A 72,089-nucleotide genomic window follows, 5' to 3' on the forward strand; every position below is an offset into this window, starting at 1 on the left:
GTGCTAGTGTTGCTAACATGGCCATGGCTCACTGGGAACATCTTTTTGTGTTCAATAATTGTGAATTTAAAGACAATATCATTTTTTACACCCGCTATTTGGACGATATTTTTATTTTATTTGACGTTGACCACACCTGTAGTCAGTCACTAGTTGATTACTTCAATGACACCACATAATTTTTGAAGTTCACTTCTACTTTCCACACTGAGTCCATCCCATACCTCGACATTTTACTATCTAAGGATTACCTTACTCAGAATTTTATATCCACTATTTACAGGAAATCTACTTATTCCAACTCTGTTTTACACTTCTCCAGCTGTCACCCATTACATCAGAAATGAGCAATAGTTAAAGGTCAATTGGTCAGGGCTGCCCACATCATACCACTAGATAAAGACTTTCATGCTGAATGCAGACACTTGAGGAGCATGTTTTTACACCGTGGGTACCCCGACCACATGCTCGATGCGATTATCAAAGAAGTGATGGTTAAACGTTCAAACCACTTTTATAGACCAATCCTGGAAAGTGTGTCCATCCTACACAATGAAACAGACAATTTTTGTTCCCAATCTGTGGTTACTTCTAATGTTCCACAGCAACCTGGGACACCGTGTGTCACCTTTATTACAATTTATTACTCTAATAGTAATGATTGTTTTCAGGTCCTGTGTAAAAACTGGGCACTATTTAAGAGTGACAATAATGTCTATTGGAAATTAGGTGACCAGCCTGTGGTAGTATACAAGAAAGCTAAGAACCTTAAAGCTTTCTTGGAACACCAGCCAACAGAACAAGTTAGGACACCTGGTATGTATAAATGTCAAGCCTGTAGTTACTGCCAATATGTTATTGAATCTAATAGATTCAAAATTCAAGACCACCAGTATACTTTGAGGGTTAGAGTGAACTGTAACTCTAGAATTGTCATCTATTTAGCTCAGTGCCAATCTTGTCCAGCCTACTACATAGGCAAAACTGAGAGGCGTCTTTGTGACCGTATTTACGAACACATTTATGCTATTAGAAAACAGAAGCTTGAGAATGCACTAGCTAAACACACTTCATTACACCCTGATCATACTTTCAAATTTCTCATTATTGATAAAGTGTTTCAGAACCATAGAGGTGGCCCAATTCCTTTAAAGTTAGAAGAACTAGAGTTGGGATGGCAGATTAGATTAAACACATACAATCTGCCAGGTTTGAATGAAGGGTGTTCAATCAGTAGTGTCCTTAAGCTTAAGAGTCTCACTAGATGAAATTTTCTAGATGTTCTAAACTTATTCAGAGGTCATAGTATTTTATAAGAAGTTAATAGTTTAAACTCACAGAGTTTATTATTTTTAACAGTTCTTTACTTAATTTTATTGTTAATAACAGTCTTTTTTATACTTCACATTTTTTCTCTTGTTGCATCAAGAAATGTTTACACTTGACTCACTTCAGTATAGTGGTGTTTTTCACTGGTTTTTAAATGTACTCAGTGTCTAAAATGTTCCTGGTGTATTTAATAGGTTACTATTTTTTTAAGTGTCACAATTGATTAATTGAGAGTTATTCAACAGACTATTTAAACCACCTCTTTGTGAGGCTTTTTTATCTGAAGAACTTTGTACATGATAACAAACGAAAAGCGCTTAATCGGATTAAACTTTTTTACTATTTGGTGCTGTTTCGTGGTTCCTGCCTTTGGTTTTTTGGATTCAGAGTTCGTCTTTCCCTGTTTGTTCAATTTCAGTTTGCTGGTTCTAAATACCATGTTAAATCAGATTTAATTTGTGTATCATTTTTTTCCATCATCATACATTTTTTTCTTTTTCTTGTTCTTTTTTCCACTTTATTCAAAATGATGTGTAATAGCAATACTAATTATACAATAATATTTTTGTAGATAGTTTTTAGGGTTCTTGTACACAGGCCTGAAGAAGTCTGGAAGGATGAAAGCGATCTTTGTCAACAATAAGTTATGGAAATAGAATATGATTTTTAAAATGGATTTTTTTGCATGCAAAGTATATATGTATATATTTATATATATTTTTAGATTGCCAAATAGTCTAAGGTTTATACATTTCCAGACATGTAAAAGACATTTATCAACATGGTTTATCAAAGGGTGAGCAACACTGTTATGTTGGAATTTTATGATCAGGTTACTCTTGCTATCGACTTAGGCTTAGCATGTGGTACAATTTTTCTTGATTAGCCAAAACCATTGGTTCGCTCTCTCTGTCATAACACAATATATAAAGCTCTGCTTAATGTTTGGAAATAATTTATATTTAATGCCATTCTACATTTAAAAAAGAATTACACCTTCATTTTCTATCCGAATGGCCACTACTGACTCCACCATAACCTAATTCACCCAAGTATTCAGATATACATACTCTGGCCTATTCTAACATTGCAAACTTCTGACTCCAACTGACTCTAACTTGCCCCAAAACTGCCTACCCTTATCTCTACAAAACACTTCCCTGACCCTCTCTCCCTAGCGCTTAAGCCTCCCCGTCCTCACCCATCCCCCCATCAGTCTATTCTCCGCTCTATCTCCTTTCCCATCCTATTTCTCTTCTCCCTCTCCTTTCCCATCATGTTATTTCTTTTCCAAAAATGCTAGCTTCTTGTAAGTATTGTAAATATTACATCTTCTTTTATTTGTCATAACTAAAACACAATTGTTCTGTGTAATTACTCTTAACATTCAACACTCTCATGTTTCTTTGTTATTCCTGTATCGCAACAATCAGAAAACTTATAACCTCTGTATTCACTTTGTAACATCCACTTGTAATTTTCTAATGTTACTTCTCTCTTGTTATTTCAAATTTGATGTAATGTTATGTCTATAATTAACTGCATGGAGCTTTTCTCCCTGTGCCTCAATCGAAAATGGGCTTCCGAGCCCAGTGGACTTTCCCGGTAAACAAAAGACAATAAATAAATAATAAAAATAAATAATACACTAGATTTTGAATTAGCTGATAAGGAGACGTCAACTGCTGTTATCCAGGGATGCACATTCAGGTCATTCCTAGTTCCATGTGGTGTACCTCAGCATTCAGTTTGAGTTCAATGTTATTTAATTTAGTTTTTACAAATAATCAAAAACTTAAGTGATGCTGGCTAAACAAGTTTGTTGATGACTGCAAAATCACAGGATCCCAGTATCTAATACCAGTATGACATTTCATCCATTCTTGACTTGCCTTCATTCCCCTTAAATCATCCAAAGCAGAACCAGTTAGAAGAACCATTGGCCTCCATCTATTTATCCCCTCTCTTGAATAATCTACCCATCTCTCTACTCACTCCTACCATTAACGAGGAGTTCATAGACTTTGCATTTGCCCCAACCCGACAAATTCAATCAAACAGATCAATTGTTCCCAGCCATCTCTTCTTCATCTCAAGCATTTGAACCCATCTGGTAACATGACCTACTGCAGAAACCAGCACCAAGAAGGACAACTGAACAGCAGACATATATGACTCCAGATCTGGAACCGTAAGCTCAACCAATTCCTTTAGAAGTATTAGCTTTTCCCAGCTTACCTTTGGCCTGTCTCCTGCCCACATGAAGTCTTTTTGTTCAATTTTTAATATTTAAAATGTCCTGTATGTCTGTCAGGCACCAAAATGATTGGCCGCAGTTTAGCAGGTGAGAGAACATATGCCAATATACCACATGTACCCTCTGGTCAAGTTCTAAATTAAGAACTTTCCATTTATTCAATCTACTCCTTAAACCAAATAACACAGTTTAGAGGGAATTATCCTACCTAGCATCTTCATACATTCCAGCAATCCAGATCCCTAAATATCTGAGTTGGCCATCCCCCTCCCCCAGCAATGGGAATTCTGTGTAGTAACTACACGTTGCTCTTTTTAAGTTAATCCTTATAGCTTTGGTCTTAATCTCATTTATTTTATATCCAAAGACTGAACCGTAATTTTGTACAAGTTAAAGTTTTTTTTCATCTTCTAGTGGATTAACCAGAGATAAGATCACATCATACTCATAAAGAGCTATCTTTAGGTCTGTCTTCCTCAGTTGATATCCCCTCACCTCTGACTGCCTTATCCTTTCCACCAATGTCTCTATATATAAGGTGAACAGTAACAGGGAAAGAGGGAATCCCTATCTTAAACCTTTGGTAATTGATAACATTTCAGACAACCTCTGTAAGATTTTAACCTTCTCTACTGGCCCCTCGTCAGTTCACCTTAGAACTGTTATTCATTGCACTAGTAATCCAAACTTCACAAAGCCATAAATAGAAAATCCCAAGCCTCTCTATCAGATTCTTTCTCTGCATCAAAAGAATACAAAGTAACTCTCTTATCTGTCTCTGAGGCATCTGGTTTAATTGTTACATTTCTCAAAATGTCATCATGAATTCGCCTCCCTTCCACAAAATCACATTGGTTGGCATTTATTAGCTGTGGAATTACTTTTCCTTGTCATTTGTCCAACAACCCCATGAAAATCTTATAATAATGATTCAAGATTGTAATTGGTCTGCAGTAGGCTGTGTCCAGGGGTTTTAACCCTTTTTCTCAATTACCACTACTATATGCTGTTTCCATGAGGGATGGCAACTTCTCCCTTTCCAAATATTGTTAAAACATTATGTCTAAGCCTCAGCAACCTTATCTTTGCACAGCACTTCAACTAGAATCCTTCTGGGGTGTTATGTTTGTTATTCAGCAATAAAACTTGCTTTACCTCAAGGTAGACCATCGTCCCATTTATCCTGACCCCTTCGTCTTCTGAATATCTAGTCAAAGTAATCATTCCTCAATATTTCTTCATCTGCTGCTCCCAACCAATTCCTCTTGCTTCTGCCACGTAGAGTTTCTGATAATACTCCCTAAATAAATTTAATATCTTTGTTTACTGACAAACTACATTCTCTGAATTCTGTCTCCTTATCAGCCAAATTGCCCCTTCCACTCAACTCTGTCTTAACCATGCCACCAATGCTCTAACTGCGGTGGAAAAGAATGATTAATTCAGTTCTGTCAGTAACTCTTTTTATTTCATACTCTTTTATCCTCTCCCTTCTGCAATGCCATTTTCAGACTCCATTACTTCCCTGTATCTTCTTCATCTAAAAAAATCTTCACTGCAGAAGTCTGAGATTCTCTCGCCACTGCTCCCTTTTATTATTAAGACATAGATTTATCACCCTAATCCATCGTTTAATATTGCTGTATAGCTGTCATTTCAAGTTCTCCCAAGTCAAGGCTGAAACCTCCCCCAGTTGGGCCAGAAGTTGACCCAATTCCATTCTTAGCCAGTCTACAAACTACTGACTATATACCTATGGCAATGTCCAATGATGTAATCTCCACTTCATCCTATGGAGTAACCAATTTAAATAAACTGGTGCATGTTGAGAATAAAGCATCAGGCCCAGTTTAATGTCATTAATATGTTGTGTATCCTCCCTCAAAACAAATAGCTTGTTCTAGACTTCTTCAGTCACGTTTGACTAAAATAAGTAAAAGCTTCATCATTTGTGTTGTCATTTGCACCAACAACAATCAAAGAAGCCAGGATACTGAAACATGGTCCTTATGGTCCTTATGTCCTTTTCTATATTAGTCCTCCTAAACTTCTTCCTACCCATCTCCTCCTGAAAATATCATGTTCCAATTCCAGCTACAAATGTCATACCATCCTGTAACCGCATAATTTTTAACAATATCTCCCATGCTACTAAGGACTTTACCCCTGGAAGTAAGTAAATTGTTCCAAAAGTTCTAAGACTTAAGAAACGTTTTTCCTAAAATTACATTTCCTCCTCTCCTTCTATTCTCCTTAAATTTATCACCAACCAGTACCTCAACCCCTCTAATCCCTAGTGGTTCCTCCTTCAGATGGGTCTCCTGCAGAAACATAACATTAGCCCCCTGACATTTCAAGCTAGACAGTACTCTCCCCTTCTTTATAGGGTTCACTAAACTATTCACATTTTTATATCCATTTTCCATATCACACTTACAGTAGATTCAATATCTAAGCAAAATCCTTTGCATTAGACACAATATCTAAGCAAAATCCTTTGCATTAGACCCAATATCTAAGCAAAATCCTTTACTATTCAGTTAAGTATCTGTAGTGCTTTATTTTCCTAATGAAGTTAAATCCACATTCAGGTAAGAAAAGATTTTACCTACATCTTAGTAACATATTGTCATATACTTTAAACACAATAAATAAGTTCCAGAATTGAAAATCAGACTCCACAGTGCAGTAAACCAACCATAATGCAACAGTAATTATACTTATAGCAGTTAATTCTCACAGTATTCATAGCTATCTTCTATGAAACAGCCAATGCCTTCTTTTAAACTGCAAGAAAAAAAAACTGCCATAAAAGACTGTCACTTCATATCATAAGTAATATTACCATTACCTGCAAGTCCCACTACTTTGTCACATCAACTGAATGCAAGTAGTGGTGTATACCTTTAAGGAAGTATGTAGTTAATTATGAGTCATGTGATGTTGGGGAGAAGAATAATTCATCAGTAAGTTGTTGAAGTAAAATTAACTTCTATTTGTACCTCTCAACAAAAGCCAAAATGTTGGGGGTCAATTCTTAAAAGATTATTTAATGCTGTAGTTTATCAGATCTGCTATTACCCTTTTTGTGGCCTAGCAGATGAGGCTAATAAGTCTGATAGCTTTGTAATTTCGGGGATCTGTGGTGGGACAACTCTTGTGAATTTCATCATACCCTCTGTGCACCATACCTCAAGGACAAAGCCTGTTGATAAACTCAAGTTGTATAGCTGTAGGACCAGGTCTACCAGCTTATGTTTAGTGCTGTTTAGCATGCAGCCTGGCATGTTATCAGGTCCCATAGAAGATGTATTTTTTAGAGTGTACTTTTAGCAAGTGTTCTTTAGTGATGATACCGGGTTTGAGATCTTTGGGATATATGGGTTTTGTATAAATGTTTCTAAGGTAAAACTTGCACTGAATTTGTTTGTATACAAATGCAAAATATCCACTGGATCCACATAGGTACTGACATAATGAATAAGTTCAAATCAATGTTCAGTGTCATTTCATAATTTCCTGTCATAAGTCATGAGGGCAAGGCAGTTCATACAGCCTATCTCGATCTGGCCAAGGCTTTTGATACCATTCCACACTCAGGAATTATTGATAAACTCACTAAACTAGGCATCAATCCCTATATCACTAGGTGGGTTGCAAATTGGCTCACAGATAGAACCCACAGTGTGAAAGTAGCAGGCTCCAAGTCAGACTGCCAACCAGTGACGATTGGAGTCCCACAGGGATTGGTTCTGGGTCCTCTCCTGTTTGGCATCTACTTCTCAGAAGTCCAGGCCAACACAGAGGGACTCTGGCTGACCAAGCTCGCAGAAGACTGCAAGCTGGGAGGCATTATTAACTCCCCAAGTGATGTAGACATCCTACAGAAAGGCCTCATTGTGACCAATGACTGGTGTCAAAACCATGGCCTTAAGTTTAATGCCAAATAATGTGTTGTCATCCCCTTTGTGAAAAACTCCGCTCCCACTAATTACCACATTGATGGGAGCCCATTGAACACTGAAGGCGTTATAAGAGATCTGGGGCCACAGGTTGACAGCAACCTCTTCTTCGACCACTACATTGCCACTGTGGTCAGAACGTTCTTCTATGTGGCACGTCTCATTACCAAGGGTTTTCCATCCAGGAAGAAAGAGGTCATCATCTCTCTCTACTCTTCCCTTATTAGACCAGTCATCGAGTATAATGCCCCATTTGGCATGTACCTCACTAGACACATGCAACAGCTGGAAAGGCCACAAAAGTACCTCACGAAGAAGATCCTAGGCCTTAAACACATGTCCTACATGGACAGGCTCAAAAAGCTCCAGCAATTTTCCGTCTCATATCGTCTACTAAGGGGCGATCTCTGCTTGACTTACAAAGGCATGTCTGTCCCAGCACTGTTAGAAATGCTACATCTAAAGAAATCCCAATCCCTCTGCACCACATGCTCTAGAGACCTCAGCCTCATTACCACAATCAACAGAACATGCTGGAGGGACAGGTTCATAACCCAGAGACTGCCTATGCTCTGGAATACACTTCCCATACATGTCAAGCAGAGCACCTCACTGGCCCTCTTCAAGAGAAATCTTGATGAGTGGATGGGAAATAGAAAGTTCACCCCGGGGAATCACTCCAGTAACTCTACTTGATGGAGGCACTGGGGACTAACGTCGGGTGGCATGATGCCAGGGCACTTCTATGGGCTAGGCTTGTAAAGGCTCCAGGGCCATTAGCCTAGTACACACCTATGAACCTAAGTAAGTGAGGATTTGTAACTATCATAAGCCTCCAATGCAAGTGTAAGTTCATGGGATAACTTTGCTTTCCTAATGATATGTTTCAGTACTTTAAATAACATTTGATGTTGATTTTGACTTGTGGGTCTTTAGTTTTGCTGTATATTCTAAGAATCTTTTTCCTTTTATTTTATTGTTTAAGTCTGGTAGGGACTGTCAGGTTAATATGTTTTCTAGTTGAACAAGTGCCAGCTTTTGGGGATTGCAGTTATACTTCACCTTCGAGAATTCATCATAGAATTGTATAGTTTTTGTGTTTGAAGTCTTTGAATACTGTGACGTTTGCTTCCGTTTGTTTGAGTTTAAAGGAGAAGCTTACCGGTTTGGGGTCAGACTTGACTGTGTAAGGGTTAATCAATGGGATGATGCATATAAATACTATATTTATAAGGATGAGGTTAAGAAGACTTTTTTCTCTAATGGAGTTTTTGACTATTTAATCCTTGAAATTTTTGTTTATGAAGTCAAAGAATTTTGGGCATAGCCTACATTTAAGGTGCAGGTCTCTCCGTTAATTGATGGGTACTTAACTCAATCAATACTTGTAGCACTACCTGTGCAGGGCCCTATAGGTACCTTCAGTGCCAAGCACTTTTTCCTCTTCCTCCGTACAGTCCCTCTAGCACATGTAGGCGCTCTTCAGAAAACATAAAAAAATTAAAGTATTTAGTCGTACTCTAAACATACAAAAGCAGGGTTGCTAGATGCCCTGCTTTGACATGTTAGAGTAATGCTTAAAAAATATGCTCACATAGAAAAAAGGTTATTAAATAAATATAAGCCATACTTGTTATTAGGTTACTTATCTTGCTATCATGCCAAATCTTTTCTCCCAATGCATGATCACACATACTCACAGATATCAGGTTAATCTAGCTGCCAGCAATTCAAATGCCCCACCAGGATTTTATTGTAGGAACAATGCATGTTGTTTAAATTTCTCCAAACTGTTCTCCAGACTTGAATGTGCATTCACTCCTTCACTTATACAGAAGCACCTTATTGTACAGCAGCACTGTACTTTACAAATGTCCATTTCTTCACTGAGCAGTCAGTCAGCTTAGCAGACATCTGTGTTGCATTTCTTTCTGGCCAGAAATGTATTTATTTGCTTTTGAAAAGTATTTTGTACACGAGCAGTTAAAGAAGTCATTCTTTGGATGTGAGATGTGTGTGTGTGTGTGTGTGTGTGTGTGTGTGTGTGTGTGTGTGTGTGTGTGTGTGTGTGTGTGTGCATGTGCGTGTGTGTGTGTGTGTGTGTGTGTGTGTGTGTGTGTGTGTGTGTGTGTGTGTGTGTGTGTGTGTGTGTGTGTGTGTGTGTGTGTGTGTGTGTGTGTGTGTGTGCATGCTTTGTTTTTTTAAATGTTTAGCATGGAGGGAGTCTGATGCAGTAAGCTGCTGTATAGAGTTTAAAAATCCCAAAAATGTTTATTTTCTAAGTAATGGTCTAATTGTGAACCTATTATTAGGGAAAGCATATACTGTTGTGAAGGTCATTAGTTTGTAAGGAAATGGCTAACTGGATGCTGGTACAGTTAAACTTGGAGTGTTAGTATGTGACAAAAAGCTGAGGGACATGTGCAGTAAAATATGGAATTACAAAAAAAATAATGCTTAAAGACATTGAAGCTGAATCATCTAAAGAAACATTTTTTCTGAGCAAGGGGCTTGGCCAAGATGGTGACAGGCTAACAGCATAATTATCCTGATCTGCTACTTAAATTATATTTATGACAGGAAATTTTAATTTTAAGACATTCTAAATACTGTTTTTGAGTGGGATTTATAACTTAATATCATATTGAAGGATTTTATCTGAAACAATCTTTATTTATTATAAATGTACTTGTTAACGTCTCATCAGAAAGGTTTAAACTTACAACCTTGAAATGAATCATCTAAAGGCTATCTCATGGGACTTAACAATAAAAAGGAACTACAATTAGTTCTTACAAATATATAAAAACTTTCAATAACAATGGATAGCAAACTAGCCAAGTTTAGAGAAGAATATTCAAAACAAGTGGAATAGCTACATGAGACATTAAAACAGCAGAAAACTCACATCTCTAGCATAGAAGATGCTCTGAATGTCATGGAGGGATGGATTTCGGAAGATGAACACAATATAGAATTTCTACTGAAACAAAATTCCTTATTGTTAATTGATGATCTATAAAATAGATCAAGAAGAAACAATATCAGCATTTTTGGCCTACCAGAGAAGATAGGAGGAGACAATATGGTAAACTTTCTTACATCTTGGCTTCCTAAGACATTAAGCTTACCTGAAGCTTTGTCTTTTGGTATCAAAAGAGCACACAGATCCTTGGCTGTTTCTTCATTGAATAATAATCATCTGCCGAGGTCCACAATTGCTAGATTCTTCTCTAGTCAGGATAAAGAACTGATATTAAAAACAGCATGGTCTAATTCTTCTATTAAAATAAATGACAGCATAATAAGATTTGACAATAATTACTCCTCTACAGTAATGACTAAAACAAAAGGATTTCTACCACTGATAAAAGAACTCAAGAAAAGACAGATCAGAGTACATTTAGTATTTTCTGCTAGACTTAAAAAATATTTATTCCAGATGAAATCAAAGCAGTCGAAAAACCTAGAAGCTGCTATGGCATTTTTAAAGACAAAAAATACTGGATCAAGTTGAGGAAATAGACTGGAATAATAATTCTTGAAGAGAAAAGCAGAGAGAAATAGATGGAAAGTTAATGAGAAGTAAACGAAACTAAAAGACAAATGACTTTTAACTTAAAGTATATGTAATGGGCAGGATTCACGATGGCTTGCATGGAGTCTAAGAGCCATGTAAGACTCCATGCAGCCATCGCGATCCAGGAACAGACCAAAATCCAGTGTAAGAGAAAGCTAAAATGACTCTTACACGGGCAGGGCGTGGATATGCTAATCACCCCACTTGCAGCCAAAAGGCATGCAAATGAGGTAGATTAAGTGATCCACAAAGCTGAAACCAGCCCGTGTAAGAGTCGTGTTAGTTGCAGAAATGTACTCAGTTGACAACTGAGTACGTTACTGCAAATAACACAACGGAGCCATGACAGCTCCAAATAAAGTGTGCAAATGTTACAGACAGCATGCCAATGGCCAAATATGTGGCCATTGGCATGGTAAACCGATGCAAACATGAAAAAAAAGATTTTTTTTTTTACAGAGATCGGCGATGTTTAAACGCAGCGCAGCCCCGCGCAAATGGGCTGCACTATATAAAACTGAAAATGAAGGGTTGAAACCCACAAAAGTGGGTTTTATGTAATGCATGGATTTGCAATGCAGGGACTAGCAGACCAAAAACAACATGGCCACTGTCTATTGGTTGCTAAGGGGGAAAGCTGAGTGTAAGACATGTAACTAAGCATTAGTAGGCAATCCTATGTAAATGAATGGTAGGATAGTGAATCACACTGTTACATAGCAAATGAGCACAGTCCGTGTAGTGTAAGAGTTAGATAAGGGGGAGTAACAGAGTAGGAGATAGGTGACATTACAGGGGGGAATGTCAGGAAGAAAGCAAGCTCATTGGAGCAAAGTGGTATGTGAAACATATCAATCACACAGCAGAAAAAGAGGAGTGTCAACAGATAAGCATGGGAAAGTCAAGAAATGGAAGGTGTACACTGTGGCCAACACCAAAGTTTCTTGCTGTACGTGCATGCACGCGTGTGCGTGCTGGGAGCTGCGATTAAGACAGAGTGCGCGCGTGTAAGACAGAGTAAGCATGTAGGAGCCTGTCTAAAGATCTATAAACCTGTTTGCGCTGGTGTGCGCATGTTTTAACCCGAATAAGCAGATTCTAGTCCGTGTACACATGTGTGCATGTGTGGTAGCCACTGTGAGCGTGTTTTCGCTGGTATGTGCGCTGCTCCCCCTGAGGAAACAGAGAGGAAAAGGAAGCAGAAGAAATAGTAGGAAACTAGCAGGGAATACCTGTAGAGGTAGCAGGTGAAAACAATTAGAAGCAGGCAATTACACAGGCAGAATACAAGCCCAGCCCAGCACTTAAAACACTGCAAACAGCATTGCAGTATGTTTCTCTCAAGAGACACTGCAAGACAGGAGTAAGCTAGTAGAAGTGAAAACTGAAAAAGCTACACTCAGACCAAACATGCTAGGGGCTGCCATAGCTGTCATAAGGAGATATAGGAGACTTGCTGAGGGTGGTGACAATGGAAATGCTGCCAGACAACCCACAGTGAGGAGATGGAGAAGAGTGTACAGGTCCAGTGTCACCTACCAGGGGTTACATGAGCTGGAGATAGTGGAGCGCTATAGAGTGGACAGAGACCTCCTGCAGAAAATTGTTGAGCTGTGCAGGCCATGCCTCACACACAGAACCAACAGAGGTGAACCCATCCCAGTGGAAACCAAGGTATGTGTTGGCCTAAGAATACTAGCAACAGGTACCTTCCAGAGACCAACTGGTGATATGATGGGGATATCACAGGCATCAGCCTCCAGGGTACTGCACCAGTTCCTGGATGCCATGTCAGCACATGTCGGTGAGCATGTATATTTCCCCAATGCCCGTGAGGTATTGGCCAGCAATATGCGTCTCTTCCAGCAAATAGTGGAATACCCTGAGGTAGTGGGTGCAATAGACTGCACACATACGCATCAAAGCACCAGCCGGTGAGCAGGGTAGGGCCTACATTAACCGCAAGGGCTTCCCCTCCATCAACTGCCAGGTCATGTGTGATGCCCAGGGCATAATAATGTATGTGTGTGCTGGCTGCCCTGGGAGCTACCATGATTCCCATATCTGGCATTTGACACAGCTGTACCAGACATTTGCCAATGGGGACATCCCACATGGACACCTAGTGGGGGATGCAGGTTATGCACTGGAGCCGTGGCTGATGACACCCATCAGAAACGCACACACACCTGAACAGGAACGCCATAATGAGGCACACGCACAAACACGTAATGTATTAGAGCATGTGTTTGGGCTGCTCATGTCACGGTTCCGGTGTCTGGACACATCTGGTGGAGCCTTGCAGTACTCACCAACTACATGTACCCAAATTGTCATGGTATGTGCTATGCTACATAACATGATCCTGCGAAAACAGCTGCAGCAGGACCAGCATAGGGCTGGGACAAACAGCCCCCCACCATTGCCAAGGCCATCACAGGCAGAGCGTGACTCGGAGGAGGAACAACCTGAGCCTGCCCCAGTAGGCAGAAGGAGGCATGCCCAGTATGCCCTGGCCTTGGCAAAGAGTCAACGCATAGCACATACACTGGCTCATTAGGAACCCTGGGAATGATACCCCTCTCTGACTCACTCATATAGTAACAGGGATGCCTAACATGACATAACCTGCTCTCAAACATGTACAGGGAATGTAGTATGTGCATCCGACAGGGGCAGCCCTGCAGCACCACCTGAGGCATGATTGCCATGTGTTAAGCAATGTAACACCATCTAGTATATGCAAACATGAAGACCCAACCTAACATCTCACACTCACCAAGCATGATGCCACACTATGAAGACAACAAGATCAAGTACAATAATTGGCTGAGGTATTGCTGTTAGCAAGGGGGAACACATGGCTGACAGCCTGGGCTGACATGCAGAGCAAGACATGATGCCCCACCTGCTAGGGATGGCACGCACCCAGCACACCTGGCTGTGTAGATACTGGCAAAGGCTGCTGTTACCCCCACTGTGCCTGGAATAGGTAAGTCTGGAAACACAAACCCACCAACATAGGTAGCACAAGGGATAATAACCTGGACGTAATGCTACCCAATGCCAGAAGTCTAACCTGCAAGGTACATGCAGACCAAACCCACCACAGCATGGAGAATGGTAATATGTGTTCTGTAACAGAAACCTGGGCAAGGCCCAGAAGAGCACCCTAATACTACCAGGTTATGCCTCATACCATGCTCTACAGCTCCAAAACATGGAACACACGACAATAGGAGTGTGGCTACCAGTAATTATCAAGAATAACCACACCCCCAGGTTGGTACCACAGCAAGAAGCAGCATGGACTATCCACGGGCAAGTAACACTGTCTCAAACTGTGTACCTGTTTGAAGCCTGCTACAGACCCCACACACAAACCCAGGTACCCCAGTCAGCCTTCCTGAAGACACTTCAGAGTATGAATGTCCCAACAAATACCAAACAAGGCACACACAAAGTATGACATAGGTGGCAATCCATTATGTATGGAAGAAGTAATCATGGACCTAGGGACACAAGTGGATGGTAACCTGTCATGTGACACACATTGCCAAGGTGGCCAGGAAGACCTGCTATATTGCCAACCATAATATGAAAGGATGCATATGTAGAGCTACAGAGGTCACTGTGCCCCTATACCCTTTCCTTATCAGGCCCATACGTGACAACTATGCCCCAGTTTGCATGTACCTTACCTTACACATGCAGCAGTCAGAAAGACCCCAAATGTACCCCACCAACAGGATGAAGGGTCCAAACATTGGACATCTGCAGCCTGGCTGAAGAAACCACAGCCCAATTCAGAAGCATACTGCACAGTCAGAGGTGATGTATGCCTGATGTACAAGGCCATGTCCAATCCAGAATGAATGGACATGCTCCACTGCAGAAACCCCACATCCAGTAGACACACCACAGTGAGATATTTGAACCTCTACACATAGATTAATAGGATTTGCTGGAGGGACAGATCCATAACCCAGAGGCTCAGGACACTCTGGAACAGAATCCCAGTCCATGATAGGCTGAGCTCTACACACAAACTCAACAAGAGAAATCTGTTGAAGTGCATGGGAGATAGTAGGTGTACACTGGGGGCCATCTCTGTGTCACATCTAGGAAAGCAATCCCTACGTGGGCATAATATGCACATTGCAAGGGGTGTTGAGACCCACACACAGTCTGTCCATGCTCAAACAAGGCCAGGGCAGATAGCCTAGTATAAACCTATGAACCTATGATGATACAAATTGTGCAGGACACAAAGGATTATTACACAGCTGTCCTACCTGATGGTAGGAACCATGGTGATAATCCACAGATATGCTCTGCAGCACTCTAATATCACAAACAATACACCAAACCCACACACATTGCCAACATCCTACCTAACAGATTCATTGCAAACTCACCACCAGCACCTAACTGCCAAATATCTATCCCAGGAGAGTGATGGCCCCCCGACATTGCAGATGCTGAGGTAACAGCCAGCATCCACAAAGCACAGCACACAGCATCAATGGTACCAGATGGTGTCCTGGGTTGTGTCCAACAAGTACTGTAAGAAGAATGGAACAGCAAATAGCATTACTGTGCACTATTAGTCCTACCACAGGATATGTACCCAAAGAGCGGTGTACAGCAACAGTGGTCCCACACCACAAAGGGGGTGCCTGAATGGATACTGCAAACTATCACCCCTCAACCCTGAATATCTAGGTTGGCAAAGTAATGGAGAGGATGATCATGGATCCCATGAATAACGAGATTGGGTACCTACAGACATTGGACCCTACCCAGTGTGGCTGTCATAGGGCAGATCCTGCCCCGTACACATGTCTGACTCATGTGAAACATGCACCAAGCCCAGTGATGTGGGGAATGTTTATTTATTTTTATTTATTTTATTTTATTTAGCATTTGTTGACCGGGAATGTCCGACTAGGTTCCACAGCTGTTTTTTTCAGGCGCCGGGGAGAAATGCTCCAGATGCATGTGTTGGAATGGTGGAGGGAGAAACCCGGAGTGCAGGAAACCACGTGAACACAGGAGAACATGCACACCCACACAGGGCACCCCCCAGCCGAGAACCTCGAGAGAAACGAACCTGCTGTGTGGTGACAACCACAACCACACTGCCACACTGCACCACCCATGTTGATCACACAGCCTATCTGGACCTTGCTAAACCCTTCCATACAATACCCTAGTTGGCGGTACAGATAAGCTCACCAGCCTAACTATAAACCCCTATGCAAGTAGATGGGTTGCAAACCAGCTCAAGGACAGAACTGATCTGGCAGACATGCTGTAGCCATGGCAGACTGCAAACCAGGTACAACTGGCATCCCACAAGGCATGGTCCTGGGACCCCTCTTGTATGCTATATATGTCACACAGGTACAGGCCAACATGGAAGGACTCTGTCTGAACAGGTTTGCAGAGGACTACAAACTGGCCACCATATCAGACCCTCCAGCTGACACAAGCAACCTACAAAAGGCACACATAGAAACACACAAGTGGTGCCACAGCCATGTCAACAAGCTAAATGCAGAATAGGGTATAGTCAACCCATGTGGAAACACAGTACATGGCCAGAAATTACCATATAGGTGTTAACCCAGTAAGTACATCAGGAGCAATAAGAGACCTGGGGACACAAGGTGATAGATATCCTGCATGTGACAACCATGTGTCTGTAGTGGTTACAGAAACATACCATATACCCACCTAATAATGAAGGTAAGCACAGCTTGGTTAGGGTAGGTCAATGTGCCTCTCTAGTCATCCATCAGCAGCCTCACAATTGTGTACAATGGCCCTTCAGGGATGTACCGTAGCAGACACCTGCAGCAAATGGAATGACCACACAAATACCCCACCAGGAGGATCGCAGAGCTGTAACAGATGCCATGTGTCACCTGAGTAAAGAAACTGCAGCTCCACACAGTGCCATACTGCCTGGCTGGAGGTGAACTGTGCCTGATGTATAGAGCCATGACCAACCTGGTATCAATGGACATTTGGCATCATGTAAACACTGGATGCTGGTGACCTATGCAGCTGACAGGCCTGAACCCCAGCACAGACATAAACAGGACATGCTGTACTGATTGGTCCATAACCCAGAAGCTCACTCCACTCACGACTAAACTCCCACTACAGGATATCCAGGGAGTCCCTCAGTGACTGTCATCCAGAGGAATTATGATGACTGGATGGGAGATGGTAGGTGTACCCTGGATATCACCTGTATGTCATGGGTAGACAGAGGCACAGCACACTAACCGTGACATATGTCATGGCAAACACCAGTAAATGTGTGTTGAAGGACAAACACTCTCTAACTAGCATTACAAATGGACTAGGGCACATGGCCATTGTTTATCACTGTCCACACAAGTTGTGGAATACATTAACAATGTCAGACAATCATGTACTAAGCTGTCCATATCTGAACAAAATGCAACATGGTCATATCTGCACAACTGGCCCTCAACCAGTCTAGTGTGCTCACTATAAACATTACAAGCAGTGATAGGACTGAAACTGATTATACTGTCCACCACAGTGAAAGTTTTGCACCAGTACATTATACAACAATACAACTGTTTGGTCAGCAGGAAAGGATGATGACAACTGTATGCAAACTATTCCATGGCGACCCTGCAGGCACAGCATAATGCCTGTTAGGTTCAGACACACAGCAGTTGGGCAGTAAGAACACAACCTGATGTCCAACACTCAACTGTACATGTGATATATAGATGGCGTCCACACACAAACAGAAATGTGGTGGTCCACAGATCCAAACATAAGGAAAGGTCACACTGGGCATGCTCGCACACTTAGATAAATGAGATGTGACAGTCAAGAAGCCATACAAACTGTGAACTGGGCATGCTCACACACTTAGGCCATGTCACAGTTCAGCAGTTGCACACACATATCTGGCATTTCTATGTGTTAACACAGGAACCTCCCACAATACAGACATCTGCCCAGTGCACACAGTGAAGTTACAACAGAGACATAAGTAAAATACTGGATCCCAGTCATATGCAAACATCTCCTACAATACACACGTTGTTTATAGAGTTAGGGAAGGCTATGGCAATAAAGACCCACAAACAGTATATGAGCAACAGATACTTGCATCTGACAGGTAAACATATGGCCGTAGAGTGCAATACCTGACTGTTGTCCCTAGGGAATACAGAAGGCTATCAACAGTGTATTTGGCACCTGCCTCCACAGTACAGTAGGCCACTGTGCCTGTGCAAAGTTAATGCATAGATATGCTCTCCCACTTACTGATGGATAGTAACAGATGTACATACCTCTTCATCCATAATGATGTCAGCACACTATACATATGTCAGGAGCAGAATTTATACCCAGTAATGTGAATAGCGCACTCTGCTACTGCATCTCTAACAAGTGCCATAACATAGTTAGGTAGGGGTTTGAATCCTGCAAGTGCTCAGTGTGTGTGTGACTGTGTGTGGGGGAGTAGTGTGTGCAATTCCATGTGTATGAGAAATGTCCCTTTTGGCAACTATGACTACACAAAACATGCTGCATATTCCACTATCTAAACACTGATGATGTCAGCACCCTATAAGTACAGCAGGAGAAAGCAATCCCCCCAGTAATGCAAATAGCAAGCTCTGCTAATGCGTCTCTCACTAGTGTCATAACATAGTTAGGTAGGGGTTTAAATCCTGCAAGTGCCCAGTGTGTGTGGGGGAGTAGTGTATGCAATTCCATGTGTATGAGAAATGTCCCTTTTGGCAACTATTACTACACAAAACATGCTGCATATCCCACTGTCTAAACACTGATAATGTCAGCACCCTATAAGTACAGCAGGAGAAAGCAATCCTCCCAGTAATGCAAATAGTACACTCTGCTACTGCGACTCTCACAAGTGATCTAACATAGCTAGGTAGGGGTTTGTATCCTACAAATGCCATGTGTATTTTTGTCACACAGTTTGTCCATGTGTGTGGGGTGTTGTTCCCAATATTGCATGACATACATTATATCAGTAATGTCAATGCACACATGATGTATGTGTGTGCCACCTGCACATATGTACCTGTGAACTGCAAGAGTTCCCATGTCCGAAGCCTGCCTCATGTGAATGCATGGAATATGCATCAGACAACTGTATGACTGGGGTGTTCTGTGCAGGGGCTGCATGTGGTATGTGACTATACAGTGTGGGTTGTAGATGGTGTCATCCCACCAGCGAGGGATACATGATTGGTCTGGAGCATATAGTCTACATGTTGGTGATGAACAGGTGCAGCATGTAGTCACCAATTGTGAGAGTGGTAACAAGGTGTTCCATAGCAATGCAGGGAATGAATGATAAGAAACCTTCAGATAGGGTCTTGCAGCTAGAATAATGCTCACACTGTATGTTTGGGTAGTTGCGTACAACCATATAATGGTGTGTGTAGAGACCATCATATTCCCAGTGTTGTCAGGAAGGCCAAGTGGGTTTCCTGGGTATGGGAGTGTGGTGTGTGCCAGGCTATGAACCTGAAGGCAGTCTAACCCACTGTGTGTTGCACATGGAGAGGCTCTGATGCTTTGTGCAGTGCCACCAACCTGGGGGTGTGTGTATCTGAGGTGCCTTTGGATACATCCCCCCTGTTCTGTCTTGGTGCATGTGTAGGGGATGACAAGCATGGTATCAGGAATGACCTGGCACTGATGGTGTGCACCTGGGAGCCTTGTACCAGAAGTCTGTTACTGCACGGATATTGCTGTACCCCATGCTAAGGACAGTTTCCACTGCATGCATCTTGAGGTTTACACTGCTGCTGTTGAGTAGCATTGCTATTAGTGTCCCATCCTGTGTGATACCTGTGTAGGTGGCTATGTAATTTCAGCCTTGCATACAAAGGCACTATGTGTGTAGCAACAGCCTCTGCCAATATGCAATGGCCCATGGGTGACAGGTGCAAGCTGTCCCAAGCAAAGCAATGTGGCATGTCCAGCATGTAATCCCACACTGACAGGCATTGGATCCCCTTTGGATGTCACTGAAAGATACGTTAAGTGCAGAAACCGATGATCCTGTCTACATATTGTGGCAGCATTCATGGTGAGGGTGAGATGCTACTCAAGGCCAGGGTCATACCAGTCTGTGCCACAGGCTCAGAGAGCCCCTCTATGTCCCCTAACATGTAGTCCAGGGAGGTGCATCAGAGGTCATACACACTGGCACAGACAATGACTGAGTCATACTTCTACATGCCTTGGAGTGACCGCTTTGCTTGTGTTATGTGGTGGATCATAGTGCCCGACGGGCAGCTCAGCGTGACCATCACCTTGTTCAGCCTGGGAGCAGGACCATCTTGTACGTGACAATAGAGGTACCTCATACAACTGTAGCAGGTGTGTTGTCTAGCCGTATGGGAGACTGGTACTGTATTCACTGTAGTATCCCACTCCACCTGATAGGGAATGCCAGTGCTGTGTAAACAGAGCTTAGCCCCCAGTTAGGCTATGTGGTTGCATCTCTCACATGTGTTGTAAATGTATGGGAAGGGGAGAGGGTTGCCTGTGTACATGGGGCAGCTGTATCATTGCCACATGACTCACAGATTCACCAACTGGACCTGATAGTAGATCGACAGGTGACCTTTGCACATGCTACCATAGCATTGTGACTCCCATACTAAGTAACGACACATAGGGCCAATGGGGAACAAGGTACTCAAGGTGACTATGTGAGGGTGTAGTGCTCCTGATTTGTTAGTGCTGGCATATATGAATGCTGTCTTGAGCAAATGTGAGGTAAGTCATATGCAGTGTGTTACAGGCAAGCTACATGCAAACAGGACAAAGAGTGACGTTCTGTCAAGTGACACATGGACAGCAGTACAGTAAGCAACACAGATGTCACTAGGGATCCACAGAGGCACTGTATATCTGCACTGCAGGTGGAATCAGTGTTTCAGGAACATAACAGGCAAACATGCATACAAACAAAGCTACAGTCAACAGGCCTGTATGTAGACTATGCTACAACAAACAAGGTGTACGACTTCCAGTATGTAACAGTGCATATATGCAGGCACTCTAAGCCAGTACCCAGACATTCCCAGGTCAGAGGGTCTGGGTCCAGCCACACCCCCCACAAGTGTATAGACCACGTATCTTCGTAATGTTGAATAACTGGCCTGATACCCAAGTGCTCATACCTGTAATAATACACATGTCAAATAACAGACACTGAGCCCTCACTCAGCAGTTCCAGACTTAGTATGATGTATGCTACCTGTCCTGGCACCACAGTATCCTTGACATGTATGGACACTCTCCCTCCTGTCATAGTTAGTTCTGTGTTTTGGTGCTGTTATGCATGGTATGAGGTGTGACCTTGTAGTGCTAGTGTGCTCTTGTGAGCCCTGAACCTGTTGTGTAGTACTGCACAGATATCAACTTCCTGAAACATCTGCATTGCAGAGTCGTATGTGGACAGCATGCAACTCGCAGTTGACATGGCCATCATTGAGTATCAATATGTACATTGTTGTATCCCCTGTGCTACCTATGTAGGTGACCATCCCTTCACAACCTCACCACCAGTATGCAAAGATGTGCAGACAGAACACTGTGGTAATTACTATGGGTGTACAAAACAATACAATGACATTCATACTGTAACTGCATCAGCCATGCTGGTATATACCCACAATGCTATAATTACACTGTACTGTTGTCAACATCATACTATTACAATACGTCTATGTAGTCACCCTGTGCATCAGCACCATGTTAACCTGTTCCTGCACCGATTTTACAGATTGCAGGAGGTGGCACAGTTTCATCATATGCACAGGGTGTGTACCTGGTATGCCTGAGTCTGCCACTGATACAACCAATTGATATGTCTGTGTGTGTGTGTTGGTGAGGGACAGCAGTACAAGATGGGGCAATGTTGATGCAGTGTGTGTGTGTATGCGGTAGCCCTAGGTGTTATCACTTTGCATGTGTGTATGAATGCACACAGTCCCACCTCATGGCTGCCATATACAGGTGTTTGTGGACAGCTACAGACTGTACCTGCCAGGTCATACAGATCACTGTCTGTGGCCACGGACACAGTACCTGTGCCTGGCAGGGGTGCTACGGACCATATCAGGTACCAAGCCAGACTAGGTACTGTCATCAGAAGCAGGTGTTTGTTGACTGGAGACAGGTCCCTGTTGGGACTGTCCAGTGCCACGTGCACGTGGTCTCCTGGGTGGTCCAATGACAGCACAGACCCAGCATTGCTGGGGCTGCTGCTGGCACTATGTGAGCGTCGCGCCCTGTTGTCATCGCGGGCTGCCAGCTGCTGCTGTTGCTGGCATACGGCCACGTCGATGCCTCAACCATCCACCATTGCCCTGGCTCATGGACATATAGTTGTCGAACAGATCTAATGTGTCCCCCCAATGTCTGTCAATGAACTCGGTGAAGTTGCGAATGGCAGCCGCAACATCACGCATACTGTCAGTCATGGCTGTGCGACATGCTCTCAGCTCCCTCAGACCCTGTCTGGTGTACCGTTCCATATGTGACTGTACCTGCATTACAGCCCAAAACATAGCTGGGGTTGAAAGACCTCTGTAGGCACATCTGACAGGGGCGGTACGCCCATGGATGGACGTCTGCCTGTGTGGTACTGTGTCAGGGTCCTGGCCATGGCTGCAGTGTGGGGATGCATGTGCCACCAGTACCACATTACCCTGGTCAATGCCCACTGTATCCTGTCCATCACCTAGGGACATTGGTGACAAAGGATGTATTGGCAGGATGACTGTGCGCATTGATGGGGTCGACAGCTGTGTAGTGTCAATTGGCTGACCAATGACGGACCCTGGCACACCTACCTGTGCCATTACACAGGTATCATCATCACTATCCACAGCAGCTGATTCAGGTTCCCTGCTGCACGACACCAGAGCAGCACCAGAACCTGTGGGAGTAAGACAGGAAACACAGTTTGCAATGTGTACACAATGCCACCACTGATGCACACATGTGCACATAAACACATGCACAAATGGGCACATGCACACATGGGCACATGCACACATGCACACATGGGCACATGCACACATGGGCACATGCACACATGCACACATGCACACACCTCAGTATATGAGATATCAACCCACAGACACAAACACACCTGCAATCAAACACATAGCACTACTGCTTCAGCCTATTATTACTACTAGTATACAGAGTAGTGAAGGTAATGGTATTACACACTCACCAGCATGGATAGGCTGCCTTGCTGTTACACCAGAGGGACCTGCGGAAAAGAGACATTTATCATCAGTGGGCACAACTGTGCCATTGATACTGTGGGCATGATACAGTTCAGTAGTGCAACAGTTAGCTTCCACAGGTGTACTGCAGATAATGAGGTTATCAGTAATGCACAATAATTACCAAGATTACAGCTACAAATCGAGGACACACCCCACACATGCATAACCTAACAGTGTACACAATGGTCAACTATACACATGGCATGTTACCTGCACACTCTGTGTCCTGCAGCTGTGTGGTCCAGCCTTCATCATTACACATGTATGCTGTTGTTGTTGCTGCTGTGCTGGAGCCACAACACTCAGGAGTAGTCCCTCCAGTCTGGTGAGGGGGGATGTCTAGCCACCCCACAACCTGTGGCAAGCTGCTGCCTGTGGATATCCGACGCATGCTGACGGACATTTCTAATTAAATCACTGCAGTGATGGCGTACCTGCTCATATGTTCGGTTATGTGTGCCTATGTCATTTACCCGGTGGACCAGGTCTTGCCACAGTGCAGCCCTCTCCTGCTGGTTCTGGCTGGTGCGGGAAAAAGAGTACAGCGAAATCCCGCACCAGGCTCTGGTGTATCTCCTCCTCCTCTGCAGCGGAGTAGACTGGGTTCCGCTGGTGAGCCATGGCCCTGAAATTGAGAAGGGAAATATGTCAGCAATATCTGTCAGCAGACTATAGCACACATAATACACATTATACTTGACTACAGTGATATAACTTAGGCACCATATATAGCATCTGTCTGTCTATTGGGGGATACACATGTACATAACCAGATATCAGTGCTCATCCGACAACTGTGCAACAGTACCTGGCACACTCCATACAACAGACTAGTATACTGCAGCAGTCAACGCACTTTTTCAGGTACAATACACAACCTGACACTGGGGGTTTGAATCAAGGTACTGTATGGGGAACATTATCAGCCCATGCACTGCACACAATGCACGTTACATATTTCACTGGTAATGCACACTACTCTTACTTGCCATAACCCTACCTACACCACAGTGACATACAGGGTAACACAGCACAACATATGGCAATGTAGTATGTGTTGATCGCAATACCTCACACACCTGTCTCTGGCCTCACACCAAGGACACACACTACCATGACAGACAGACAGTCATGGTGAGCAATCACACCAGTACACAACATGCACCCAGTCACTAGCACACTCATTCCACCTCACATATTCCATTTGCAATGTGTTCATGGGTGTGCATTGTGTCCTAGGTAGGTAGTGTGCTTTTGGCCCTGGGCCTACAGCAGCATACTGTTATGCTACCCTGCCCCTTGTGACACATGTGTTATGATCATACCTGCTCCTTACAAAAAGTTAAACAGGGTGACTCATATGGCATATTACCTATCAGCATAACATTCAGCAGGGGTATGTCTGACATCTACTCATGGGGAGCCTTGCTTCTTAATTCTGTGTGGTCTACTACAGGGTATGTCATATCTGGGGGTAGGGTCCCGTACCTCCACCATGTGCTCTATACTGCAGTGACAAGTACGACAGACATAGGTAATTTGTGTTGTGGATGTTGGAGGTATTACCATGGTTGGTAGACAGCTGTCATGGGTGTGACCGAACTATGTATATCCAGCAGTGGTAACCTCTATGTAGGTAGTCTGTGTGCGCTCTGTGGTGTTTGAGTGCATTGACACAGTTACTTGCATATGTCTGTGTCCTTCACCATATCTGTAGCTGTCATGGGAGGTACATACTGTGTAGGACATTGTGGGGTGTGGAGGGGTACAGTGACCTACATGTCCATAGCTGACACACCATGTCCGCTGACACATTCCATGTACAGGTATTACAGGACTAGTGTGCCACTGTGTATATCGATATGGAGCCTATTGTACATTTGTTGACCTTGTTCCCCCCTGACACATGCAGTGGTGGGCAGGCATGTACATATGTGGTGGTTACTGGTGTCATTGTTTTTGAGTGGGGTATGGTACTCCAGAATCCACACTGGTGTTCACTCCATGCCTGTGACACCAGGCACCTGTAGCAAGACATCTGCACACGTGCCTCACACAGTCTATATATGTATATATATATGTATATATATGTATTGATATATTTATATCTGTATATGGATATATATCTGTTTGTATATATGTATATACAATATGTATATATAGATGTAGATATATACATATAGATGTGTGGAGAGAGGGGGGAGAGTGAGAGAGAGACACAGGGTGAGTGTGAGGGGGTGGGACAGAGAGTGATAAATAGTCATATACAGACATATCTGTTGTCAGTCCGATCTATCTGTATATGTATAAGTCTCTACAGATATCTATATATGTATGTGTGTATTACATATATCTGTACGTACATATTCTACCAATCTCGATATCTGTGCAGTAAGTGAGAACCTGGTTCAAGGCTCCTGAGAGCACATCAGCGGTACCAGGCTATACCCCGTATCATGCGTTTTTGCCCCAGGACTCGGGACAAAACAAAAAGGGAGGGGGTGTGTCCATATTCATGGAGGACACACACACCTCCAGGTTAGTGGCAACACATGAAGCATCACAGACCATCCGGGTGCAGATAACCGTAGGCAAACCTGCTATACAACTGGTAGCATGTTACAGACCACCCTCCCAATCTCAGGGACCACAGTCAGCCTTCCTGTAGACATTGGAGGATATGAATGTCCCACCACACAACATCATATTGGGATAGTGCGACTACCCTAACATACACTGGGTGCATTATTCTACCCCAAACACCCTAGCCCAAAGGTTCCCGGAATTCACTATGTCAAATGCAATGGAACAGCTAGTTACCTCTCCCACAACAGGAGATAATATACTAGACCTGATGATCACAAACATGGGGACAATGTGCTACACAACAGAAGTATACCCCTCACTAGTCACATCTGACCACAGATGAATCCCCCTGGATATACATGTCCCACCCCCCCACAACACAAAAGACTACAGTGGGAAACCTCTCACATGCCGACTTTACACATCTTATCACTGAGTTGGTATCCTTAATGCCCACTGGGCCAGTGTAATCCACTTTTCACAATGCAGACACCTTCACATATGCTTCTACAGACATCTCCAAGAATGCATGGATCATGCAATCACAAATGAAACCATGACCTTCTCCACCAAGGGCAGGCGTCCTGTCTGGTGGACCCCAGCATTGAACAAATTGTATAACAACAGATGGTAGCTACTGCACGGCAGAGCATACTTCCATAGAGCTACGACATCTCTCATCAGCAGTAGTAGAAAGGTAAGTTTTGTCGTACAAACATGCAAGGCCAACAATGAGAGGGACATCGCTATGGTCACTACAGATAACCACAAGGCCTTCCTCTGCTATGTTACACACCTGAGTGGGAACCCTCAGTTGTGTTCACAGTTACTTCACAGTGACATACGCTATACTGAACACACAGATAATGCCAACAGTCTGGCAGACAGGTTCAGTGCAGGTTTCTCCCCTCCCTCACCCACACATGTGGAATTACTTATCCCAGCTGACTATAACCTCCCTGTCATCTCAGATGTCCAGCTGGGAACCACCCTCAACAGAGCTGTAAACACAGCATCAATGGGACCCAACGGTATTGCAGGTTGCATGCTATGTGAACTGCAAGAGGAGCTACACATGCACATTACATGCTATTCAGCCATAGCCTTACTACAGCATATGTACCTGGACACTGGCATACAGCAACAGTAGTCCCACTCCACACAGGAGGCACCTCTACAGACCCTGGTAACTACCGCCCCATAAGCTTAACCAACCTGGTCTGCAACACTATGGAAAGGATCATTATGGTACCCATACACAGAGACATTGGGGACTTAGACACTTGATCCCACCCGGTTTGGCTTTGTAGAGGGCAGATCCTGCCTTATGAACCTGGTTGACCTTTTCAAATCAGTCACTACAGCCATTGCTGAGAGCACAGCAGTCCATACAGCCTACCTGGACTTGCCTACAGCATTCGACACAATACCACACTCTGCCATCATAGACATGATCAACAGCTGACATGTAAATCCATATGTCACATGATGGGTTGCAAACCAGCTAATGGATAGAAACCCTATAGTCAACCTCACTGGTGCCATGTCAGACTCAGAGCCAGTCACATGTGGTGTCCCACAGGGCTCTGTCCTGGGACTGCTCATGTTCGGCATATCATTCTCAGATGTGGAAGCAGACATGGGAGGGTAGTGGCTGACAATGTTCAAAGATGACTGCATACTAGGCGCCATAGGCGATACACCTGCTGACACATACATCCTGCTGACAGGCCTCACAGACACCAACAACTGGTGGCGGAGTCATGGCCTGACACTGCATGCCACATAATGTATACTCATACCCTTTTGGACGGACAAGGTACCTACATATTATTTATTTTCTGCCCTCAAGGACTAACAGTTCTACAAGCTTTAGTTGTACGACTTAGATCTACCAGTTTCAACTAAATTTTCCCATACTTTTAGTGGCTGTTGACAACATTGTCTACAACATTTTATGCATGTCTTTTATGTTTAAATTCATATTTTGCAACATGTCTTACTTAAATAAGTCGACATTTTAAACTTGACTTAATTTTTAGATATATAATTTTTAGATATGTATTTTTATATTTTTACATTTGTGTTTTACAAACAACAAAATGTTCACACACTTTTACACTTTCTATGCACCTTTAACAACCTTTTATTGCCATGACATCATTTCCTTCTTGGATACGTATATAAACTGACTTAGATTAAATAATGTTTTGTATTCTGAGGAAGCTGTGTCAGTGCACACGGCGAAAACGCTGTATTAATAAATTTTGCGTTAAAAGGAATTTTATTTGTCCTGGGTTCTTGTCAACCTCTACTTGGATATATCTGCTGGAGCAAGGAGTCCGTACCTACTTGTTTTTGTTATTCACTGGTTTTCTTACTTTTCACGTTTTTTACCTACATATTATCACATAGACAATAACCCACTGAGTACAGACAAAGTAATCGGAGACCTGGTGACACTGTGCAATGCTGACCTCTCATTTGACACCCACGTTGCCAAAGTGTTTGGATGGACTTCCTACCTTGTCCACCTTATCATGAAGGGATTCACATCCACATCAAAAGGGGTCATTGTACCCCTATACTCCTCCCTTATCAGGCCCATGACTGTGTACTATGCCCCATTTGGTATGTACCTCACCTGGCACTTGCAACAGCTAGGGGGACCCCATGAGTACATCACCAGGAGGATCAAGGGTCTGCAACAACTGTCATATGCTGCCAGAGTAACGTAACTCATGCTCTATTCCATAGCATACTGCCTACGTAGGGGTGATCTGTGCCTGATGTAGTAGGCCATGTCCAATCTGGTAGTGATGGACATGTTCCACTGCATACAATCCAAATCCAATAGAAACACGACAGCTATGGATTTAAACCTCAGCACACATATGAATAGGACATACTGTAGGGACAGATCCATCACTAAGAGGCTTCCCATACTGTGGAACAGGATCCCAGTTCATGTTAGGCAGAGACCCTCACTGACACTCTTCATGTGCATTCTTGACAAGTGGATGGGAGATCATAGGTTTACAGCAGGGGTCTTCTCTGTGTCACTACTAGACAGAGGCACAGTAAACTACTGCTATTATGTGGGGGGTCTTCACTGTGTCACTACTATACAGAGGCGCAAGTTTCTAAATCTATTCTATACACTGTCTGCAGATAGCCTAGTACTAAACTATGCCACTGTGAAACTATATCTGTGTATGTATTTCTACATCCCTCTCTGTATACACATATGCATATTATATATATATATATATATATATATATATATATATATATATATATACATACATATCTCGATATACATACGTATACACACGTTATATATATATATATATATATATATATATATATATATATATATATATATATATATATATACACACTCCTTTTTAGTTCCACATATGTATACACACAGTAACACACTGCTGAACACCCATTACTGTACAACCTACTTGTACATTGACAAAAAACACAGCAACAGTAAGAATGATAGCAGCAACACACCAAACAGCCAATACTTTTCTTCACTTTATTATAAGATCTGGTACCTCGGCAGTTCGCCTTCAAGGATCACAATTAATGACTGCACACTGTCAGCTTTTATAGTGAATATTCAAACAATCAATTAAACAATTTTCCAATTAATACACAAAAACTTGTTTAAAGTGACCTTGTGAATAATAACAAATTTCACATTTTAAACTATATATTTAAATTAATTTATGAAAAAATTAAATGCAATATTATTATACATCATATATAAATCATTTATAAAGTGTTTATTTTATAAAATATTTTTTATGAAATATTTTTTATAAGATATTTTATTTCCAAACTCCATCAAATGCCCAGTTCTAAATTTAAGCCAAAGGGCTTTAAAGTATTAAACTTCAGAATCATCCTTGTCTCTAGCTCTAAAAGTTTATTGGTGATGTTATCACCACTATAAATAAATGGTCTCCCTAAAATTCCATATTTTAAACTGTCAATCTTTCCCTCATAAATTTCCAAAAAATGTTTGGCTACAGGGCTAAGTAAATTCAAATTTCGAACATCTCTCTGCCGAGGTACTAGATCTTATAATAAAGTGAAGAAAAGTATTGGCTGTTTGGTGTGTTGCTGCTATCATTCTTACTGTTGCTGTGTTTTTTGTCAACTGTTCCAAGCCGTACTTCTCTTGGGGTAAAAAACTTTTTTGGAATATTTCAAACAATTTTGCATTTTCGATACTCCACTTATGTTGCATAATGGAAGCTTAGAACGGAGCTCTGCTCTGGATACTCTATCGTTTTTGGAGATGGTGTCGGAACGTGAAAGAAAATATACTAACAACGATCCTTGGAATCTGAGGGGTAATGTGGATGTAGATGGCTGTTTTGGTTTATTGAATAAACTAATGGCTAAAGAAGTTGCCCTTTACTTTGACACCAGATTATTAGAGAAATATCTTAGTCTGAATGTCACGCCGAGAGGGCTTCGGGTAGACAAGTTGCCGGCTGCACCTTTTTGAACTCTTAACTATTCAACTATGGCAGTGTTTATCCTGCTCTGAGTATGTGTGTGGCTTGCCAGATGCTACTGTGACATTACTACCTAGTAGCTATCAACTAGCATGATTGTTTCTCAGTACACAGTACTATTTTACAAATCCACTAGATTTGACAGTAAATATACATGACATGCTTTGTGTACTATACTTGTATATTCCCTTTACATTAATTCCTACTATTTTATGATACATTTCTTTCAGCACAATGTTTTTGTATAGCACTCATGGCTTAGTGGTAAGTCATGCAGACTAGTGTTTCCAAGGTCCTGGGTTAGAGACTGAGGGAGGTATTTTATTTTGCTGCTGAGAAAACTACAGGCCTTGTCATTCAGAGTGACTAAGGCACTTTTAAGCAGTTGTAAGCGGGTTAGCGCTGGTTTGCGCGGAGGTCACGCATGCGCACTGCCGCTTAGCTTCGTGCACACCTGCTTACTACTGCTTAAAAGTGCTTACTCTCGCGCACACCCGCGCTATTTTCTTTGAAAGAAAAGAAAATGGGGAATAGGAAAGTGGTGAAAAAGGGGTCACAAAGAGGGTAGGACAGTGGGGAAACAAGCTCGGGTTTTGCAGGAGGGATGTAGGAAAGGCCCATAGCTGCCCATTTCTTCATCAGCAACAGCTGTGCATATGTTTGTAATTTGGTGTGAAATTTGTAACCTTCCACCCCTGAGAGAGGTGTGAGGACAACAATAATATTTGTTGTACAGCCAATTGTACTTGCCAGTTTACATGTCCAGCAGACATGTGTGCAAAATGGGCAGCTATGTATGGGGCGTAATTTTTTTGTGGGTACAGAGTGCCCTTTTTTTTTTTTTCAGGTGAGAGTGGTATGTCAGGTACAGGAAGTCGGTATAGCTGGGGAGGTAGGTAGGGGAGGTTAACAGACAAGACAAACAAGGCGCATACAGGGGTGGTGTATGACACATGTGGGGGGGTTACACAATTGACGGGGACTGATGTTTGGATATCTCGAGCCCATGAGCCTACAGATGGCAACAGTGGAACTGAAATCCCCACCCATGGGCAGTTGCCACTGTGCCTTCACTGCCCAGGACGGGGCTGTGCTGGGGGCTGTATAGGCCAGGCAGCAGGCTTGCCCGTGAGTTGTGCCACCCGTGCCTCAAGCTGGCGTATGGGCCCAAGCACAGTGCGCCGGATCTCACGACGCACCACAGTCCGGACACTACGGAGGGTGAGTGGATGTTCTCCTCCGGCCACACTTGCAGAGGGGGGACGAGCCCCATCCCCTGCAGCACTTCCACCCGCTGGTGGCACAGGGCCACCGGAGGAGGGTCCAGCCTGGGCACTACTGCCAGGTGCACTCGCCAGCTGAGGTGGGAGAGGTGAGTCTGCTGGAACCCGCCTTCCCTGTCATCCTATGTTTTGCGTTATGTTATGACAGTTTGGGTTAGTAACGTACAATACCATTCACAATTAGTTGTAACAGCATGCATTAGTATTCCCATTAACCAAACACCCATAAATTCAAGCCATTGAACAGCAAGCATAACACATGCATAATTTGAACAGCAATACACAATCCAACAACATGCAGGGTTGATTGATGGCAACAGGCCATCAGGTTTGGATGTATGAACAGGGCAGATGCATCAGCGTACATGCAAATATGTATGAACCAACAGGACAAATGTCCAGGCATGTTAATTGTGAATGCACATACCCATTTCATGTGGAATGGATTATTTGTGGTTATAGGGTAGGGTGAAGAAATATTTAATTAACAACTTCAAATACCTATACATATGCTGTACATTTCTACTAGCTGCAGATATATACACACTACAGGTCTTCCTACAGTTTCCTATGTGATAACTACTTCAGGTTGGTGATAGGAATGTTACTGCTACATCAATATACATTTCATATTTATTCATACACATTCATATCTGGCTCTGTTCAGCTACATCATCCTGCTACATTTGCTTTATATAGCTATAGACAACTGTGGATGTTTGGTATTTCAGACAACCATTCTATCTGCATATTGCAGACTGAGAGCAACATATCCAGATTTTGGGACACACATTCCAGCTTCAGTACTGTTTTCAACACATGTTGCTGTTTGGTTCTGTCTGTCACATTCATTTCATTCTGTACTGACTGCAGTATACTTTATTCAGGAGTTATTACTACTTTATTGGTGGATTCATACCTCTTTCTCACACTCTCTCACTTGTTTTATTTTTACAATTCAGGATGGTACTTAATTCTAGGCTTTATTGACATGTTTTACCTTTAGTTATAACAATCCTTTCCAACAGTCTCACTTATGTCATGTTTCAGAATTTCAACAGGGATATATTTCACACATGTGTTTTACTCAGCTTCTGCAGCTGTACTTTTTAGCCTGCTGCAGGTTATGTACTATTATATTACAGGTGGGACATCTTTATTTCAGACTTGTTTCATTTTTATGTTTGGATTACAGGCTGCATCACACTTTTGTAATCAAGCAATACTTGCAAACTCTCTTACACTGTTACTTGCAGATTTTATTAATTAGTGACTACACTGCACTCTTTTGCTAACTGTCATACTGATATATTTATTTACAGTTACAGGGAGAGAATTACTGACCTGCCTGGTGGCGCAACCGCACCAGCCTATCGCCTTAGGCTGGACTGTTCGCAGAACGGACACCTGCAGCTGTAATATAAATGATGTAATATTGGAATACACATCTCCACAATATCAGCTAGGTTAATTTCTTACATAAATAATTACATGTAACTTACTCAGTAGTGGGGCGTTGGGCATTTGCCGCGCCTCCTGGATCCAACGGTTCAGTTGGTCCTGCTTCCGTCTCTTCAGGTCCGCATGGTGGTGACGGACCTGCTCACCAGTCCTTGGTATTCCTGTGGCACTGGTGAGATCATGTGCCAACCGGTCCCACGCCTCAGGCCTATATGTTCCCCACAGGACCTGGCCCTGCATGAGTTGGGCCTCATGATTATGGATGAGGAGCCAAACCATATATTTGGACTCCTCAATGCCCCACCTCTGTGCTCGGAAACAACTACCCTCTCCTACACCTGACATCCTGGCTGCAAGTCGGTTCCACAATCGGTTATGCTGTGTATTCCCGCCTATGGGGCTTATATATGCCATTTTTCCCGCACTTATCTGTGATTGGCCATTTTGGAATTGTATCAGCTTCACAAAACCTGCTTTGTCATGCTCCTCTTTGTATTCATTCCTATATATATGCTATTACTGCATTTCTAAGTGCAACTGTCATGGCTTAGTGGTTCAGTACTTTGACTATGGTGCATGGTATCCTGTGTTCGAACCTGGCCATTGCTTTTTATATTTTATGACTGTCTACACAGGCTAGGAGGTGTGTCTGTGTAAAGGCAGTTTTGATACAGCTTGCTCAATGTTACCCGTCGGTTAGCTTGTTGGCGCGGTGCGCAGCTCCGCGCAAACGGATCACGCTTGTTTACGAGTGGTTTGGCTGTCAGCACGCATATTACGCTCAACTCAGCTACAGGCACACAGTTTCAGCGTGTGAAAACGCTGCTCAACCCCGGGCACTCATTTTACACCTATTAAACCACTGCTCACCTACGGGCTCTCATTTTACACCTGTTGTAGCACTGCTCACCTACAGGCACTCATTTTACACCTGTTAAAACACTGTTCACCTACAAGCAGATATTCTCAACTTGTTAGACTGTAGCTCACCTATAGGCACATCTGCCATTTTTTTTTTTTTTTTTAGTTCACATTTCTTCAAAATACATGGCCCATTCCATTACATTTTACATAAAATATACTTTTATATATGTACATATATGTCAGGGACTTGTTTCATACTTATTTCACTAAAAATAAACATTGATGTTGTGGGGGCTTGAACCACGACTGCCTCCTCTTCAGCCGATGTCTCTACCGCTACACTATTGCTTCTTGGCTTACTTTGCATATTTAGTTCTTATATGCTTTTCCACTGACTGCTAACTGTGGCTAAGCGCTGGGCATGCCCGCGCAAACGAGCGCACTCACGGGCAAACATCTTTACAACTTATAAAAAAAAAAATAAGATGTTCATTTATACATTTTATGTTCATAGTCTGTGGGGGCATGTGTTGTGTTGTGTTTATTCACATTTACACGGACTCTGTCGTGGGGGTTTACTTTCGGGACTTTTACTCTTCTGGGGGCGTGTCCGTTTGCAGGGCTCACCCTACGGACATGCCCCCTACTGTCTTTCACGGACCGTGTTAGCCTTAGGTGTGATTCAGCATGCCCTCATGCATATGCATGACATGCTGATGTCACACCGTTTAACTGCAGCCTCCGTGTAAGCCTTGTAACTCTTACATGGAGGCTTTGTGAATCCTGCCCAATATTATTTAACGTCAATATATCAAAATGGTTTGTTTTTCTTATTGACAGGTATTATCCTTTTTTAAATGAAATCTGAAAAGAAAAGAAAGAAACATAGCTTTATGTTTTAGTTTCTCTTATTAATGCATAATGCTCATTATCATAGACATATTTATCAACTGCTAGAAAATAAATTTCGCAAATATCTAACATATATCACTAATTTAATAAGTGTGTTGTTGAAAAGTTAATACTATTAATATTGAAATGCGACCAGTACTCATATCAAATCCTAGTTTCTTAACTATCTAATTCACGGAATAAAATATAACTAATGAAAAGTGAATCAAATAAACAGAACTGATAAATAATGTCCGATAAATAATTCAGAAGTTTATAATGTTTCTTAGATTTAAATGAATCAACTGATATAGTAAGCTGTAGAAATATTTGTGCTATAAATTATTTTGATTATTTGAGTACTGTTTTTTATGTACTTCAAATGGGTTTCCTATTAAGTAAGCGAACATGTAATATAGCAAACACTGTTTAATCCACAGCTAAATGTCGAAACGGCAAAATCCCGAAGACATGGAACAGCGATTTTTTTCCAAGGGGAAAAAAAAATCACTGGGCCGTTTTCAGGATTTTGCTGTTTCCTCCATTGTGGTGCCATCTTGGAGTTGGTATATTTAAGTAGGGGGGTTATGGGGGGCACAGCCCCCCACTTTTTGTGTTTGGGGTTGTTTTTATTTATTTATTTGTTTTATTTATTGGACGACCTAAGCGTAAATAAAATAAATAAATAAAAACAACCCCAAACACAAAATGTGGGGGGCTGTGCCCCCCACAACCCGCCCAACTTATATATACCAACTCCAAGATCACACCACATTGGAGGAAACAAATGTATGTATTTGCCGACCTAAGCATAAAAGCCGTGGTGGTGCAGCGGTAGCATTGTTGCCTCACAGCAAGAGGTTCTCCCGTTCGATTCTCGGCTGGAGTGCCTTCTGTGTGGAGTCTGCATGTCCTCCCTGAGGTTGAGTGGCATTCGAAAGACATGCGTGAATGGGCATGCATTCGTTGAAGGTTGGGCATTGGGCTGGCACCTTGGCACCGTAAAACTCTACTGCCAATCATTAGCGGACCGGAGTTCCACTGTGGCGGCCCCTAACCGGGAAAAGCCGAAAGAAGAACAATTTGCCGACCTAAGTGTTTACTGTTATATTATAGACCCCTTCAAATGAAATACAATGGGATGTAGTAGGATGGTAAACTGTATAGAAATATCTGATATTGTAGGTTTTGTTATATAAGATAAGTATAAAACTAGTATGACTGTTTAAACAAAATGACTGTGGTGTGTCACTTGTATTAACTGTAATTTCTGTCTGCCGTTGTTATAAGAGAATGACTGTTTGCTTTTGAAGGGTGTTTTCTGTTAAGGGTATTCATATTATGGAAACCATCTCTTTCCCTTTATAGTATGATTCTCTCCCAAAAGCTGCAGCTGAGAAGGCTCACAATGTTGAGTTCCATGCCAGGTGCCTGGCCAGGTTGCGCCTTGAGTGTGGAATGTACAAATTTATTATGCTAACTGTAGTGCAATAAGTAAGAACGAGTAAAGTATTTACTGCAATAAAGTATACACAATAAAAACTGTGGTGCAATGAATGGGTAAGTAGAGCTGTAGTGCAATAAATGAACAATAACAACTTTATTGCAATAAACAATACCAATAACAGTAAACAAAATGGTGTTCAGTGAGATTGTGTTGTCATAACCATTGCAGTAGAGCTGTATGCGTTACTTGTCTATTGTAAGATTGCTGCAGTCAAGTGTAACACTGTAGAATGCAAAAATAATGGCTTGCAAACTGTATTGTTTAACTCATAGTATGGTCCAAGGCTATCTCCAGGACAATATCAGTCATATAATGCTCTCTGGTTCTCCTACTTCAGGCAATAAAAGTATATGGCTGAGATAGCCCAGTCTATGGGCAGATATTGTTGGGACTACACAGACATTTATCAGCAATACCAATAAAGTGTTAACCAGCATTGTTCTTTCCTACAGAAATCTGTATTAATAAATGCATTATGAACGTATTCCATGCATGTGTGTTCTACTGTCACTGCAGTCAAGTATATCACTGGAATAGTTCTGGAATTCAAAATGAATTCAGTCACATAATGCTGTCTTTTTCTCCCACTCCAGGAACAAAAAGTATATGGGTGAGGTAATCCATGTTATGAACGGATATGATTGTGGTTACATTTCACAGGCATTTATCACCAATACCAATAAAGTGTTAAGCAGCATAGTTGATTCCTAAAGAGATTTGTTTCAATAAATGCAATGCGGCTCTATGCCATGCATGTGTGTTCTATTGTCACTGCAGTCAAGTATAGAACTGTAATAGTTCTAGAATGCAAAACTAATTCAGTCACATAATGCTCTCTTTTTCTCCCATTCCAGGAACAAATGACAGTTATCAGCAATACCAATAAAGTTGATATTTTTGCAGATATCCCCAGCAGTCACAGCTATCAGGTTCTATTCCCATGCCTGCCAGCTAAGGCATGACGGATATGTAGTTTATGTACTGTACACAAACATGCCTCTCAAGTGTCACAGTTTCACGTAATGCAATTAAAACTCTGTCTGTCACAGGATTACCAAACAAATGATTACCTGGAATGCAGTGTATTACCAAATCTGCTTACAGAACACCTTGATAGTTATAGAAGTCCACATTATTTGAAAGTGTTCTGTGTAGTTGTGTACCTGCATTTGTTATTGCTTGGCCCATACTGACCCATGCTAATATAGGTATGTATGGGTTACATCAGCTATAGGAGAATTGTAGTCACTCTACTCAGAACAGACACTACGCATCTGTAGAGTATTTAGTGTCAGTGTTTTCGGGGATGTAGTCTGCATTGTCAGCAATGGATTGTTTCTCTTTCTCTCTCTCCCCACCCCTTATCTTCATTTATTTATTATTATGATTTAATATTAACATATGTTGTTTATATTTTTGCAAAATGTGATGTAATATTATGTGTTATTATGATTCACTATTAACATACTTTGTTAAACTATTTTGTTGCCCTCATGGTTTACTTCTTACTAGCATGCTATTACCATACTGTTCTGTCTGGGATTCTGTGACAGCTCCTAATATGCAATCACTTGCTAATATACTCAGTCAGAGGTCACTGACAGTGGCTGTGACTGCAGAGAGAGAATAGGTAGACGAGGTATGCCAGTAATGGAGGGTACTCCACTGGTGACTGTTGTCATTGCATAGCATAGGTCTCCCAATGCTGTCTTGCCAGAGTATGACTGTCAGACACTTGCCTATCCACCAGCTGAAATAACACTCTGTACATGACATACACAGTTTCTGGCAAAGCCTGCTGGCCTAATATTGTCAGGCCATGGTTGGTGGAGTGAGACATATGTCCAACATCCATTGCTTAGTGTAACAGTCAGTTGGCTCCACTGGTTACAGTCAGTAGACATGATCTGGCCTTGAGCAAAAGTAACTGTGTTTGGTCCAGTGTGAGTAGGTGTATGACAGTGTTAGTGCTCAAATCCATGCTAACTCTTATCATGGCATTTCAGTGACATGACTCAGAGATCTGGGAACACCGCTTGGCATTACATGCTAGCTGTTCTCTGTGCAAGTAAGTATTGCTGTCACTTCCAGCATGTTACAAGAAAAGAGTCATGCAAGGTGTGTGTACAGAGCACAGACAAACACATTAGGGAAGTGTAACATGTACACACTGTTGCTTAGTCATGCTGTAGTTCACTTGCCCAAAGGATGGTCCAGGTCCTTACCTACAATGCCCTGTAGCAGTGCTGTGACATCCCCACACAGGGAACTAATGTATTGCATCTTGTGTTTACCAATATGGGTGACCAGTACAGCCCCCCCCCACCAATGTTACGTCCTTCCTGGTGGGATCTGGCCACAGATCAGTCTCCTTAGAACTACCAGCACGTACCCCACCTTTGCAGACAATACAGACATATAAGTCAAGAAAGCCATTTATTAGCTCCTGTGGAATGGTTGACATAGTGTGACTGCACCTCTCCCTTCAGATGGGACAGGCAAGTATGCAGAGCTCTACACCCATGCAGTATGTCAGAAGCATTACAACTGCATGAAATCGGCTGCACATGACAGGAGAGTCACAGGCTCATCATGGCTCAACAAACCTGACTGATAGTCAACTGCCATTAGCAGGCTGTACAGTAACAGGTGGACAGTGCTGAGTGATAGTTGGGATGAGGGTGCCCTCCCTAACAAGGCGGCACTACCTCCTCAGCTAATAGAAGCACATAGTGTTGCTGTGATGTTGAGTAGACATGGTAAGTGACAAAAGTAGCCACCCACGCAAAGCAGAACCACAATGCACAGTGTAGTTACATGTGTGACCTCAAAGGACAGACCCAGATTGTCTGTGACCTCATACGTCATGATTCCACATATGATGGGTCTGGACTCATACCTAACCTGTACACCCACAATGTCTGTGCCAACTGCACTTCTTTGTCCCCAACACGTGACACATGACATTCCTACAACCTGAGCCATAACTTCCATATTTACAGAGCAGTTTGTAACTGGCCTCTCATTGGACGATAACACAGCATCGATTGCACATGCTAACATTCCTGGCTGCATCCCACATGTGATCTGACAAACATTACTAACACCATTGAAACATCCTTGCAATCATACCGACACTACTGGCTGCACACCATCTGAGTGAACAATGGCAACTGTTATAACCTTGCACAGAGGTGGTGCATCCGCTGACAGACATAACTATACACCTCTTTGTCTGAGTATCCATATCTGTATGGCTGTAGGGGTGATCATCATGGAGCTGATCAGCACACAAATATGTGTTCTACACACAGTTGACTGTACACAGTTTGGATGTATGACAAGGAGCATGACTGTTACATGTGATGGATATTTCCGAGGAAGCCACCATGGACCTGGGTTAGGGTACATCAGGGAGTACACCCCCCTAGGCTCAGCCAAGCCATCTGACTGTATCTCTGCTCAGGCACCATTAACAAAGCACCCACTTAGGCATCCACAACACTATCATTGCAGGGGTCACTAAGTGGCCCATTGCTGGCACACATACCCAACATAGGGACATCTGCCTGCAATATATGATCTGTCAGCAGCAGTGCTCAACAGGGTGCAGTCCTGGGTCCTCTACTGCTTGGAATCCATTCAACCACAATACGTGCGACCACTGACTGACTGTGATTAACAATGCTGGCTGAGGCCTGAAAATTGTGAGCACTCATAGAGTCTCTGGGGTATGTCACTATCCTGCAAGAGGGTATTGAGAACACATACCTGTTGACATAGTAATGGCCATAAACTACATGCAAATATATGTGTAGTATCAGTTCCATCAGTTAGACCTATGTACCTGGTAAGTAGCACATGAGTCACAACATGTAATCCACATACGCAGGGGTGAACAAACTGGGCACACATACCTGGCCACACAGGTTTACACCTAATGTGCCTCAGACCACCCTGTCTCTACAGTGGTATGGCAGGAATTATATGCCATAGCTGAGGCCACAGTCACCTGTAAGTGACATGCTCATAACCTCCAGGTACTCTTCCCTCAGCATGCCAGAATCTGAGTGCAATGGCCATTTGGTGTTGCACCTTTCCAAGCAGTACTGGCAGTTGCACACAGCAGTATTGTCCCTCACAAAGTCACTGCATGTCTTCAGTACGTGTTCAATGGGGATAGTCTGCAATGAGTGCCATTGTCACCTGTGGCATATAGACTAATCAGCGGTAATCTGTGCTTTGCATATGGGGCAATGTGTAACCCTGCTTTATTGCATACACTGCTTATATGTAGCAGGCATAGTAGATGGATAACCCACTGTAAAGACATTAACCTTGTATGTGAAGTTGGTACTACATGCTTGTGGGAGAGATTTGTCTAGCAGACTTAAACACATCCTTGAAATAGAACCCTGCCTAATGGCATACAGAGCACCTCAGTGCACCTCACCACGTGCCATTTGTATGGTTGACTGGGCGACCATTATCTCAACACAGGGTGTCCGCCTGTGCCCCTCTTGGACTGTGGCAGTATGTGCTGATCCTGTAACCACAGGTATAAAGATGTCTGTGATTGTGAGGGCTGTATGGCCATTATGCCAGTAAGTTCTAATGACCTATGGTTCCATAACATGATGTAAAATGCTCTAACAGGCTTACACACAACCATTGCCACTTCCAATCACTGTGTACAAGACACAGCAAAGCACAGACATAGTGCAGGTTGGCTGTGTGTAGATGAGAACACTTACCTATGTAATGGTATACACTACAGATCACAGTATGTGATGCATGCAACACACCTCATGTCTGCTAGTACTATCAGTTTAGGGCATATGCTTGAAAACATCAGCAGGCCTTGTTGTGGTCAGTTCTTTGCAGGGAGGCCACATCTCACACTTCAAATAAAATACTACTTAACCATACTTATTTCTGTGTTATCAAGTTGATCCTATTTATGCCATTGGGACACACACACACCAAGTAGCCTGGAGTAAGATTAGAGCCCCTACCTATCTAGTCTTACACACTATAGATCACAGTATTAATCACACATGCCACAGCTTAAGTCTTGATACTGTACTGTCATCTGGTAGTCTTAAGATGGGTGACATCATCAAGCCTTGTAGAAGAGTGCATTGGGGAAGCCAGCAGCATGTTAAAGGGCCAAAAAGTGCATAACCATTGCAGGTGGATAGCCCATTAGGTCATGGTTGTTTCTTTGCATGGGTATACACACACATGCACACAAGCATCAAGTAGCCTGGAGTGAGATTAGAACCACTACCTATCTAGTCTTACACACTATAGATCACAGTATTTATTGAACGTGCCACAGCTTAAGTCTTGTTACTACACTGTCAGCTGGTAGTTTTAAGGTGGATGAAATCATCAAGCCTTGTAGAAGAGTGCATTGGGGAAGCCAGCAGCATGTTAAAGGGCCAAAAAGTGCATAACCATTGCAGGTGGATAGCCCATGAGGGCATGGTTGTTTCTTTGCATGGGTATACACACACATGCACACAAGCATCAAGTAGCCTGGAGTGAGATTAGAACCACTACCTATGTAGTCTAACACACTATAGATCACAGTATTTATTGAACGTGCCACAGCTTAAGTCTTGTTACTACACTGTCAGCTGATAGTTTTAAGGTGGACGAAATCATCAGGCCTTGTGGAAGAGGGCAGTGGGGAAGCCAACAACAAGTTACAGGGCCAAAAAGTTCATAACCATTGCAAGTGGATAGCCCATGAGGGCATGGCAGTTCTTTTGCAGGGGTATATACATACACATACACACACACACACACACACACACACACACACACACACACACACACACACACACACACACACACACACCAAGTAGCCTGCAGTGAGATTAAAATCCGTACCGCTCTAGTCTTACACACTATATATCACAGTATTTATTGCATGCTCCACGGCTTAAGTCTTGCTACTACACTGTCAGCTGGTAGTTTTAAGGTGGATGAAATCATCAGGCCTTGTAGACGAGGGCAGTAGGAGAGCCAGCAGCAAGTTAAAGGGCCAAAAAATTCATAAGCATTGCAGGTGAATAGCCCATGAGGGCATGGCAGTTGTTTTGCAGGGGTACACACACACACACACACACACACACACACACACACACACACACACACACACACACACACACACACACACACACACACACACACACACACACACACACACACACACACACACACACACACACACACACATATGCACCAAGTAGCCTGGAGTGAGATTAGAACCCCTACCTATCTAGTCTTATTCATTACAGATCATAGTACTTATTGCATGAGCCACAGGTTGAGTCTGTTGTATATGTGATTGCAGGCATGGTACTTGTGCATTACCAATCTAGGCTTGTGTTGAACAGCATACTGTTATCTGCATCTAGTTTCTTAGCAGTGGGATAACTATTATCCTAGCTATGCATGTACATTTACCCATATCACCATATGTGGCTGCTTGCAGTTAGATAGGCAAACCTGTGGGCAGGAACAATGTGTCCTGTCCATGCTGCATTGACAACATTATTCATTACACCAACTGCTCATCTGTGTCTCTCTATATGGTGATATCCAGCAGGCACAGGGGTCTGCAGGTAATTGGATTATGTGCTGTAGCACCCTTAGTTTGGATCCCTTGAGCAACGGTATGGATGTGTGCTAGTGCAGATTTACTCACCATTATTAGGGTATGTAGGACAATACAGACATCCACACAGATGTTTATGTAATTAACAGGGATGTATATAGAAATGTAGCTGTGTGTGTGTATGATATGTATATGTGTTATGTAGCTATAGGGGGAGTGTTTATCAATGTGATATATGTAGCTATATATACCTATATGTATCTATTTGACACTACATAGTGATAAATATACTATGTCTGTGAGAGAGAGATAGTGACAGATGGATATGTATACATAAATGTCCGCATGCATAGACATAGCTACACATAACAGGTCAGTCTAATGATGGGGCATCAGACTTGCACTCATTTTAACTAAGTGTTTGGGATGCCCAGTGTGACTGTCAGTACTTATAAATTTACTCCAGGCCACACCTACCTGTACTGCAGTCCATGATTTTGTGTGCTACAGACTGCACCTGTCAACTGTCCAGAGTTTCGGCTCATTGTTTTGGTCTCTCCCTGATAAAATTTGTGGTTTTCTGGCAAATCCCTTGGATGAACTAAGGACTGAAGTCACTAAATAATGGCATACTTTGAGTGTCTGACTTCAAATCCTTCAGAAAAATGTATGTTGAAACAAACCCTGTTATTTTAGCAACTGTTTACATTTATGAGAGCAGTATTTAACATATGCCCCTATTTGTGGGCCTTTGTCCCCCCATTTTTCTGGCTTTGAACAGATTTCTTGCACTGAGAGGTTGAGAGGTATGTTACAGACATTGACATCTGTTCCTGTTTCTGCAGTACTGCACGTCACTCAAAATGCCCATGGCATTCCCCAGCTGTCTGCTTTACTTAATATGTGACTGAAGTTCATAATGTCACAACACACACAGACTGACATTCTGTGAAAACACTAACATAATAATACCTCATATGCAAAAACTGTGCCTACTTCCAGATTAAAAGCATCAACACCATCACCCATGCTAACTTCCCTAGTCAACTGAGCCACACAGGCTGCCACACACAGTGGATTCATTCATCACACAATCAGCAGCATAAACATGTATGTTGTTATTTCTGTGTTATGTGTGACATACAGTGTGCGATCAAGTTCTGTGTTACAGCCCTGAGATTGCCTGGTCTGCTGATATACCATTGCTGACTTACTGTTAAAGCAGCTATATGGAAACACTGCTGTGTTGGGGGTGGGAGAACAACAGCACATTATCTACTGGGATAGGCAGTAGTCCAAATATCATGTGACCCCACTGTTTAACATCTCGCTTGACTGATGTAGTGCATATTCCAACCATGAGTCTTAGTGATTATTAAGGAACAAATACTATTGGACTGGGTACCTGTAGTCCCATGTGGATGTTACTTCTGTCCACATAGCCCACTATATTTCCTTGCATAAATGCAGCAGATCCATATATATGATATCAAATAATAGTAATCCTTATAAGTAGTGTGTAGGTTAAAGACTTACCTTGCGAGTACAGCAGTTGACAGGATTGTAGTTCAGGGCTGACTCTGTGTGATGCAAGCAGTACACAGCCAATACATGGATAGCTACAGGTTGTATAGGATGTCTGGCATCAACAAGTTTACTATATGTATGTGAGTACGAGTAAGATGTCAGTCCCTAGGGCCCTAGGTTTTCAGTGAATGTGCTATGCGTTGTCTCTTAGAGAAAGCCAGGGTGTACTGGGCAAGCCTACATCTGCCTACAGGGACATCATTGGTGGTTCCTGTACTGAGTCTTCCTGTGACTGTGGCTGTGGTGATGTAGGCACCGGTGGGGGCTGTGTATCCTTTCCTTTGCTGATCCTGCTACAGCTGTTTTGGCAGGATCATATTGTGAAGCATGTACATACTGTGAACATATGGGCACATGTGGCTAGAGAGTATTGCAGGGCTCCACCAGATATATCGAGGCACTGAAATTGTGACTTCAGAAGCCCAAACACATGATCTATGATGTTCCTAGTTTGTGCATGTGCCTCATTATGGCATTCTTCAGTGGGTGTGTGTGCATTTCTGATCCAGGGTTCCAGTGTGTAGCCAGCATCCACCAGTAAATGGCCATGTGGGATGTCCACCCTAGCAAACATGTGGTACAACTGTGATATGTGTGCCAGCTATGGGAGTTGTGATAGCTGCCAGGGCTGCCAGCGCACACATTCATGATAATGCCCTGGGTATTGCACACGACCTGACAGTTGATGGAGTAGTACCTCTTGCAGTTGATGTAGATTCTGCCATCCTCACTGGGTGGTGACTTGATGTGTACATGAGTGCAGTCTATGGCACCCAGTACCTCAGGGTAGTGTGCTAAATGGTAGAAGTGTTGCATATTGCTGGCCCTTGCATCAGGGGTGAGGGGAAAATAAATATGCTCACTGGCATGTGGAAGCATGGCATCCAGGAGCTGGTGGAGTACCCTGGAAGCAGTTGCCAGTGAGACCCCCATCATGTCCCCAGTTGGTGCTTGGAATGTACCTGTAGCTAGTATCCTAAGTGCTACACATGCCTTTCTTTCACTGGGATGGGTTTCCCTTGGTTAGCTCTGAGTCTGAGTTGAGGGCTGCAGAGCTCAGTGAGTTCTTGTAGTATGTCCCTGTCCACCCTGTAGTGCTCTACAATCTCCAAATTATGTAGACTCTGGAAGGTTACCCTGGGCCTGAACACTCATCTCCTTTTCTGTCTAGGCTTGTTGTCAGCAGCAGCATTGACCTCAGCATCTAACACATACAGATGTAGCAGAACTGCAGCAGTCCCTAACATTCTCTTATAGGTTCATAGGTAGGTACTAGGCTATTGGCCCTAGGGCCTATATAAGCCTAGCCAAAAAGGTACCCTGGCTTTCGCCACCCAAGAAAATTATTTTCCTGTGCTGTCGAGCAGAGCCACAAAAGTGATCCCCGGGGTGAATTTCCTATTTCCCATCCAATCATCAAAATTTTTCGTGAAGAGTGCTAATAAGGAGCATAGTTTGATATAGATAGGTAGTTTGTTCCAGAGTATGGGACGTCTCTGGGACAGGAATCTATCCCTCCAGCATGTTCTGTTTATTGTGGGGACAAGGTTTAGGTCCCTAGAGCGTGTAGCTCAGAGGGATTGGGATTTCTTTAAGTGGAGCATGTCCAACAGCTCTGGGTTTGACATAGCTTTGTATGTTAGGCAGAGATTGCCTCTGAGTAGGCGATATGCGACAGAGTCGGTCTGTGTACGGCATCTGCTTGAGGCTGGTAATCCTCTTTGTGAGGTATTTCTGTGGCCTTTCTAGTTGTTGTAGATGTCTTCTGAGGTACATACCAAAAGGGACATCGTACTCTATAATGGGTCTAATAAGTGATGAGTAGAGGGGAAAAATGATCTCTTTTTTCCTGGATGAGAAATCTTTTATGATGAGGGTGCCATGTAGAAGGATTTCCTGACTACTGTGGCAATGTGATTATCAAAGGAGAGACTACTGTCCACCTGTGTCCCAAGGTCTCTTATCACACTTTCGGTGTTAAGTAGACTACCGCCTATGTGGTAGTTCATGGGCACAGAGTTTTTACCAAAAGGGATGACAATGCACTTTTTGGCATTGAGCTTGAGGCCATGGCTTTGACAACATGCATCTGTCTCAGTGAGGCCCTTTTGTAGGATGTCCACATCGTTAGGTGTTTTGATTATGGCTCCTAGTTTGCAGTCATCTGCGAACTTCATTAGCCAAAGACCTTCTGTGTTAGCCTGTACTTCTGAGAAGTAGATACCAAACAGGAGAGGGCCCAGGACTGAACCCTGTGGTACTCCACTTGTCACTGGTCTGAAGTCAGATTTGGTGTCTGCTACTTTCACAGTGTGGGTTCTGTCAGTAAGCCAGTTGTCAACCCATCTTATGACATAGGGATTTATACCTAGTTTAGTGAGTTTATCTATAATTCCAGAGTGGGGGATGGTATCAGAAGCCTTGGCAAGATCTAGATAGGCTGTGTGAACCACCTTACCCTCATCTACGGCTTTGGTGACCGCTTCCAAGAAGTCAAACAGATTTAGGAGACATGATCTGCCATTTACAAACCCAAACTGGGTGGTGTCCAAAGTTTGGAGATTACCAATGTCATTGTTTATAAGTTCCATGATGCTACGTTCCATAGTCTTGCAGATCAGGCTCGTCAGGCTAATGGGGTGGTAGTTCCCAGGGTCCGTGGTGGCTCCCCCTTTGTCGAGTGAGATAACGATCGCTGTGCACCATTCAGTGGGTGCAAAGCCTGAGGTGAGGCTATTATTGAACATGGTATTTAGGTGGGGTGCCAGTTCGTTCTGTAGTTCGTGTAGAACACGGCTTGGGATGTTGTCAGGTCCCATGGATGCTGTGTTCTTGGCTTTGGAGAGTGTGGTTTTTACCTGTGCAGGCGGGATTACAGGAGCTTTGCATTCTTCCAGTATAGAGACGGGCCTTTAGGGGGTGAGAGGGGGGTAAATTTAGCACTGAACCTATCTGCCAGGAAGTTGGCAATATCAGTTGATTCTGTATATTTACTGCCATTGTGCTTGTAACTCATAGCAGATCTGAGTGTTGCCATTGAGATTCTTGACATAGCTATAGAATGCTTTGTGGTTTTCTTTAGAATCAGTGGCGATTTTGTTTTCGTAACTAGCTTTGGAGGATTTTATCAGGGATCTCAGCTGCTTACTGAACCTGACCACGGAGTTCCTCCAATCATGGAATTTTACTCTTTTTTTTCAATTGTTTCTTTCTTCTGTTGTAGAGTTTGTTTATGGCAGGGGACCACCAGATTGACTTCCTTTTTTTGTAGGATAGCATCTTGGTTCTGTTAAGGATTGCACGATCCATGCAATCTTGTAAGTGCTTATAAAGTACATTTGTGTAGGATTCAGCAGTCTTACCTCTATTGTCCGTCTGCATGGGTGTCGTGAAATTTGCCACTTCTGTCTTAAGAAGTGAGAAGTTGGCTTTGGAGATATTTTTAAAGGGTGGTTTCCCTAATGGGGGGTGGGGGCGGGATGTGGATGTCTAGGGTGATTAGCTTGTGATTGGATCTGACCAACGAGGAATTGACCTCTGGTGTGGAACACCAGTTGCCCATGTTGGTAATGACAAGGTCAGGGATATTGCTGTCCCTGATGGGGGAGTGGATAAGTTGATCCAAGGCATTGGAATTTATGAATTCCAGAAAACGTTGAGTAAAAGAGTTGGTACATGAGTAGTTTTCCCAGTTAATGGTAGGGTAGTTGAAATTGCCCATTATTAGGGTGTTACCCTAATATTTTCCAGTGTATCAAGAAATGAGGAGTGGGAATCCTGGGGCATGGTGGGGGATCTGCAGCAAGCTACAATTTGGATTGCAGTCTTGCCCAGAATTAGTCACACTAGGATAATCTGGGATGCATTATGCTGAGCAGCTAGCCTGGAGGTGTGGGTATCCTTAATGAATATGGTCATGCCTCCGTCTTTAGTGTTTCGGTCCAGGTTAGGTGGTCGAAAGGTGTGGTATGAATTATAACCTGGTAATGCAGTGCTGCTCTCTGGAGCCTTGAACCAGGTCTCTGTCACTGCACAGATGTCGATGTTCTCCATTTTAAAGAGTGCCTTGAGTGAGTGCATTTTGAGGTTTAGACTTCTAGCATTGAGTAGCATTACCCTCAGATTTTGCTTGCTTGTACCTGTTACAGAGGTGAGTTTGTCATTTGAATATTGTCTAAAAAGGCACTATAGGGGTAGCAAGAGATTTAGCCAGTATCCGGAATCCCAAGGGAGACAAGTGCAGGCCATCTCTGGCAAAGCATCGTGGTCTGTGGATCATGTCATCCCAGGCAGACAGATACTGGATCCCCTTAGAATGACACCAGTAGCTTAGCCAATTGTTGAAGTCAATCATTTTGTCCTTGTACTGTGGTATAATTCTGGGTGATGGTAGGATGCTACTCAGGGCTAGAGTCATACATGACTGGGCTACATGATCGGACAGCTCCTTCATGTCTCTTTTCATGTAGTCCAGGGAGGTACTTCTCAGGTCATTCCCACCAACATGGACAATGACAGAGTCATATTTGTACTTGTTGTGGAGCGAACTGAGTGCGTGCATTATGTGGCAGATCCTGGCACCTGACAGGCAGCTGACAGTATCTTTCTCCTTGTTTAGCCTGGTGAGTGGAACATCAGTGTGCCTGACTATAGAGTCACCTATGTCTAGAGTGTTGGGTACGTTGTTATGCCTTATGGGCTGTGGTTGAATGGCACACTGTGTTTGTGGGCTATGTGTTATTTGGGTTGTGTTGGGGGGGGGGTGGAAGTTGCTTGCATTTCTGCTTTGGAGGTCCCTGTTGCTTGGGCAGATTTTTATTGAGAGCCTTCATGAATGTAGGTGTGTGTTTTGTGTTTCTATGTGTGTGTTTTGGTGGTGTAGGTTTTGGGGGACTATGTGATGGGTGTGGTATGGTGCAAGTGTTTTCCCTCTCCTCTTGACTGTCTAGTCTAGTCTTGGGTGAAGAGAGCTTTGCTTCCAGTTTGGCTGTATAAGTGCATCTCTCACAGGTTGTAGTGTTGGGTGTTAGGTGGAGAGGGTTGTCTGTGTACATGAGGCAATTGCTGCATTGCCCCAGGATGCCCAGATTCATCAGGTAGTTAGGAGAAAACAACAGGAGCTGACCCTTAGACATGCCTGGATAGGTGCTTATTTATTAAGTACTAAAACCTGTTTTCCTCTAGACAAGTGAGGAAAGTTAAGTGCTGTAGTAATTTGTAGCTTATTTAGTGCTTACTATGAGTTCCGAACAAGTGCTGAGCTCAAAGAAACAGATTTGAGTGCTAAAACTTAATAACTGGCTAGTTCTATGGGAAAATGTCATGGCACCGGGAATAGTTTAACCCTAGCTAAGCGGCGGGGGCTCAGAAGCTTACAAACAGTCCTGGATACAGCAAATCTGTATCTGGACTAGACTACTTGCAGGAAAGGTAGGAAACAAGCTTAGAATTTTTTTTTTGTAAAGGGGAAAGGGAGTAAGGAGGAGCAGAAGATAACTCAAGGTTAAGAACTAAGTGGGTTTGCCTTCTCAAATTCTCAAGTCTGTACTCCAATGGTGCAGAGTATGGGGAAAATCAGATTGTAGGGTGTATGCATACTTTATAGTGCTCTACTGAAGGTTCTGACTGTGTGATTGGCTACGTATGATGCATTTCACCTGCCTAGTATATCATTAACATCATTTAATGGCCCTAGTTTAAGTTAAAGAGAGGTCAAAACTAATTAATATGTCACTGGGTATTACATACAATCAGCTCTGCAAGCCGCGCAAACACATGCCTCATAGGTAAACAAGGCTTAGCAGTCAGTGTACACACACCCCCAGACTTCCACACCCACCATAGCCACTCACCACAGAAACACACTAAAACATGCTCCCCTTAGCTAAACAAAGCTTAGAAGCGAGCGTACACCCCCACCCTGTAAGGATACGCTCAGCACGGCGGTGCACATCAACAGGCTGAAATAAGCTTAGAAGTCATTGGACACACCCTCCCCTGATGTCAGCTACCTCCTCTGTAAACAACAACATGGTTCTTTGCCTACACGAAGGGGATATGTGGACACAATTATCCCTTTATTCTTTTCAGTAACTCCACCTCATTTGCATAGGGATCCATGCTCACAGCCTGGAAACTACACGCTTCAAAGCCTTACCACGTTAGCAAGAGCACCAGTGCACCATTGCAGATACTCCACACAGAGTCCTGTAATACATTTCTGTGACATAATATTATTTTTTTTCCAATTTTTAAAAAAAAAAATTATAAAGCATGTCTGCTCACTGCCGTGCATCATGCAAACATGCTCAGTTTATTAAAAGAAATGCATTTAATTTAACTTATTTCCTTTAATTTGTCGGACACACAGGGAATACTTTCCCCTAATGTCTGCAGGTGGTATGCCATTTGTGTGTATCTGTCTACATTTTTACAGCACCTTTTGTCTGTCTATATTCCTGTACATGGAATTTTTCCATATACACTATGGACACTGATACGGGGTCTGCAGAGCTACGTGTCTGCTTGCTGGATCACTCTTCCTGCCTCATTTGCATGAGATTCACCTGCTTATGAGCTGACTTGCATGCCACGGAAGTTTCTGTGTTGGGAGCTGCTTAGTAGTGCTTACAGAATCTAAAAATGTTTGCGGCAGTGTTAGCTTCCTGCCTCATTTGCATGAGATTCACCTGCTTATGAGGTGACTTGCATGCCACGGAAGTTTCTGTGTTGGGAGCTGCTTAGTAGTGCTTACAGAATCTAAAAATGTTTGCGGCCGTGTTAGTAGCATGACACGATGCCTACATGGAAAAAAATGTGTAGGCTTTATTAAATTCCCCCCTATGTTTTTATAATTATTTATTGTCCTAAAGGTTTAATGTTATGTTTTGTTTTTTTAGATGTTAAAACTTTTAATAAAAATATTTAATAAAGAAAGAAACATTTTTGCTAAACAGGGACAAAATGTACAGTGCAGAAACAAGAGTTGATTGATCAGCTTGCTATACTGCAGTTAATGAACCTGCTAATATATGTTTCTAGTTGATTGTCTGCAGAATATTAAAATGAACCAACTAATGAGTTTATTTCCTTGGTTGATTATCTGCAAAATACTGAAATCCCCATGTAATGCAATGGGGACTGTGAAGGGAATTTTTATGTACAGATAATAGTGGATTTCTTTCTGGAGTTGCAGAGATATTTTAGAAGTTAGTACTTAAGGCCAACAACTTTGTAATGATTACACAAAGCAAGTGTTGTCTGGCACACAAAATGGAGTTGAGTAAACAAGGAACTGAGATGGCACTGCTTTTGAGAGGGTGAAAATTTGGTACGGTATGAGGCAAAGTTTCAGGTCAGAGTAAGGTGTTGAGTCTGAGACAGAATTTGAACTAATGAGATGGACCTCTTGTCATGATAACAGTTGGAGATAATTGCAGTAAAGAAAAAAGTGGCCACAGCAACTGGTCTTCAGTACTGTGCTGCAGAAGCTGCAGCAGGCCATTTTTTTAGTCTTAAAATGGCCTTTTAATTTCTGGAATGCAGACTGTTTACTCAGAAATATCATCTAGGGGGCCAGAGTGATGACACTAAATATCTAATTTCAGTCCTGAAAGTGTCATGCTCACTTGCTTCTGAAATGAATACTCTTAGTTTTCCTGCCTACTCCAGAACTGGATGATTTTTAAGCCATGTGCCTTATTCAGTTTCCTGGTGCCATGTATACTTTTGTAATTGCTATTTTATTCTGTAAGTGCAGAGAGTAACACCATAATGTGCTCCTTTGCAGTCTGGAATGGAGCATTTTCAGTGACAATACTGTCCTCCAGAAAAGCTGGCTACCAAGATGTAGAATTTTAACAATCTTACTGATAGAATGACAATCCCTCTATAACAGTGTGCATGCGTGTGTGTGTGTGTGTGTGTGTGTGTGTGTGTGTGTGTGTGTGTGTGTGTGTGTGTGTGTGTGTGTGTGTGTGTGTGTGTGTGTGTGTGTGTGTGTGTGTGCATGCGTGCGTGCATGCGTGTGTGTGTGGGAGTACAATGAATGGGACAATACAGGTATACTGTTCGTAATTGTCCTGGTGTGTGCTGATTCTGCCTCTACGATGAAAATGTATTTTACGAGCTGCTGTTTTACTAGAGGTCCATTTGAATAACAGAATTACGGCTCCAAATAAAGAGTATTTTAAAGCTTTCTTGTCCATGTCAATCTGGTATGTACACAGCAATTGGAAAACTGCACACCCTATTGCAATAAAGTAGCTTCCTTGTTTAACAAATAATCCTATGGACTTGGCAACAGCTTTTGCTTCATATTTGCCATCTTTTCCTGATTTTAATCTATTGCCCTCCATTGTTTTATAGCTTTTTCCTTGATTCTTAAGCTAAGAGATAGAGAAGTATGTGGGGTAGAGTTGCAGTGAATTTTATACTGTATTCTGACAGCAATGAGGTAAGAAGATGCACTCCCCTGTGGCAGTTACGTATTCATTCCTTCATTTGATCACATGACAAGTATTCCCTTGATCTCTTTTGGTAGACAAGCTCTTCACAATTAGGACTGCTGACCCAAATGGTGTAGTTAGTGAGAATGTCAGGCTTATTGTCATTCCAAGTTATGAATAGGTGGTATATTAGTATTTCTGGTAATAACTGGACCAGGAAAGTGTTAACTTGGACCTCCATAGTATTAAATTAAAACTTAAATAAAACTAGAAAATATGTCAGTCATACCCTGTGTCTAATTACCATTGCATTGCAGATATTTGTGCTTCATTAGTAATATGGAAATTTGCATAGATACTGTACACATGTAACCGTGTCCACTTAGTAACATTTTAGAGAACCATTTGACATGCTAAGTCAACACTTGGATTAAAAATGCCTTCTGACCTAAATGAGGTTGTACATGAGAAAGTGTGGCTTAATTTTTATGCAAAATTATGAATATAGTCTGTATAAATTTTTCTGTTAATGTGTCCTTTCCAAAGTTGATGGAACTTTATGGTATCATTTGAAAGATTATATAATGCTAGATGAAATTGCCAAAGAGAACTGGTGTTTAGCTTTCATCACTTTGCTGACATTTGTACTTGTTTAGCAATAAATATGATATTTGTGCATATTTGTATTCTTTATGTAACTATTTTAAGCAGTGTCCAAATAGTATCTTGATGGAACAGCACATTTAATAGGACAGCTCAACAGACAAGTCAGGAATACCTGCTGACCCAACTAGCATGATCGATAAGCAAGAAAGAGTGATTTCTTTTAGCACCAAATTATGAATATATGCTATATTAAACTTTCTGTTAATAATTTGAACCAGGTATTGCACACATGGTATCAGATAAAATCTTATAGAGCTACAAAAGTTGTAACTGATACTTGCTACCTATCTGATATGAGTTTATGCATATTTACATTTGATTAGTAATAAATTATGCACTTATGTGTAAATATCAGATTTCTTTAAATCTATCAGGCATTGCCAACCTAGAGGCATTGTGAAACAGTACTTCATATGCACAGTAACCATAGAAGTCAGGGTATCCCCTTAGGCAATGGGGGTACTCCGTACCACAGAAAACCGAGGTTGTTTTCCAGAAATGTTATGCATATAGAGAGAGAGTATGGACCATTCAGATTATGTATATGTAATTGATTTCAACAATTGGCTATCTTTCTGGTGTCATTCTAAAGGAATCCACTATTTGTCAGTTTGGGAGAACATGGTTAACAGACCACCTTGCTTTGCCAAGGATGGTCTGCACCTGTTCCCTCTAGGCTTTTGAATACTGGCTAAAATGTTATCCACCCCCATAGTGCCTTTTGTAGGCAATACCACATTGCTAAACCTACCAACATAGCAAAATCAACTTACTGATCCTCAAGCTGTCACTACTGAAAGCCAGAAGCCGAAATAAAAATTGGGGCTTGGTATAATGGTTAAAGTGTTTGACTCACAGACACAAGGCAGAGTTTTTGAGTCTCACCTTTGAGAAGGAAATTGGTTAGGCTTAGAATGGCCTATTAAGAAAGCTAGCCTAGTAATTAGCTATGAACTTGTGAAACCATGAATCTAAGGAAAAGGGAAAATGAAAATTTAATCCAAGGCATCCACTGAAACCTTCTAAAAATAAGTATAATTTAAGCATGTATTGCACTTTGTGAACTGTATTTTATGGAACTGCCTTCATTTTTACTGTTTTTGCTGCTGTGACTGATTCATTCTACACTTTGTATCATTTCAGCTTCTGCCTTAAATAGCATAAGCTAGATTCAGACTTGCTGAATCTAGAATATTTGGTATCACTTGAGCACTAAAACCAGACACCTTACTTTAAGAGTGCATCCCCGCACCCTTGTGTTAGAAGTGTGTAGCTCAGGACCCATCTGAGTTGGGTATTGCTGGAATAAGGCTCTGTGTGGGGCTTTCCTATTGGTAGTTTGTGTTAAAACTATTTACATTTGTTTGTATTTAAGCCTAGCATTTGCATATAGCTGCTCACTGTGCAAGGGGGGGGGGGGGGGGGGGTTACCCATGCCTGTAAAAATGCAAATGCCTACATACAACTTTTTCTCTAGAGGACAGTCAGTGGAACCCTCCCAGTTTTCCCTGCTGCACTGCATGCAACTCAGCTGAGCACTGAGCAACATTGCTATACTTTTTAATCCTTAATCCTCAATAGAATAAGTCCCCTTGCTAACTCTTTTTACAAATTTTTTTGTACTCTTAATACATGAGCTTCTATACTTTGCACGGAATGTAATGTTGAAGCAAATGTTTAATGATACTGACAGTGTTCAAATACCTCATGCATTGAAGCAACCTAGCACTTTTTCACCTACTTCAAATCCTACACTGTTGTTGTTTGTTAAATCATGTGAACGTGAAACTGAACAGTATCTACAGTGTACACATAGATCTATGTATTTCAACTTAGACCAACCACATAGAAATGCACTGCAAGAGCTAAAGAATAATATAATAGTTATATAAAATAAAATCTGATGAGATGGTGTAATGTGTTGTAGTTAGTAGTTACACAACACACACAAATAGATCTTTGCTGACTGACTTTTTTTCTTTTTTTCTTCACACTACACTGTGGTGAATTATATACAAAAAGTGCACAAATCTTTATTTAACATGGAAAAAACTGGTTTGATAGACCATGAGCTGCTGACATTTTTATACATACAACATCCCACTATCCCAGTTTTTAATGCCTTACCAAAAATTCATAAGGATTCTAAAATACCATCCATGAGACCTATAGTATCGGGTAGTGGTTGGGTAACAGAAAATATTTCTATTTGGTTAGAATGTACTCTCAGACCAATGTTACAAACTTTCCCTAGAAATTTGAAAGATACTGCTACATTTCTGCAATCATTGGGTGTTTATTTCCTATATGTTAGTTACTCTAGATGTAAAGAATTTGTTCACTGTCTTAGAAAATCAGTATGGTATTACTGCCATAAAAGAAATACTAAACAAAAAGGTGACTGTACATATAGATGAAAGTATACGGTTATGTTCCTTATTAAGGCTAGTATTTGAGAACAATGTTTTTCTTTGTCACAGTATTATTGCCAGAGACAAGGTATAGCTATGGATACGCCTTGTGCGAGCACATATGCTAACCTAGTCCTGGCATACTGGGAAGATATGGTATATTTGAGGCAGCACATGATTGGAAAGACAAACTTTTCTTTTATAATAGATTTGTGGACAATGTTTTTCTTTTTTTGTGTGTGGAGGGGCACCACATCAGAATTAACATCCTTTGTTAAGTATCTAGAGTCTACTACCAGCTTCTTCAGATTTTCATTGAATTATTCTAGTTCATTTATTGAATACCTGGATGTTAGTATTATTAAGAAAGAAAATGGGGAGGTAGAGACCTCACTATATAGGAAGCCTTGTTGGACAAACAGCATGCACCCTAGACATGTATTCCAACACATAGTCAGCATGCACCCTAGACATGTATTCCAACACATAGTTAAGGGACAAGTCTGTAGAATATCCAGACTTTGTACGAATGAAAATTCCTTCATACAGGAATTGGACTCTTTAAAGAATAATTTTCAAGCATGAGGTTATAGTAAAAATCTACTAAAAAAGGAAATGGACAACAGCAGTCTCTATAGAAAACAAAGTGCAAACCATGGTTACAGAGGCAAAAAATGTCCTAATAACGTAGATACACAGGTTCAAAAAGCTAATGAAGGTTTGAAAATAAGTTTAACATACAGTAATGATATAGGTGGTATATGTAATATAATTAGAGACAACTGGAGAATTATTTTAACAGATGAGAATATAACTAGAGTTGTAGGGATACAACCTAGATTTATTTCTAAAAGAAATAAAAATTTGAAAGATATTTTGTGTCAAGAACCTATGCATTTTAAAATTCAGGTATTAAGAAGAAGACAACTTATCCATGCCTACATTGTAAAGCCTATAGCACATTTTACAAGGGAACTGTTTTATGCACCCCAGGACCAACAAGAATTACTTTTTGAATATGTATGCTGACTGTAACATGCAAAATGTTGTCTATATTACAAACTGTCAACAGTTTACTGCATATTATGCAGGAAAAACAAATTGCAGACTTAAAAATAGAATTTTTAAGCATCTGTCGGATATAAGGTTAAGAAAAGAACACAATGCACTGTACAAGCATATAGAATTGCATAGTGATCATGTATTTGCCTTTATGGTTATATGTGTTGTAAATAGAAGTCAAAGAATGGGTGACTTGTATAATGAAACTGAATATAAAGAGATGCAATGGATTCTTAGACTGGGAGCTGACAAAGCCCAAGGATTAAATGATGTTGCCCTTTAAAACCAGCTCTAGCAAAAAGGAAGGTAAACTATTGATTTTCATTGGCTGTGTTGTACTGTATTAGATACTATCTTTTTACTAGTGTTTTATCATCTGATGAAGAGATTTACCTGAAAGCACTTATAATACTGCTTTTATTGTTTTAATAAAGTGAAGTTGCTTCATACACAGCGTGATAGTACTTTCCTTACTTTTGGATTTACAAATCTCTTGAAAAGTAAGACATTTTGATAATACTGGTTATTTTACTTAGATAAAATGAACTTATTTTCCCATCCGTTCATAGCAATGTTCGCATAGATGTTGGCCACAGGCCAACATGGCCACACCTTTTATTTGTTTGTAATATTTTTCACCAAACAGAAATACATTAGTCGTTGGTACTATATTCAGTAATGCACATTTCATATTTATCTCTGCAGCAGTAAATGTCATTTCCTTTGAAATATATTCTCTAATGTATTCTATTTCTTCATCATTTGGTATTGAAGTAAATAATGAGTCCACATCTAAAGTTACTTAACAGTTTAAACATTATAATTACTTTAACAAGTGTATAATTGTAAGAAATCTGCTGTTCTTTTATAATTGTTCTCGATGTCTGTAAAGCAGCTTTCAGCTTATATTCTAAAAACTTAAGAGATAGGTTCCGTGACCCATCCTCTTCCTGATACTATTGGTCTTAGCAGAGGGTTAGTTAAGGACAGAATCCATTATTCAATGGTTTTGAAGAAGAACATGCTGAAGATAACTTTAATTTAAGCATGAAGGTGTAGAATGTTGTAAATGAATACAGGGAAAAACTGAGTGAGTTTGTACATAAGATACAATTTTTTAAAAAACTTCAGTGGAAGCATCTTACTTTTGATACATATATTAAACATAAACTAGTTCATAGGGGCTTACATATCACTAAAATGCCCACTTATCATGACAAATATCAGATTTACTTAAACAGTGGCAAGGTGTAAATTTAAACTGTTCTGTACAGTATATGTTCGCCATGAACAAGTTTTTCAATCCTATTCAGAATACATTGAAACTGGAAGTGATAGAGTGCTACAATGATTTATTAGCGACTATTGAAACAAATGCAGACTCAGTGTTGTTAACAGAGACAATGGATAGACTAGCAATATTTGAGAGCTAGACTAGCAGTATTTGAGAGTAGACTTATTGAGACTAAGAAGCATAAATTATGAAGAGATTTTAGAGACTTTAAAATGGGAAATGTTTTTGCTAGGTCCAATTGTAATAACCGCAATAGGGAAGAGGTGGAACTAACTCAGAACCAAAATATGGCAATGAAGGAACCTGATCAACATACAAAACTACCACCCGTGTTCGGAACAAGTGACTATGGATTTGGATTACAGCACTGAACCCTTTGGATTTTCTGATGCTACACAAAAGTCCATATCCGATGCCCTTACAACATGAACGAATTTACAGCAGTCGAGAGAGGAAGAAAGTGACATGGACAGAGCATTGTCCACTGACAAGGAGTCAAACCAGGAAATAAGAGTGAATGGTATAGTTTTTAATCTATCTCAATATAAGTTAACTGAACATGAGTGTACCATTTTAAATAAGGGCTTAACCTTGGTTCTGGGTCTATGTTTAAGTATCAAAAAAAATTACAGTGAACATCTACTAATCAAATGTTAAACAACGAAAGTTTAACATTCCACACATGCTTAACAGCAAAAAATAATACACTGAATGGGCATAGTTGGCCAACAACCAGGAAGTACCGCAATGCGTAAGGTAAACGAAGGGAACTTTTTAAAACTTACCCTATTCCCCACTGTCCTGCGATCTTGGAGTTTGTATATATAGTTAGGGGGGTGGGGGTGTAGGGGATGGATCCCCCCACCTTGGTTGGTTACATTGCCTATGTTGGCCAACTATGGCCATTCAATTAATTATTTTTCATTGTTAAGCTTTTTCGGAACGTTAAACTTTTGCTGTTTAACATTCGATTAGTAGCCATTGGCTGTAATGTTTTTTCATGACGAGAACATAGACCCCTTTGTTCCGGTGGACTCTCTTGACATTTCACAAATTCATTTGGAATTTAGAATTTTTACAGGAAAATTGAACTTAAATGTTTTTATATAGGACGAATGAGACTGGTCAATAAATGGCCAGTGAATGAACTAGTAATTATATACCCGTGAATAACCCTGCCATTTCAGCTTTTGAAATGGCTGTTGAGAATGAGATTTATGATCTTTTTAAGAGTAACAAGATAAAAACATTTTATAACTTGACCAGAGAACAGAATGAAGCTGTACAGTCTTTGATTAACAATAATGATATTATAATTAAAAATCCAGATAAGGGAGGGGGAGTGGTTGTTCTTGATAAAAAATATAATACAGTGATGTTTCATATGCTGGCAACAGATGACTATATGCAAATTTTAAGAAAGGATGTAATGACAGTAATGACAGAGGTTAATTCCACTATCATATGCACATTGATGGTGAAATATCCTTGGATTTACTGGAATACCTGTATATACCAATACCAAAAATTCACATAATATACAGTATTCCTAAGATACACAAGTCCTTAACTAATCCATTGCTAAGACCAATAGAATCAGCAAGAGGATGGGTCACTGAACTTACCTCTAAGTTTTTAAAATATAAGCTGAAAGTTGCTATACAGACATTGAGAAGAACAATTATAAAGGATACAACAGATTTTTTATAACAATTATACACTTGGTCAAATCATTTTAATGGTGAAAACTGTTACTTTGTAACTTTAGATGTGGATTCATTATTTATGTCAATACCAAATGATAAAGAATAGAATACATTAGAGAATATATTTAAAAGGAAACATCATTTACTGCTGCAGATATTAATATGATAGCGTTTATATTACCTCGTCGAAATTTTACTGCATCAAAGCAATAAATGTCGAACACAATTGATCGATGCAGTAAAATATCGAACGAGTATAAAAAAACAAAAAAGAACAAACAAAAAAAACTAAAGGGTGTAGGAAGGGGGGCAAGCCCTCCTGCACCCCCCACACCCCTGCTACTTAAATATACCAACTCCGAGACTGCACTACATCGAGGTAAACAGAAATCTCCCCCTACGGAGATTTCCGTTTACCTGACCGATATTCTTTGCTTTCGATATTGTCATGCCGACAATATCAGATTCAATATTGTCAGCTTGCGACAATGCAATATAGACATATATATAAATATAGTACTAATGAATAATGTCTTTCTGTTTGATGACAAATATTACAAGCAAATGAAAGGTGTGGTCATGGGTACACCCGTGGCCAACACTTATATGAACATTGCTATGAATGCATGGGAAAATAAGTACATTTTATCTGAACAAAATAACCAGTATTATCAAAATATCTTTTTTTTGCAAGAGATTCGTGGATGATTTGGTTTTGTTGTGGGAAGGGGCTCACTTGTTTTATTGGATGAATGTATTGAGTACATGCACACAACTACTAGTTTTCTGAGATTTAAGAAAACTGTACACCTCTCTCAAATAGACTTCTTGGACATTAGGTTAATAAAGAATACTAGAGGTTTGATAGAGACTACTTTATACAAGAAAGATGTAAAGAAAACTAGATATTTATATCGCACTAGTATGCATCCACCCCATACTTTTAATATAAAAAATCAGGTGATACGAGTAGCTACACTGAACACAACAGATAATGAAATGCTTACTCAAATGAACAATATGGTTTGAGAATTTAAAGCTACAAGATATAATGAGCAACAAATAGGCAAGGTTGAGAAAGAAATTATAGAAAAGAGATCACAAGAAATTAGACCTTTTTTTCAGATTATGTCCAACAATAGAGAAACAATATTGATTCTACACATGATTGTAGAAGTATACTAACCTATAATAGAAATGCATCTCAGGTTATAAGTATTTTTAACAAATACTGGCTGATGGTACAGCAACTTCCTTTATTAAAAGGAACAGGAGATGGACATCTTAGTTTTGGATTGAAGAAGTCTAATAACTTAAAAAAATGTTATAAAGCACAACAACATACATTAAATTGTTTAAAAAGTAATAAGCAAGGTACTTACACCTGTAATAAATGTTTGTACTGTAAATATATGTGTGTGTGTTAAAACGTTTATTATACATCCTTTCAGCAAAAATAATTTTAGATTAAGGGCATATGCTACATGTGATAGTAAAAATCTAGTTTATATGGCAAAATGTCAGATGTGTGATGCTTTCTTTATAGGAAAAACTAATTGGAAACTCAAGAAGCGTATAGGGGACCATTTATCAAATATAAAAAAGTGTATTGAAACAAATGCTTTAATTAATCATATTAAGGAAAGAAGTAATGCACATTTTTTTTTTTTTACTTTGTTATATTACAACTGGTATATGAACACATAAGAGGTGGTGATGTTAAGAATATGACAGAGAAAGAAGAAAATAAATGGATAATCAGGTTTAGGGCACAACAGTATCCAGGACTGAATTAAATGTTTAGCATTAAACCTATACTGAAGGCACTACGTAACCAAATTAAGTGAGTGTTTCTTTAAGATTACTTGGCTTGAATTTTAATCATATGATTCTTTATCATGTGGTCTTAGTCCTGTGAATTTTTTTATCATGTGGTATGAGTCATGTGAACTTGTTTTGGGTATAAAAATAAGTGTATTTGTCCTATGTAATCATTTGCCTGATGAAGCTTGTATGCAAAAGTGTTAAACTTGCAACATTCTTATTAAATTTTGATTTTTAAGTTATACTGTTTGACTGTGTTTCCAGATAATTTTGTTTTCTTTCTCCAACCAATCTGATTGACATGGGCATCCTCTGGCAATTTAGTAATTGCCTCATGTATACTGACAACCATTTTCTCTTACAGCAAGCAAATACAGTAGGTGACAGATGTAACTATACTATGAAACTGGAATCATTCCTCTCACGTAACAATAAACAAGGCATCAAACAGGTTTCCAGCACACACCCACCTCTCCTCTCACACAAGATAAAGTCATGATACATAAACTCACATACATGGAGGTACTCACTAAGTGCCTTTCAGAAGACCAGAGACCTGCCAAGCACAAACAACTCACACATACTTGAGCCTGACCAAAATCAGCTACACATAACAACACACAGAAGAAGTGTCTCAGCAAATAAGCCCCTAAGGCAGAACTCCTCAAAACCAAATGACCTGGTCATGGGAGATTCCATAGTGAGATACACAGATGTCCCACTCACCATGCTGGGCAAGGAGAAGGTCACAGTCAGCTGCCTTTCAGGTCCCAAGATCAGTCAGATCACACATTCACTTAAGTCACTCAACAACAATTACCATTATGACTCTGTCATAGTACAGGTTGGAGTGAATGACTTGAGAGCACCGCCCTAGACTATATGAAGAGAGACATGAGTGAACTCTCAGATTATGTGTCCCAGGCAAGTACGTCCCTAGCCCTAAGCAGCATTCTACCTTCACCTAGGATGATGCCACAATATAAACAAAAATGATTGACTTCAACAATTGGCTTAGCTTCTGGTGTCAGTCCCAGGGTATCCAGTATCTGTCAGCCTGGGAAGACATGGCTGAGAGACTATGCTGCTTTGCCAGAGATGGTCTTCACCTGTCTCCTTTAGGCTTTTGAATACTGGCAAAGATGCTTGCCTCCCCCATTGTGCCTTTTTTTAGGCAAGACCGAAGCAGCAAAACTTCTGACATAAAAATCCACTACAGACAAACTCAAGGTTTTGCTGCTTAATTCTAGGAGTCTAAACAGGAAACTGCACTCCCTGGAAGCTCTCCTTGGAAGATGCTGATATCTCTGTCATCACCAAGACTTGGTTCAAGATGACAGTGAGCACCCCAACTGTGGGAGGCTACAATGCCTTCCACACATTCAGACCTCAAAACGAGTGTGAAAGAACCAAAGGTGGAGGTGTATCCATCTTCATTAAATTCAAATACACCTCAAGACTGGTTAAATAGTACGACTCTCTTGAGCTATTCCAGGTCCAAATAACTAAAGGTAAAGCACCCTACCATATCATTGTTAGTTACAGGTCTCCCACCATGAACCATGAGAAGCACACCACGTACCTGGACTTTCTTGAGTCACTCACTATAAAGCTAAACATCTTGGTCATGGTAGATTTCAACTATCCTTCTATCAAGTGGGCTCTGTACATGAGCACAAGCTCAATCTCCCTGAAGTTCCTAGACTTTGTTAATATAAATGCTCTGGAACAGTTAGTATGCTCCCCCACAATGGGATCAAATATTCTGGACTTAGTACTCACCAATGTGAGAGGTCACCGCACTGCAGGTCAGACCACAAATCTGTTTCATTTGAAGTAATGATCAGACCTGACATCTCCACAGAAGCAATAAAAATTAGAAACTTCTCCAAAACAAACTATAGCCTACTGCCTAAACAGCAGAAGAGGTTCTGAATTCAGCTTTTTCTTTGGTAAAGCAAGGAAATGACTGTTCCAGTGATGTGACTGATTTTTCACCTGATTTTAATTCCACTGCAGTTTTTGAAGAGGACAGTGACTTTGTAAATGCAATTTTGGCAGCTGAAAATAGTTCAAATAAGTTGTCTAATATTATTTGGAATGCTTCTGGTGATTTTAAAGTTTATAACTATATTTGTAAATGTATCATTAGTTCGCATGTTGATGTGTTGTCTAAAGGATTCACTTTTATTCCTGCCTGGGCTGCACATATTGAAAATGTCCTTCTAGATTAAAAGTTGTTTTGTAGAAAATTGAACTTGAAAATATGGTTTAATTCTAATGGTAATAATGAACACAATGTAGGGGGGGGGGCATTTATTAAGTAAACCTAGTACTTTTAATCCACCAATGCATGACTTCAATGTGCTTGATAAGGTTTGTGAACTGGACTTTAGATAAATTATTCATAGCAACATGCAAGGTGATGATAATTTAAGTGTGGAAGAATATGCACTGTTAAATGAGATTATTCATGATAGTCATATCAGGGTAATGAAGCCTGACAAGGGCAATGGTATGGGGATTATGGATATAGAAGATTACAGGAATAATATGAATACATTATTAATTGATGACACATATTGTGAGGTGTTTATTAATTAGGTTCATATTGCTTTTGCTAAAATAGATGATTTAATATATGACATGCTTATGGAAGGCCAGATGACTTTAAGTGAGTATGATTTCATTAGAAATGACTTCCCAGTGATAGCTAACATATTTGGGATCCCAAAAATCCACAAAGATATAAGTTGGCCACCTTTTTGTCCAATTGTAAATGGTAGGCGGTCTAAAACTTATTTTATGGCACAATACATGGATGTTTACTTGAAACAAATTTTTACTAAATTTAAGTAAATATGTAAGGATTCTTGGGATTTTTTGAAGCATTTGAATGATTTGGAAATTTCTTCCACTGCAATAATGGTTACAATAAATGTAAAAAAAATCTCTTTTCAGTTATATCCATGCTTTCCTGGCTTGAAATACAATTAGTGAATGCCAGGATGTATAATCGGGTCTATATTAGATCAGCAAACGCTTAAAAAAGCGAACGCTGATTGATTGAACTTATGTAAGCGAAAGCTTAAAATATCGAAGCAACAGAAACCCAAATTTTTTCCTAGGGAAAGAATTTGGTTGTCCGTTTCTGTTGCTTCGGTATTTTCAGTGCTGTGGTGGAAAGTTATGGGTCGGGTTCAGGTAAGTGTGCAATTATGTGGATGTGAGTGTTAGGGCGGGTTAGGTGAGTTAGGGTTAGGGTGTGGGTTAGGTATGTGTGCGATTGTGTGGACGTGAGGGTTAGGTGAGTTGGGGTTAGGGAGCGGGTGAGGTGAGTGTGCGATAGTGACTGACCTTAGGGTTAGGGTTTGGGTTAAGGTAAGTGGATAGTTAGTGGTGTGTATAGTTTAGTGTAGGGTTAGGTGTCAGATTTTAGGTGTATGTGTGTGGATTGCTGTTTGTGTGATGTGCTTGTGTTGTGTGTATGTGTTTTGGATCAGCGATTTTTTTCCCTAGGAAAAAAATTGCTGTTCTGACAGTTCGAGATTGTAATCTTTCACTTACATAAGTTTGATCAATCAGCGTTTGCTTTTTTAAATGTTTGCTGATCTAATATAGACCTGTATAATCAGGATCGTATCAACCTTGTGATTGCATTGATGGAAATTATTCTAACAAACAACTACATTCAATTTGAGGGCCAATTTTACAAATAGATGGTGGGGGTAGCTATGGGGGCAGCATGTGCCCCCTCCTATGATAACTTAGTAATGGATTACTAGAAAGCTGAGTATATTTTTGGTAGTACTTACATGACATATATAAAGTACTACACAAGGTACCTGGATGATTTATTTTTACTTTGGACAGGTACAGAACAACAATTGGAGGAATTGTTGTCATATATTAATGGCAGCACAGTATTTTTACAATTTACCCATGCATTTAGTATGGAAAAAAATCAATTTCTTGGATGTTGATTTAACTATGGGAAATGTAGATCAGACATTCACATCCAAGATTTTCAGAAAATGTACATTTTCTAACTCATATTTGGATTTTTCGAGCTGCCACCCTTTTCATCAAAAAGGTCGTTTGTCAATGGGCAACTGGTTAGGACAGTGAGAATGATTACCAAAGATTCTGATTTTCTGATTGAAACTGAATTTATGTTAAGTACGTTTAGGAAAAGGGGTTACCCTGAAGGCCTTCTTCAAAAAGTATGTCAGGAGGTGGTTTATAAAAAAGAAACAGGTGTTTATAAACCTATTCTTTGTCCCCATATGCCCCCTTTAGAAATGGATGATACTTTTGGGAACAACAATGCATGCAGTAGTATTCATATTAGTGGTACATTTAATGGAAATGTTTTCTTTCATCACTACCTATAGTAGACACAGCAGATAAATTGTTAATGCTGTGAAGAAAAATTGGACATTACTGTATCTTGATAAAGGAATTGGTGACTTGTTAGGTATAGTTCCTAACATAGTTTTTATAAGAGATTTGTCTTTTAAGAATTTGTTAGAGATGAAATATAATTGTCATAAATGATCCAGCAGTAAACACTGGGTAATTTCAAATGTGGTAGGTGCAGGCAATGCCCATATATTATGACCACTAATGAAGTTTTAAAGATTGGAGAAAATAAAATACATATTAAGGATCATTTCGATTGCCAAACTAAAAATGCTGTGTACATTGCTAAGTGTTTACACTGTCCAGTATTTTTTATAGGAAAAACTATTAGAAGATTTCGTGAGAGAATTTATGAGCACCTTTCAGATATAAAGACTGGTAAACTCACAAATGCTTTGTGTAAACATGTAAGTGAATTTCAGGGAATAGATTTTATTTTGCAATGGTTTAGCAAATTGTTAAGGAGATGTAAGGAAAAATATTATCAGTGCACCTAGATGTTTGTGAATTAAAATGTCAGCATCACTTGAATGCCTTTGTATATCCAGGGCTTAATGAAAACCTAAATATTAACTGTATTTTAAAATTAAGGCACATAGAGGGTTGATGTTTTCCTCTTGGGTGTGCCCTTTTAATTGGAGGTTTTAATTGACATAATTGAGTGCTATTAAGTAATTAGTGAACTGCTTTATAATGTATGGTTTTGTATGCAACATTCAGTTCTGATGAAATCTTTCTAAGCTTTGGGATGAAAGCACTTAACTAGTGGATTTTACTGTGTTTTTATATTTGGTCATCACATTAAAGGTTGGTTTTCCAGTGGCTGTCTTTGGCTGAAGAGTTTTTTTCATTGTTTGCTGATTTGTGCTGTTGCCATGTCATGTGGATAGCCTACTAAGTGATGGTTTGAAACGTTTCAACCCCCCTGCTGATGCAGGCAACAATGTCTCCTATGCAGAGGAGTACACAAACTCCCTGTATAACCACTTAAACAACTGTAATGACTCTGCTGTACCTGACAGGATCAAAACTACATCTGAGGTTAATGTCATCTGTGATGTGTTTAGGAAGAACTGGTCGATTCTTGCAGCTGATGATAGAATAAAAGGGATAATTGAATCACAACCTAAGTTTTGTTTTCAGAACAAGAAATCATTAAAACGTGTTATGTTATAAGAATCATATAAATTATTCGTTTGTAGATCAGCATACACAACGTATAGTCTTTAGCTGCAGATCATGCAAGTTTTGTTCGTACATTGACAATATTAATATATTTAAACACCCTAGTACAGGTGGACAGTTTAAGTTTGATTTGTATGCTGATTGCTGTACTCATGACCTGGAATATTTAGCTAGATGTCAGACTTGCTCATTGTTTTATATAGGCAAAACAAACCACTCTCTTATAAACCAAATTCATGAGCATGCATATGACATTAAGAGAGGTGATGAGAACTAGTGGTTTGAGGATGAGTGATTTAAGGAACAACACTGAACTGCCAGAGATGAAATGGATAATATTACTACAAGCAGGTAAAGGGTTTGGGCTGAATGAAGCTTTCCCCTTAAAACCTTGTTTAAAATCACGTGCATTATTTAGATAAGCTTATTGGATGATTTGTATCTTTACTGTTGTATTTAAGTGTTTTTATATTTGTATGTTTTTAATGATCTGAAGAAGCTCCTATAGTGGCGTGAAAGTGCTTATCAATTAAACAAGATTTTTATGAGTGTTTATCTGTGCTGTGTTGTCCTCCTTTGGTTTTTCATTTTACTTGTTTTTTTTTTTATTTATTTTGAGGACACTTTATTCACACCTTTGTTTGTGTGCTCTTGGAATTACTTGTACTATTGTCGTGTGGAACATGGCAGAGGGACTTAAGGACATTGAACTGGACTATGATCCAAAAGGGCTGAGCTCTCTTGGCTCACAAATGAGATATGATTGTGTTACTAAGATTTTGAGAGTGGAAGGTAATCCATTGTTGCTTTGCAATACTAATGAGACAGATAAGAATGTGCACTCTCCTAGTTACAATATACAAGCACTTTGTCTGCTATGTAGAGAACTTGAGAGGAATTTGTTCAAAGTTAAGAGGCTTCAGTGGCAGTGGTTGCACTTGGAAGCTTGTATACCCTTTAATATCGTGCTTGTGAGTTAAGACTTTTAAAGATGTCAATGTACAGAAAGTTATACCCTGAATTGTTAACCAAATGGCAGATGTTGAATTTGGACCTCAGTTTAATTAAATTAAGCTGCTGATTGTTTTTTAAAACCATTGAAAGATTTGTTGATTGGTGAAGTTAATACGATGCTGAAGAAGATTTACAAGTATTTTCCATTTAAAGCTACTCATGAGGTGCTCAATGATGTTATCAATAATGTTTCTGTTATGAAATTAAGTTGATGATGCAAACGAAGAGGAAACTTGGCTGCGATCGGTCAGATTTCCATTCTAGAGATGTGTTTTCTTGGCCAAAAGTGCCCACTGCTCCAACTTTTAAAAGTGTGGCAAGTACTTCCACTGATGTGGAAGACAAGAGTGCTGGGGCTGAATCCAATATTCTAATGAATATTGGTAGCATGAACGTCCCTACAGCTGCTTCAACAGATGTGCCTAAAACTGTTACACAATGGTTTACAGCAGATGTTCATAGGAAGATGACTGCACCATCTCTATCAAATGCCCAACTGTTTTTTCCATCACTTCCACTCCCCATCATGGACACCTCCTTAACAAGACATTCCCAGAGTCAGGGGAGAAAATGGTGCAAGTCATCATTGGATAGACAGACAAATCTCATGATCAAATGGATCTGGGATCAGGCAAGAGTTCTCTAGTTTGGAATATTTCATCAACTGAACTGCCTGCCCAACAGATATCTCTTCTCTCAAGAGGAGTTTCATTTATTCCATCTAAAAGAGGAGACTTTTCTGATGCCATTTTGGACTTGAAATATTTTGTAAGAAATGTGATGCTTAAACTACTGTATCACAATAATATGACTGTGAATTTTTTAAAGAAGCCCAGCACATTTGCTCCTTCACCTTATGCTTAATAAAGGCTTTCTCCAGAGTTTGTGAAGTGGAATTATTACAGGGTAAGAATAATTCAGGTATGAATAATAAAGGTAACTTTCACAATTTGACTCATGGGTTTTTAGCTATTAAACATTTACAAGATTCTAGTGATTTAATTATTTGGCCTGCTGACAAAGGAGGGGCTATTGTGATAATGGATCTTGTTTTTTATGTGAATAGTATGCATGTAGTTTTTTCAGACACCTTTACTTATGCTGTTATTCAGCATATTGATATAGATAATATGATTTCGAAATTGCACAATGATTTGTATGACTGTTCTCTGAGCAGGTATATAACACAACATTGTGTACTTTTTTACTGATTGAATATCCGCTTGTACCAGTTGTCTGTGGACTACCCAAAGTCCACAAAGAATCCACTACACCTCACATGAGATCTATTGTCTCTCATAGAGGGTGGCTTACTGAATCTATTTTTATTTATATTGAGAATATGTTGAGACCCATCCTAGATAATGCCAACACTGTTCTCAGAGATACCAAACAGTTTTCGTAAACCTTTTTTGATACTGTACAATATATACCCCTTGATCAGGAAGTTTTGATGGTTACGCTAGATGTCACCTCCTTCTCTACTGTGGTTCAGAGCCATATTGGATTGGAGTATATAAAGACCTGATTCACTAATAACAGTGGTTATTATGCTGGACAGATAACTTTAATTTGTATGTTTATAAAACTTGTTCTTGAGAACATCTTTATTTTTGGCAATAAGTATTATTGGCAGAAGTCAGGCATGGCTATGGGCACATCTTGTGCCAATAGCTACACCAATATGGTCATGGTCCAATGGGAGATGATACAGGTTCTGAAAGGGAACCCTTTCTCTCAGTTTATTGACTACTATAAACACTTTGTTGGTGTTTTCCTCCTGTGGAGAGGTTTATTAGATGAACTAGTGGTATTTATAGAGTATATCAATTCCTTCACTATGAATTCCTTCCTTTATGAGCTAGATTTTTTGGATGTATATATTTCTAGGAGTCATGATGTGCACTTAACCTCATGACGTTTTCAGAAAGCATGCAAAAGGAATCATTTGTTACATAGCAGAAGTATGCATCCAACATATGTATATCATAACATTATGAAAGGACAAGGTTATAGATTAGCTAAGCTTAATTGTACTGATGATGATATTCAGAGAGACTTTATAGAATTTAAGGGAGATTTGAAGTCCATGGGTTACTTGAATAGTGAGATAGAAGAACATTTATATCTCAGGAACTTTGATAGGAGGGATAGAGTGAAACCTTATTTCTCCAGTAAACTTGAAGATTCTGCTGGAGATTGTGTTAAGAATATGTCTCACACTATGGGTATTTCATTTCTGTTTACATCTGATGTTAATGTCATCTGCAATGTGTTTAGGAAGAACTGGTTGATTCTTGCAGCTGATGATACAATAAAAGGGATAGTGGGATCACAACCTAGGTTTCGTTTTCAGAACAAGAAATCATTGAAACATATGTTATGTTATAAGACTCATATAAATGATTCGACTGTAGATCAACATACTCAACGTATAGGGACCTTTAACTGCAGATCATATGATTTTTGTTCATACATTGACAATACTAATATTTTTAAACACCCTAGTACAGTAAGTTTGATTTTTATGCTGATTGCACTACTCATGACCTGGTGTATTTAGCTAGATATCAGACTTGTTCATTGTTTTATATAGGCAAAACAAACCACTCTCTTAGAGAGAAGATTCGTGAGCATGTATATGAGATTAAGAGAGGTGATGAGAACAATGCACTTGCAAAGCACATTAAAATACATGGTAATACACGTTCCTTCATTTTTGTGGCTGTACAGTAGCTAACTAGTGGTTTAAAAATGGGTAATATAAGGAACAACACTGAATTGTCAGAGTTGAAATGGATAATATTACTACAAGCAGATAAAGGGTTTGGGCTGAATGAAGCTGTCCTCTTAAAGCCCTATTTAAAATCACATGCATTATTTATGGAAGCTGATTGAATGATTTGTATTTTTATGGTTGTGTAGTATGTTTTTAATGATCTAAAGAAGTGTCTGTGGTGGCGTGAAAGTGCTTATCAATTAAACAACAGTTTTGTGAGTCTTCAGTTGTGCTGTATTGTCCTTGTTTGGTTTTTCATTTTACCACTCACACTAACACTGAGGAAATTGCAAACCTGTTAGCTGACAGATTTGGTGCAAACTTCACCCCCCTGTCCACAACACCCATACTCCAAAGCATACCGTACATCTCTTCTCTCCCAAGTATCACCAATGAGCAGGTTATATCCATGGTCTCCAAGGACAAAAACACAGCCTCTATGGGACCAGATAA

This window comes from Protopterus annectens, chromosome 2.part2 (assembly GCF_019279795.1).
Source record: "Protopterus annectens isolate FY-2018-M chromosome 2.part2, PAN1.0, whole genome shotgun sequence".
In the NCBI taxonomy this organism is placed as follows: domain Eukaryota; kingdom Metazoa; phylum Chordata; order Ceratodontiformes; family Protopteridae; genus Protopterus; species Protopterus annectens.